Source organism: Cherax quadricarinatus, chromosome 72 (assembly GCF_038502225.1).
Source record: "Cherax quadricarinatus isolate ZL_2023a chromosome 72, ASM3850222v1, whole genome shotgun sequence".
NCBI classification, from domain to species: Eukaryota; Metazoa; Arthropoda; class Malacostraca; order Decapoda; family Parastacidae; genus Cherax; species Cherax quadricarinatus.
This window is the reverse complement of record NC_091363.1, coordinates 5,244,825-5,316,913: the sequence shown is the minus strand read 5'-3', so window position 1 is coordinate 5,316,913 and position 72,089 is coordinate 5,244,825. Positions and strand designations below refer to the sequence as shown.

General features: G+C 36.9%; 2 protein-coding genes across 7 annotated transcripts in view; both read left to right on the top strand.

Moving 5' to 3' along the window:
• The window catches only part of LOC128701439 (REST corepressor 1), a 90,157-nt gene extending 54,448 nt beyond the window's left edge, over positions 1–35,709 (top strand). For 2 of the 3 annotated variants that reach the window (XR_011394020.1, XR_011394021.1), the window contains 2 exons: positions 12,403–13,747; positions 16,592–19,999. Coding sequence is in view for 1 of the 3 variants with exons in the window: in XM_070100317.1 (XP_069956418.1) it covers positions 24,037–24,147; positions 25,835–25,973; positions 29,332–29,504 (423 nt within the window). In the remaining 2 variants the exon portion in view is untranslated. Of the gene's footprint in view, positions 1–12,402; positions 13,748–16,591; positions 20,000–24,036; positions 24,148–25,834; positions 25,974–29,331 lie in introns of those variants that run through there. The other variant, XM_070100317.1, reaches the window with a different exon arrangement.
• Positions 35,710–39,943: 4,234 nt separating this feature from the next.
• puml (pummelig) lies at positions 39,944–66,823 on the top strand. Of its 4 annotated transcripts, none has more exons than XM_053795042.2 (8): positions 39,944–40,124; positions 54,835–54,899; positions 55,066–55,275; positions 55,713–55,887; positions 60,217–60,371; positions 60,724–60,841; positions 63,080–63,266; positions 63,376–64,675. In XM_053795042.2, exons 1-8 carry the CDS (start codon positions 40,081–40,083, stop codon positions 63,634–63,636), a joined length of 1,215 nt encoding a protein of 404 aa, XP_053651017.1. In that variant the 5' UTR covers positions 39,944–40,080; the 3' UTR covers positions 63,637–64,675. The 4 variants fall into 4 exon arrangements, with proteins under 4 accessions (XP_053651017.1, XP_053651016.1, XP_053651014.1 ...); XM_053795041.2 differs by having other exon boundaries at positions 54,823–54,899; positions 63,376–64,673; XM_053795039.2 differs by lacking the exon at positions 39,944–40,124 and adding an exon at positions 49,818–50,270 and having other exon boundaries at positions 54,808–54,899; positions 63,376–66,823.
• The last annotated feature ends 5,266 nt before the right edge of the window (positions 66,824–72,089 follow it).

Genomic DNA, 72,089 nt, shown 5'->3' with positions numbered 1-72,089 from the left:
TGCACCTGGAGAAGAGAGAAGTGTAGAGGAGAGAGAGAGATTTTGGGAAATGTTGAGTGAATGCGTGGGGAGTTTTGAATCAAGTGTGAGAGTAATGGTGGTTGGGGATTTCAATGCTAAAGTGGGTAAAAATGTTATGGAAGGAGTAGTAGGTAAATTTGGGGTGCCAGGGGTAAATGTAAATGGGGAGCCTTTAATTGAGCTATGTGTAGAAAGAAATTTGTTAATAAGTAATACATATTTTATGAAAAAGAGGATAAATAAATATACAAGGTATGATGTAGCACGTAATGAAAGTAGTTTATTAGATTATGTATTGGTGGATAAAAGGTTGATGGGTAGGCTCCAGGATGTACATGTTTATAGAGGGGCAACTGATATATCGGATCATTATTTAGTTGTAGCTACAGTTAGAGTAAGAGGTAGATGGGAAAAGAGGAAGGTGGCAACAACAAGTAAGAGGGAGGTGAAAGTGTATAAACTAAGGGAGGAGGAAGTTCGGGTGAGATATAAGCGACTATTGGCAGAAAGGTGGGCTAGTGCAAAGATGAGTAGTGGGGGGGTTGAAGAGGGTTGGAATAGTTTTAAAAATGCAGTATTAGAATGTGGGGCAGAAGTTTGTGGTTATAGGAGGGTGGGGGCAGGAGGAAAGAGGAGTGATTGGTGGAATGATGAAGTAAAGGGTGTGATAAAAGAGAAAAAGGTAGCTTATGAGAGTTTTTACAAAGCAGAAATGTTATAAGAAGAGCAGAGTATATGGAGAGTAAAAGAAAGGTAAAGAGAGTGGTGAGAGAGTGCAAAAGGAGAGCAGATGATAGAGTGGGAGAGGCACTGTCAAGAAATTTTAATGAAAATAAGAAAAAATTTTGGAGTGAGTTAAACAAGTTAAGAAAGCCTAGGGAAAATATGGATTTGTCAGTTAAAAACAGAGTAGGGGAGTTAGTAGATGGGGAGATGGAGGTATTGGGTAGATGGCGAGAATATTTTGAGGAACTTTTAAATGTTAAGGAAGAAACAGAGGCAGTAATTTCATGCACTGGTCAGGGAGGTATACCATCTTTTAGGAGTGAAGAAGAGCAGAATGTAAGTGTGGGGGAGGTACGTGAGGCATTACGTAAAATGAAAGGGGGTAAAGCAGCTGGAACTGATGGGATCATGACAGAAATGTTAAAAGCAAGGGGGGGATATAGTGTTGGAGTGGTTGGTACTTTTGTTTAATAAATGTATGAAAGAGGGGAAGGTACCTAGGGATTGGCAGAGAGCATGTATAGTCCCTTTATATAAAGGGAAAGGGGACAAAAGAGACTGTAAAAATTATAGAGGAATAAGCTTACTGAGTATACCAGGAAAAGTGTACGGTAGGGTTATAATTGAAAGAATTAGAGGTAAGACAGAATGTAGGATTGCGGATGAGCAAGGAGGTTTTAGAGTGGGTAGGGGATGTGTAGATCAGGTGTTTACATTGAAGCATATATGTGAACAGTATTTAGATAAAGATAGGGAAGTTTTTATTGCATTTATGAATTTAGAAAAGGCATATGATAGAGTGGATAGAGGAGCAATGTGGCAGATGTTGCAAGTATATGGAATAGGTGGTAAGTTATTAAATGCTGTAAAGAGTTTTTATGAGGATAGTGAGGCTCAGGTTAGGGTGTGTAGAAGAGAGGGAGACTACTTCCCGGTAAAAGTAGGTCTTAGACAGGGATGTGTAATGTCACCATGGTTGTTTAATATATTTATAGATGGGGTTGTAAAGGAAGTAAATGCTAGGGTGTTTGGGAGAGGGGTGGGATTAAATTATGGGGAATCAAATTCAAAATGGGAATTGACACAGTTACTTTTTGCTGATGATACTGTGCTTATGGGAGATTCTAAAGAAAAATTGCAAAGGTTAGTGGATGAGTTTGGGAATGTGTGTAAAGGTAGAAAGTTGAAAGTGAACATAGAAAAGAGTAAGATGATGAGGGTGTCAAATGATTTAGATAAAGAAAAATTGGATATCAAATTGGGGAGGAGGAGTATGGAAGAAGTGAATGTTTTCAGATACTTGGGAGTTGACGTGTCGGCGGATGGATTTATGAAGGATGAGGTTAATCATAGAATTGATGAGGGAAAAAAGGTGAGTGGTGCGTTGAGGTATATGTGGAGTCAAAAAACGTTATCTATGGAGGCAAAGAAGGGAATGTATGAAAGTATAGTAGTACCAACACTCTTATATGGATGTGAAGCTTGGGTGGTAAATGCAGCAGCGAGGAGACGGTTGGAGGCAGTGGAGATGTCCTGTTTAAGGGCAATGTGTGGTGTAAATATTATGCAGAAAATTCGGAGTGTGGAAATTAGGAGAAGGTGTGGAGTTAATAAAAGTATTAGTCAGAGGGCAGAAGAGGGGTTGTTGAGGTGGTTTGGTCATTTAGAGAGAATGGATCAAAGTAGAATGACATGGAAAGCATATAAATCTATAGGGGAAGGAAGGCGGGGTAGAGGTCGTCCTCGAAAGGGTTGGAGAGAGGGGGTAAAGGAGGTTTTGTGGGTAAGGGGCTTGGACTTCCAGCAAGCGTGCGTGAGCGTGTTAGATAGGAGTGAATGGAGACGAATGATACTTGGGACCTGACGATCTGTTGGAGTGTGAGCAGGGTAATATTTAGTGAAGGGATTCAGGGAAACCGGTTATTTTCATATAGTCGGACTTGAGTCCTGGAAATGGGAAGTACAATGCCTGCACTTTAAAGGAGGGGTTTGGGATATTGGCAGTTTGGAGGGATATGTTGTGTATCTTTATATGTGTATGCTTCTGGACTGCTGTATTCTGAGCACCTCTGCAAAAACAGTGATAATGTGCGAGTGTGGTGAAAGTGTTGAATGATGATGAAAGTATTTTCTTTTTGGGGATTTTCTTTCTTTTTTGGGTCACCCTGCCTCGGTGGGAGACGGCCGACTTGTTGAAAAAAAAAAAAATATATATATATATATATACAAAGAGAGAGAGAGAGAGAGAGAGAGAGAGAGAGAGAGAGAGATTGTGTGTGAGAGTGTGTATGTGTGTGTGTGTGTGTACTCACCTAGTTGAGGTTGCAGGGGTCGAGTCCAAGCTCCTGGCCCTGCCTTTTCACTGGTTGCTACTAGGTCACTCTTCCTGAACCGTGTGCTTTATCATACCTCTGCTTAAACCTATGTATGGATCCTGCCTCCACTACATCGCTTCCCAAACTATTCCGCTTCCTGACTACTCTGTGGCTGAAGAAATACTTCCTAACATCCCTGTGATTCATTTGTGTCTTCAACTTCCAACTGTGTCCCCTTGTTGCTGTGTACTATCTCTGGAACATCCTGTCTTTGTCCAACTTGTCAACTCCTCTCAGTATTTTGTATATTGTTATCATGTCCCCCCTCTCTCTCCTGTCCTCCAGTGTCGTCAGGTTGATTTCCCTTAACCTCTCCTTGTAGGACATACCTCTTAGCTCTGGAACTAGTTTTGTTGCAAACCTTTGCACTTTCTCTAGTTTCTTTACGTGCTTGGCTAGGTGTGGGTTCCAAACTGGTGCCGCATACTCCAATATGGGCGTAATGTACACGGTGTACAGGGTCCTGAACGATTCCTTATTAAGATGTCAGAATGCTGTTCTGAGGTTTGCTAGGCGCCCATATGCTGCAGCAGTTATTTGGTTGATGTGCGCTTCAGATGTGCCTAGTGTTATACTCACCCCAAGATCTTTTTCCTTGAGCGAGGTTTGTAGTCTCTGGCCCCCTAGACTGTACTCCGTCTGCGGTGTTCTTTGCCCTTCCCCAGTCTTCATGACTTTGCACTTGGTGGGGTTGAACTCCAGGAGCCAATTGCTGGACCAGGTCTGCAGCCTGTCCAGATCCCTTTGTAGTTCTGCCTTATCTTCGATTGAATGAATTCTTCTCATCAACTTTACATCATCTGCAAACAGGGACACTTTGGAGTCTATTCCTTCCTTCATGTTGTTCACAAATACCAGAAACAGCACTGGTCCTAGGACTGACCCTTGTGGGACACCGCTGGTCACAGGTGCCCACTCTGACACCTCGCCACGTACCATGACTCGCTGCTGTCTTCCTGACAAGTATTCCCTGATCCATTGCAGTGCCTTCCCTGTTATCCCTGCTTGGTCCTCCAGTTTTTGCACTAATCTCTTAGTGTGGAACTGTGTCAAATGCCTTCTTGCAGTCCAAGAAAATGCAATCCACCCACCCCTCTCTCTCTTGTCTTACTGCTGTCACCATGTCATAGAACTCCAGTAGGTTTGTGACACAGGATTTCCCATCCCTGAAACCATGTTGGCTGCTGTTGATGAGATCATTCCTTTCTAGGTGTTCCACCACTCTTCTCCTGATAATCTTCTCCATGACTTTGCATACTATACATGTCAGTGACATTGGTCTGTAGTTTAGTGCTTCATGTCTGTCTCCTTTTTTAAAGATTGGGACTACATTTGCTGTCTTCCATGCCTCAGGCAATCTCCCTGTTTCGATAGGTGTATTGAATATTGTTGTTAGGGGTACACATAGTGCCTCTGCTCCCTCTCTCAGGACCCATGGAGAGATGTTATCTGGCCCCATTGCCTTTGAGGTATCTAGCTCACTCAGAAGCCTCTTCACTTCTTCCTTGGTTGTGTGTACTGTGTCCAGCACTTGGTGGTGTGTCCCACATCTCTGTCTTTCTGGAGCCCCTTCTGTCTCCTCTGTGAACACTTCTTTAAATCTCTTGTTGAGTTCCTCACATACTTCACGGTCATTTCTTGTTGTCTCTCCTCCTTCCTTCCTTAGCTTGATTGCCTGGTCCTTGACTGTTGTTTTCCTCCTGATGTGGCTGTATAACAGCTTCGGGTCAGATTTGGCTTTCGCTGCTATGTCGTTTTCATATTGTCGTTGGGCCACCCTTCTTATCTGTGCATATTTATTTCTGGCTCTACGACTGCTCTCCTTATTCTCTTGGGTCCTTCGCCTTCTATATTTCTTCCATTCCCTAGCACACTTTGTTTTTTGCCTCCCTGCACCTTTGGGTGAACCATGGGCTCATCCTGGCTTTTTCATTAATCCTGTTACCCTTGGGTACAAACCTCTCCTCAGCCTCCTTGCACATTGTTGCTACATATTCCATCATCTCATTAACTGGCTTCGCTGCCAGTTCTCTGTCCCACTGAACCCCATTCAGGAAGTTCCTCATTCCCGTGTAGTCCCCTTTCTTGTAGTTTGGCTTCATTCGTCCTGGCCTTCTTGCTTCCCCCTCCACTTGTAGCTCTATTGTGTGTTTGAAGCTTAAAACCACATGATCGCTGGCCCCAAGGGGTCTTTCATATGTGATGTCCTCAATATCTGCACTACTCAAGGTGAATACTAGGTCCAGTCTTGCTGGTTCATCCTCTCCCCTCTCTCTTGTAGTGTCCCTTACGTGTTGGTACATGAAGTTTTCCGGTACCACCTCCATCATCTTAGCCCTCCATGTATCTTGGCCCCCATGTGGCTCCAAATTCTCCCAATCGATCTCCTTGTGGTTAAAGTCACCCATGATCAGGAGCTTTGCCCTGCATGCATGAGCTCTTCTGGCCACTGCAGCCAGTGTGTCAACCATCGCTCTATTGCTCTCGTCATACTCTTGCCTTGGCCTCCTTCTGTTCTGTGGTGGGTTATACATCACCGTAATTACCACCTTGGGAGTCCAGAGTGTAGTGTTCCCTCTATGTAATCGCTTGCTTTTCCGCTGTCTCCTCTCTCCAGCTCGTCAAAATTCCATTGGTTTTTGATCAACAGTGCCACTCCTCCACCCCCCCCATTACCTCTGTCTTTCCTCAGGATCTGGTATCCCATTGGAAAGATGGCATCTGTTATCATACCTGTTAGCTTGGTTTCTGTGAGAGCTATGATGTCCGGTGATGCCTCTTTGACTCTTTCATGCCACTCCTCCCACTTATTTGTTATTCCATCAGCGTTTGTGTACCATACCTTCAGTTTCCTTTCCAACACTGTGGTTTGGGGGGGCCTGTGAGGGTGGGAGACCTGGTAGCATACTGTGGGATTCTATAGCTGGGTGTTGGGTGGAAGCTGTGAGTGTGGATTGTAGTTTGTGTTGGGATGGTGTTCTGAGGATAGTTGTGTGTGTGCTTGCCCTTGCTGCACTGTTCTGCTCTGTGTGTGTTGGGTGTTGTGTGTTGTGTGTTGTGTGTTGTGTGTTGTGTGTTTTGTGTTGTGTTGTGTTGTGTTGTGTTGTGTGTGTGTGTGTGTGTGTGTGTGTGTGTGTGTGTGTGTGTGTGTGTGTGTGTGTGTGTGTGTGTGTGAATGAATGAATGAATGAATGAATGAATGAATGAATGAGGATAAGAGAAAATGAGATAGAGAGATGGGGGAGAGGGAGGAGAGGAGTATGTGTGTATGGAGGGGGTTCAGTGATTTTTAAATCTAGTGAATCATTGTTTTGAGAGATATTAATATTAAAATGGAAGATCCATTGCAGAGGGCAGTGTAAAAAAAAAAAAATGCTGTGATGTGCATATTATAACAGGAAACTTTTAAATGACTTTGTTTACAAAAGTTTTCTAATGGTCATTGCATGTTTTAAGCAGAGGATGAATAGGTTTTGAGCTGTGAGGATGTGCTCAACAAGAGCTGTATGCTAGACTATTTAACCCTTTGAGGGTCCAGGCCGTAGCTCTACGCCTTTTCCCCAGGGTCCAAGAATTTTCAAAACAAATTTTTGTTATTTTTTCTTATAAAATGGTAGAGAATCTTTTTCTGAAGGTAATAAAACGAAAAGTTTGAAATTTTATGGAAAATTGACGAAATTATACTCGCAAATTTTACTGCGTCAACAATATTTATGTATCAGTGATTTTGCCCAATTTGACTCCTATTTTAGGCCAATTACATTATTCCAGTTGACCACATTCTTAGCTGTTTCATTAGTATCACTTCTATTTTATTGATTGAGCACAAGAAACTGCCCAATCAACTATTTCAACTACCCAAAAAAGTGGTCAGAAATTGGTAATGTAGCCAATTTCACACAAAGTTCAAAATATTCCAATTTCAAAATAGGGTACAGAATAAACAGTGCAGGTATTCCTGGCACTAAAATAGCATTTCCTCTGTTTATTAGTTATGTTTCCAGGCTTTACAGATGAATTTCATTTTGATTTTTTTTATTCACAAAGAATTTTTATTCACAAAGAATTTTTATTCACACCAAAAATATAGAAGATTTACTGTTATGCAATATTGTAATAATTGTATAAATAATATCAGCGTATTCGTGAGCATATATTAGACCCACCAGTTGACGTGTGTTGGACGCGTGATGTCACTTGTTTACTCTTGAACATTCAGCAAAAATTGAACATTTCCACTATTTTGAGCTCAATTTCAAGCAATTTTCATTACTGAAACCAATCAGAATCATCTCTATTTCTGTAACATATCTCCCATTCTATCAAATGAGACCAAGAAACCAGGAATACAACTGTAAAAGTTATATGAAAATACACCGCAAAGTCACTGTTTTAATCCAAAAACACAGTTGCAGTTTTTTTTTCTCATTATGCATGGCATGCTGTAGGATTTGTTTTATATGGTGCACACTTACCCCATTAATCCAGTCTCTCATATCTAGGCCCAAATTTACTGCTCACAGCTTATCTGTGAGCCGAGCTCATGGCGTAGAACTACGACTTGGACCCAGGCTTCAAAACCGTAGAACTACGGGACAGACCCTTAAAGGGTTAATGATTAAGTTCAGTTGTTACTTATGATTTCTGTAACATAATTTTAATTTCTTCAAAATTGTCTCTATTTTTTTTTATATTACACCTGGGCTCTACTTTGAGCACGTACATCCTCAGCACTTGTCTCTCATTGTTTTCTTCAGTGTTACACCTGTACTATGCTGTGAGCTTTATATTCAACACTTGTATCTTGTCTCTGTTAAATGTTACACCTGCACTTTACTTTGAGCACTTACGTTCTTGACACTTGTATGTCTTGTCACATTTCTCAGAGTAGCATTTTCATTTGTGACATAATCATTGATTTTGATATCAGTGGCATCAGTAATTGTTTCACAAGCAGGAAGGTCTTTATCACAGTCTTGCCAATCCTGAATGTCCTCACAAATGTTAGGGATCTCATTGCATAGTTTTTGTCATTTTGCATTAAGTTCTCAAAATTTATACTAATCCCTTTGAAATCTATGCTTGCGTCATCACTTCGGCCCTTGTTAGCAGGCCATATTTTATGCCATGTGTTGATCAGGGTCATAGTACTTATTTCATTTTGCAATTTTGTAATTTAATCAAGTTTTTTTTATTTATGGCAACCTATTTTAGAAAACTTTCTCATAAATTTCATTAATCTCCAGAACGTTACTCTTTACTTGGTTGTTGTATTTGCATTTCACACTACTACAGGACTTGAAGTTGTATAAGGTAAATGTGGTAAAAATATTCCAAGTTTGTGAAACCAATTGTTCCTCTCCTCAAATAGGTGAGTAGATTTTAAAGAAATAGCATAATCTTGAAATATTGAGATATCTGGTTTTGTAATCACAGTGCTGGCCACTTTGAACAAAATGTTTATAAAAACATTAATTTATAAAAACATTTATTGATGATTTGAGCAAGGGACTAGTAACGCCCTTCTCATGTATAAATTACTAAATGTAAATAGAAGAAAAGCTTTATAGGGTTTTTCTTCTTTTTCGAGTAACCTTCCTTGGTGGTATACAACCAGTATGTTTGAAAAAAAATATTGAAAATTTATTGTGTAATCCAGGCTTTGTAGTTTTCCTTGAAAATAACAGGCAACATTTTAACATCCTTGATGGCTTATAGGTGTTTATTTTTGCCAATAACAAGCAGCATGCACTTGTGTATGATTGCTGACTTTGCACACATGAGCACAGTAACCCTCTCCTTGGAGTGTTCCTGTCCTTGGATGTCTTGTGGCTTAATGCACCTTGCCAGAATAAACTTTGTCTGGTGATCTTATACTGTGTATTCAGTACAGGTTTGGAACCCAGAACATGTTTTCTCATAGAAACCCATGTTATAATCAGAGATGTATTCCCGAACCATAGTACTCCGTGTCTAATTTCACCCAGTTTTTTACTAAAATATTTAATCAATATTTTACATACACTGCTCTTCATTTTTCTCTTACGAAATATTTAACATTGTTTAATTAATGTGTACATTTAAAACAAAACAGAACTACAATATAGTACATATATACAGTAGAACCCCCTATATCAGCAGATTCGGTTTCCACAGTTTCAGTTATCCATGATTTTCTGTGGCTCGAAAATAACCCTTAATTTTTCTTAATAATGGCCACAAAGCACAAAAGTAGTGATGTGGCAGTTCTTCAAAGCCTAAGAGAAGCCATGAAGTGCTTCCCATCAGAGAAAAAGTGCTGATTCTCCATTTATTGTGTGTAATTTATCAATTAAACTTTATTGTAGGTATGTATGTAAACGAAAATGACTCATGTAAAGGGTTTGCTACTATCTGCGGTTTCAGATATTCATGGTTGGTCTTAGAACATATCCCCTGCAGATATGGGGGAGGACTACTGTAGAACAAAAGAGATATGTAACGGCAGGCAGCAGCTAGACTCTCCCTCTTTCTCACTCCTATTCACCCTCACCCTTTTACACAATGTGTTTAACAACAGTACTATTTACACATGCTCATGGACCGGGCCGTGGGGGTGTTGATCCCCGGAATACCCTCCAGGTAGACAGACTACATCGCTGTGGTCAAGTTTGTGGTGTGAGAGGAATGGAGTGATGTGTGGGAATGGGCAGCCACTGGACTACCTCCCTTTCTCATTTTCACTCCCACTGAAGTAGGGTGACCCAAATCAAAAGAAAACACTTTCACTGTCACTCATTCAATTGTTGTCTCACCAGAAGGGTGCTGATATCACAGTTCAAATGCCCCTTCAAATTGAAATATCCTCATCCCTCCTTCAGAGTGCAGGCACTGTTCTTCCCATCTCCAGGACTGAAGTCTGGCTAACTGGTTTCCCTGAATCCTTCATAAATGTTACTTTGCTCGAACTCCAGCAGCATGCTGAATCATAAAAAGCACTTGCCTCTTCTTACTCACACACACCTGTTGAATGTCCAAGCCCCATGCATACACAACCTCCTTTACCCCCTCCTGTCAGCCTTTCCTAGGATGAACCCTACCCCCCACATCCTTCCACGTCAGATTTATAAACCCTCCAAGTCATCGTATTTTGCTTCATCTTCTATAAATGTCCAAACCGCCTCAGTAACCCTTTCTCAGCCCTCTGGATAATGCTTTTAGTATCCCTGTATCTCCAAACCTCCAAACTACAAATTCTCTACATAATGTTGACACACTATATTGCCCTCAGTCACAACATCCCCACTGTTTCTGGCCTCCTCCGTGCTCCAATTTTATAAGTTTACTTTCACTAGAAAGCAGATTTATACAGTTGGAAAAAGAAGTGCATGTTAAGATGACTGTGGCCAAGAACACTATTTCAAAAACAATTGTGCTCTACAAGATTTAATCTATAACTAGAATAGAATGTTCAAGTTTTATACAGACAGTGATTGTCTGAAAGCCATAAAAAAAACTGTTGCACATTGCAGGTGCCTACTAGCCAAAGGTTTGATGATATGCTATATCAATGGTTTCTCTTGTTATAAATTAAAAATGCTTCCCTTGCTGGGAAAATAATGAAAGAAAGCATAAAGTAATTTTATAAACAGGTGAATATAAAAGTAAATACTGATTATATCCTTGAATAGCTGGAGGGATTCAATAAATAACATGGTATGTATATGCACATTAAGCCACGTGGAGAAAGGGCTTCTACAGACAAGGTTACTGCAATTAATTATTTGCATTAGTTTGTTAATTTGGCCAGTGACCATAAGTTATGCTAATAATTAATAGTGTATAAAATGCCTGTGAGGCAAGATTATTCTGGAATGGCTGTGGGGGCATTGACCTCTGGAATGCCCTCCAAGTAGACTATATATAGACTTGAAATATTTAAACTTTCTTGCCATGAAAAACTTGGGATAGACCGAAAGACTCCACAGAAAGAGGATCACCGTGTTGACCTATGCAAGTGCAGCAACCATACACAAGTTCAGGCTATTTTTGTTTTTATTATTATCACACTGGCCGATTCCCACCAAGGCAGGGTGGCCCGAAAAAGAAAAACTTTCACCATCATTCACTCCATCACTGTCTTGCCAGAAGGGTGCTTTACACTACAGTTTAAACTGCAACATTAACACCCCTCCTTCAGAGTGCAGGCACTGTACTTCCCATCTCCAGGACTCAAGTCCGGCCTGCCGGTTTCCCTGAACCCCTTCATAAATGTTACTTTGCTCACACTCCAACAGCACATCAAGTATTAAAAACCATTTGTCTCCATTCACTCCTATCAAACACGCTCACGCATGCCTACTGGAAGTCCAAGCCCCTCGCACACAAAACCTCCTTTACCCCCTCCCTCCAACCTTTCCTAGGCCGACCCCTACCCCGCCTTCCTTCCACTGGCAAAAGTAAGAAAATGTTATCTTTTATTTATAGGTGAAACACAAGGCCTGTATTATGCAAGAATTTGCCAACAAATTGTTTTACAAATATTTTGTGCACCAAGCATGAACAGTTAGGGAACACTTTTATATTAATAATTGTGTGATTTGGTTTTGGAGGAGTATTAATGAAATTGAGCTTGTTGGGTTGAGATTAGACCTTGTTTCTACTCACTGACTAGACACGTACCACATCTAGTGTGTTTTCACACAGATTGTTGACAATGTGAGAAGCTGCAGGAGCATCATTGCTCAATTTTATACAAATATAACATTAGTTTATGTTGTATCCCATCCAGAAAGGGTTTCTTAATGCTAATGGGCAATACAGAATGTAATGGTTCAAAAGTTACAAAGAAAAATGGTCAGTTACTTGGATACAAAATTGGAGATATTTTGGCAGTTTCATTCTGGTGAGAAGGTATCATCGCTTAAGCTCTGGGCATAGTTACTTCTACAATGTATATTATCCATCTCTAGATACAAAAATAAAGGCATTGTACAAGCATTGATGCCTCTCAGAGCTTCTAGATTATCTTGCACACAAAGTAGTTTAATGGAGACCATGGAGAACCTTTAAAGTGTTTGGATTGAGAACCAAAACCAAATCAACGTTACTGTAAGCATGTTGCTGATAGAGGAGAAGGACAAGAGTTTATTTAAGGATTTAAAGGTAAAGCAGTGGAGACTTTTATTACTAGTCAGTTGTGGTTTTCAAGATTTAGAGGCATAACTGCTTGCATAACATTAAAATTACTGGTGAGGCTAAGAGTGCTGGTGCAGCTGCAACTTATCAAGGTATGTTGCAGGAAATAATCGAAGAAGATGGCTACACACCGCAGCAAGTGTTTACTGTAGATGAAACTGAGTTGTACTGGAAGTGGATGCCAGCAAGAAACTTCATATCTGCTGAAGAGAAGACTTCTTCAGGTCTTAAGGTTTCCAAGGACCATCTTACTCTACTTGTGGGTGGAAATGTAGCAGGAGATTTTAAGCTTAAGCCTTTGATAGTGTACCATACTGAAATGCCAAGGGCTTTAAAGGCCTATGGGAAACCCAAACTCCCTTTAATTTGGTGCTCCAACAAGAAAGCTTTGGTAACTATAAATATATTTCAAGATTGGTTTTTACACTATTTTTGCCCAGCTGTTGAAAAATACTGCACCACTAACAACATTGCTCACAAGGTACTCCTCCTCATAGATAATGCCTCATGTCATTCATTTAATTTAAATAACCTTTCTGAACATGTTAGAGTTGAATTTCTTCCCATGAATATAATGGCAATGATACAGCAAATGGATGAAGGTGTTATAGCCACACTTGAGACTTATTATTTAAGAAGAACCTTTGCCCAACTAATCAGAGAGACGGAGGGTGGGAATAAGCCAGCAATAAAGGAATTTTGGGAAAGTTTTGGCATCATGAATGCTATTGGAAACATCTGTGATTCTTGGAATGAAATCACATCAGAAACAATGAACAGTGTGTGGAAAATTCTCTGGCCTGATTGTATCCATGGTTTCAAAGAGACAGCTCAAGGCATTCTCCAGAATATTGTGAACTTTGCCAGAGATGTTGGCTTTGAAGATTTCGATGAGACTGATGTGGTGGAGTTATCAGATTCAGATGGAGAAAACCTTTCTGATGATGATGATGAATTGGTGAAGCTTGAACTAAAGCAAGCTACATCGGGAGAGGATGAGGAAGAGAAGGCTGATACCGATCCCACCCCTCAATTAACCCTGAAGCAGTTGTCAAAGTCTTTCAATCTAATAGAAGCAGCTCTGGCAATCTATACAGAAAATGATCCAAATCTAGAATGCAGCATAAAAGTTAGGTCGAAGATGGACAATGCAATTGCCTGTTACAGGGAGCTATACAGAGAAAAGCAAAGGCGAGCCGAACAGCCTTCTTTAGAAAAGCAAAAATTTTTACATCCCTCTACAAGACTGATAATCTCAGGGAAGCGTCCTCCTTTAGCTGAAGTAAGACCCACTTCAATCAACTTGACCTGCAGCAAGAATATTTCTCTGAAAACTAGTCAGTCAGAAGAAAGGGAAGGCAGCCCTGCTTCCCTCACTCCATCCAACTAACACCCAAACTACAAATTCCCCTCCAAGCCATCATATGCAGCTGTGTCAGTTATCTCTGGTGAGTGTTCGTATCTTCGCTGCTGTACTCTATATATGATTTTATATTTCTTGGTTAATTTTTATTTTCTTATTTTTTGTCTAAATTTTTATTTTCTTATTTTATGGCTGATTCTTCTTGTTATATACAGTATCACAATTTATACAGCAAATGGTTATAAGAAAACATGATTTGTTTTGTGAGAATCCACTTTACAAGCAGGTACAGTATAATATTTATACTACTACACAAACATGACACTTCTACTGTCTCTAGCCTCCTCCTGCAACATTCAAAGATCATGCCTCACATCCATTCAGAAGTGTTGACATTTCTGTATTCTGTTTTTTTTTTTTTTTTTTTTTTTTTTTTTTTTTTTTTTTTTTTTTTTTTTTTTTTTTTTTTTTTTTTTGCATCTATTGATAAACCTCTTTCTTTCCAAAGATGCCTCAACATACCACCAACTTTTTTTTTTCTCTCATGTGTTCTGTGGTTCACCTCATTTTTTGAAGACCCGTCTGTCAACACGTCAACTTCCAAATATCCAGATACATCAGCTTCCTCCATGCTCCCTCTTTCCAGTCTGATATTCGGTTTTCCATTTCATTGACTTTTTTGTTTTCCTCATCACCTTACTCTTGTCTGTGTTCAGTTTTAATTTCTTTCTTTTACATACCTTTTCAAATTAATACACCAACCTTTGCAACTTACCTTCATAGTCTCCTAAAATAAATGTGTCATCAGTAAAGACCAACTGTGATAATTTACACTTTGTAACTGTTCCACCATCTTTGAAACCCATGCCACTTTCTGACACCCTAGCAATCACTTTTACAGCCCATCTATAAATATATTACACATCCATGGTGACATCATGCATCCCTGTCTAAGTCCTACTTTCACTGGAAAGTAGTCCTTCTCTCTCCTACAAACCTTAACCTGGGCCTCACTGTATAAAACTCTTTATTACTTTTAGTAACTCATCTGTTCCATACATTTGCAATATCTGCCACACTGCTTCTGTAGCCACCCTTTTATATTCTTTTTTTCTTAACCCATAAATACGGCAAAAGGTTCATTACCCTTATCTAGTTATTGTTCACTAAATCCTATTCTTGTCTTACCCTTCTTTCAATAATACTTTTACAGTACAAGTATACATACTCAGTAGGCTATTTTGTTGTAGTCCTTAACCTCTTTCTTGTCATCATAAACTGATACAAAGCCATAGTTGAATATTTCTTACTGTCAGCAGGGAAAACAGAGGCCACAGTTGCAAGCAAAATAGTGCCAAAAGAATACTGCAAATGCAGTAGAAAGCCTTTCTTCATGAATTGATGGTAGAATAATACAGCGTATCGTTATATAAATGGTATACAGTAGGTATGCAATAAGTATGACGTGCTGAAATTTCAAGTTTTTTTTAATTATATATAGGAAATTAAATACTGAAGGTAGGAAACCATGAGTGTAACTGCTCCTCTAGTTACAAATAGGTAATTACACATGGGCATGAAAAGCTTCAAACTGTTACTCACATTTTCTGAGATCCCACAGCAATGAGACTCTTGTGCCTTGCATGGATGGAGTTTGAACCCATAGCATGGGTTCTAACACCACTCATTCCATCGTTTGTTTGCAGTTGTGTTGTTAAGATTTCATGATTTATAAATCAGTATGGTACAAAATGATACTTTAAAACACGAATAGCAAGCTGGAAGAAATGGAATGGTTGAGGCTAAAACCTGTTGTTCAAACCAACACTAGAATTCAGGGCACATCAAACATAATGCTGTAGGATCCAAATTGGTTTTGGGATCTCAGTAAAGTATGTTTGAGAAATAGTTGGATTAATTTTACATGAGTTTAATTACTATACATATGTATACATAAATAACCCGCACATAGAAGAGAGGAGCTTACGACGATGTTTCGGTCTGACTTGGACCATTTACAAAGTCACACTAACCAGAAGGGGAGGAGGACGGCTATATATAGGCAGGAAGAGGTAGTGGTTGTGGTAGTAGTAGTAGTAGTAGTGATAGTGGTGGTAGTGGGGAATTAAGGAGGAGGAGCCAGTCAAATACAAAGAAAGGGGAGCACTGCAAGGGAGCTAGGTGCGGGTTATTTGTGTATCGTTCCAGTCACGGTATTGTGCCTTTTTTTGTTACATATGTATATTTTAGCATGCTGGGCATCTCTCATCGAGGCTCTTGATGACATTGTCTTCTTTATTAGCATTTAACAATGCTGTGATTCACAACAATCAATTAACAACCATACAGCACCTGTTCACTGCTAGATGAGCTGAAGCAATGGGTTTACATAGATTTGTCCATATACCTTTTTCTGCCCAGGAATCTAAGCCAGGGACCTTTAGTTACCAACCAGTGATGCTACATGCTCAGCTATAGGTCATTCTTAATTGTAAAAAAAAAAAAAAAGCAGTAGTGTGGCACTGATCTTGTGTCATTTGGCCAACATAGTCGTGCTATCCACTGAACAATTTGGGCATGCTTTGTACTAGAAATTTTGAATATCTTTGACCCTGTGATAGTGTGTATTTGGTCAGCACCAGGCCACAGATTTGAGTCTGTTGTTACATTTCTTCCAACTTCTTAGGATCATAATACGTATTTCAAAATTTCATTTAGCATTAGCTTATGAATTTGGAACACATTAGCCACATTACATTTCTTCAATTTCTATACAGTATCTCTTGAATTCATTCTTGGAGTTGCTAAAGATAACACCTTCATGTGAGTGTATCCGTTGTCTCTTATATTTTTTCTGATGCAAAGTATTAATGTAGTCTGTGCAAATCTCCATCAATAATTTGATCTTTTTTTATACATTTTATTGCAGTCCTGATGAGAGTGAAAAGTTTCAGAGACATTGACAAATAGATAAATCTGAAGATGGTTCTACCTTCATTTTTAGCCTAAAGACACACCCCTTCTTTTGAACTGCATATTTTCAATATGCCCAAGGGAGATTTTATGTTTGTGAAGGTTTGACGTGGCAGTACCTATCATTGAAGATGTTACTACAGCATGGAGCATGCTTTCAGTGCTTGCCTACACTTTTCTTTGGTTCATTCGACTTCAGTTTTCATCTAGGACGTCTGTTATGATGTTTGATCAATAGATATGGAAGACTTATTTATTACTTATACAGAGACCTGGAAAATGTAGACTTCAAAGTGATAATGTTGTCAGGTGTATTAAAATTCCTAAATATTTGTAAGAAATATAACTTTGCCTCAATTTTGTTCAAATGTAGTGATTATTCTGATAGATTCTGTAGCACCAAAATATATCCTTCCTGTATTTTACCTGTGGATGGTTCTGGAAAATATTTTCAACATATATAGCTCTTTCTGTGATTTAAATTTTTTTAAGTATGTATGTACTAGTATTCATTTCAGAATTTTGAGAAACAAAAATATGATGCTATTAAAATTATTCTTAATGAAAATTATTATACCTGTATTATTTTTTTATTAACGTGCTAGCCGTCTCCCACTGAGGCAGGTTGACTCCCCCCCCCCCTTCTGCCAAAAAGAAATAGAAATACTTTCACCATCATTCACACTATCACTGTCTTTGCAGAGGCGTGCATCTATGACAGTTTAGATGTTACTCTGAACAGCAAATATCCCAAACCTCTATTGAAAGTGCAGGCACTGTACATGTATTCCCCACCTCCAGGACTCAAGTCCAGCTAACCGGTGTCCCTGAATCCCTTCACAAATTATTACCCTGCTCACACATTTACATAAAAGTATGTAAATGCAATAGAAATAGTTTTGTCTGGTCTTACTAAATTTGAGAGATTGACTGAAGATCCCTTTGCTTTGATTATTAAGTTGAAAGATAAAAAATTTTTTTTTAGGATTATGAAAGTGATGAGGCTAACACATAAAATAATTATAATTACAGTACATTTTTAGTTTAGGATTTGTGACTGGTGTTCTATATTATTCATAAATAGTGTATATAAATTACTGTCACCTGTTATGCATATCTTAAGTGCTGTAGGGCATTCAGTTCATATGGCTTAGGTTTTAGTCACATTTTTAAAACCTCTAAAATCAATTGATAGTCTTAGGAACTTGTTTGACCTTGTTTAGAAAATTGATTTCAAACATTATACAGTGGTACTTCAGGATAAGAATTTTTTTCATTCCAGAAGGCTGTTCGAGTGCCAATACCAAATGAATTTGTTCCCATAAGGAATAATGTAAATCAGATTAATCCGTTTTATACCCCCAAAAAATACACTTACAATAACACTTACATAAATGCACTTACATAAATGTTCGAGTTTTGAGCTGTTCATATCCCGAGGTACCACTGTATAACAAATCTGACCATTGCTGTCTCCTCACCTCTCTGCCTGGTCTGACTCTTGGCTTTCTTCCTCTCTTGTACTGAAGGGTTGGTAGCAGTCCTGGAAAGTTCAAAATGTGTGAAGATTTATTTCCAATTTGTTCGTTGTGAATAGAAATTTTAATTCTAATGTGGCAAGTTGTACATTAAATTTTTGTTTGGATATACGTATTCCACTTGAGACCATAAATATTGCTGTGTAATAAAAATCAATTACTGTATGCAGTAAAGTACAACAATTAAGGATTTTTTTTTACAAGTTTTCCTTAATTTTTTTAAGAAATTACTAAATATACAGAAGCTAAAGATTAGGCTTTATTAAATAGCAGTTTTTATTAGCAAATTAATGGGTTCCTGAATTCATCTAGTGAACACTTTTCTTCATTATTTTGTTGTCAGCATTTATTACATTTTCATTTGAAATATTAAAAAAAAAGTGTTTTACTCTTTGAATGAAAAAATTAATGTGTAGCAATGGCTAGTTCATTTTATTGGAAAACAGTTATAAAAGCCTAGGTCTAAATATTTGTTTTGTTCAACATGTTTTTAGAGAAAATGATATCAGAGCTGATGGATTGCTTCTCATTGGAGAAACATACAACAATGTTTATATAAGATATTTTGAGGGACATTTGATCTGTTATATCTATGCACCTCTGGCAAGACAGTGATAGTGTGAATGATGGTAAAAGTGTTTCTTTTTTTTTTTGGGTCACCCTGCCTCAGTTGGAGATGGCCAGCGTGTTAAAAAAAATGAGGTAATGAAGATCTTTGTACATACATATTACATGTTTAATATATTAAATTTTAGCAGCATCTTACTATATGATATACAGATTTATTAAAAGGGCTTCTGTTTCATTATCTACAAAGTAAACGAAAATACTGTAATGCATATTCATAATTCATGCCCTATTGGTACTTTCTTTTTTATAAATACATGTATGTATGTTGTGGGTTTGGTGGGAAGTGATGGAGGGTTGGAATAATACTGACACTTCCTCTGGTAGTGTATAATATGGAGAAAGATAATGATCTGCCAAGCTACATCTTGCTTCCAGCAGTAGCAGCTATTCAACTGAGCAGCGGCCACTCAGGCATACCTGAAGTATACCTAGAGAGGGTTTTGGGGGTCAACGCCCCCGCGGCTCGGTCTGAGACCAGGCCTTGTGGTGGATCAGGGTCTGATCAACTAGACTGTTACTGCTGGCCGAATGCAGACGATGTGATTCTGAGGAGTCATAGGGGACACAGCTCCACCAACCGTCATAACTGACTAATGACAGTAATGATAGTATATCAACGGTATTGACAAATAAAGCCCCTATTGCTTTTGTTGGATTTGGGGCAGTACTTCCTGCAATATGAGAATTAGAATTACTGAATATACTAGAGTATCTTATGGAAACCTGTTTATATTTCTTTGGGGGAGTGGGACTAGGTAATAATGAATGTGGGGAAAAAGGACAAATTATTGTTGAAAAATTTTGCAGTAATATATCTTATCAAAACTTTTACCTTAGAATTTGAATATGGTAATTTTACCTGTGAGTGTCAGCAAACCAGAGTTTAATAATCTGACATCTTTTAATTTATACCGTATACTAAATAGTAAAATGGAATTGCTATTTCACTTTTTTTGTTTTTATGTCTTTTTAGAGTTCTAATTTTAGGCAGATCTATTTCATTGTATGTAGAAACATGTTATCAAAGTCTTTTGTTGACCTTGTTGAGGTCGTGGCAGTATATCGTCGCATGTTTGAAACTGCTGAGTTTAATAACTTCATATACGTTATTTTTATTTACATTTGTAATGTACTGTATTAATAATAAATTATAAATTTGTAAATTCTGTATCAGTAATTTTACATTATACATTCTATTACAGTCCTGACGATGGTGAAATTTGTCACCGAAACACAGACAAATAAATATTGAAATAATTCCTTGATTTTTAGCCTAAAAAATGTCTCTTATTACAAATAACTGCTTTGTACTATGTATTTCTGTAATATGTATAAAACAGTAAGTCATGTCTACTATGACAAGTCAATCAAACAAGTTGAGTTATATTAGGCATGTATTGATATACAGTATATACATACACTCAAAAGTATTAAGGCACCTCTCCAAGATGGTGCCTTGAGATTGCTGATGTGCTCTTAATCTAAGGAATTGAACTTGACCTCCCTTTCCTTGGATTGAACTTGATTGCTTTCCATTTTTCCAGGTGCTTTATGACCACTGAGAGTTTAGTGGCCCCCCTCCCAGTGAGTGTAACAATAACCTGGCATGTAGATTATAAATTTTGCCTTAGAATGTGACTTTGCCTCCTGCCCTAACCTTACTAAATATGCATAGTGCACTATAATATACAGGCATGCTCCATTTTACAGCATTTCATTAATACAATGGTTTTCAGTTATACCCATTCTTGATTCAGACTTCCTACAAAAAATATATTCACCACTCACTATAAGCTAGATATGAAAATATTTTAAGGTAAGTAATGTGTCCTGTAGATGCATTTTTTAGACCTAGCACTATTGTTCACTTAATATATGATAGTGTAAACATGTTATCAGGCTTTTACATGCATTTGAAAGTTAAAAAAAAGGCTATGATTCACTTTACAGCAATTTTCAGTTTGTAGTTTAATCCTGTGGATAAATGTGAAGGGAATTAAATCAGACGTGTCTTAGAAAATGAGAATTGAAGGATTGTAATGATAATAAATTAACACTTAGAAATGAGAGAGCAGGAATAAATATTTAAATTCATTCTGGTGTTAGAAAAAAATGGGTTGTGAGAAAGATGATTTTCGTATAACCTAAGAGGAGAGGGATTTTTTGGGAGGTGTTAAGCAAGTTATTAGGGATTTTGGGTCAGTGCTGTATGACCAATGTAGGTTCAGTACATAATTGGATTATGCTATTACTGTATTATTAGTTTTTTACCTCATTGGCTATCTTCCACTGATGTAGGGTGACCTGACAAAGAGGACAACACTTTCACTGTCATTCATTCAATCACTCTGCCAGAAGAGTGCTGATATGACAGTTTAGATGATCCCTTTTTCACTGTGCAGGCACTGTACTTCCCACCTCCAGAACTCGAGCCTGGCTAACTGGTTTTCTTGAATCCCTTCACAAAAGTTACCATGCTCACACTTCAACACTTAAGATTATAAAATCCGCTTTCCTCCATTCACTTACATCTAACACGCTCATACAAGCCTGTTGGATGTCCAAGACCCTAGCACTCAAAACCTCCTTTACCCCCTCCTTCTAATATTTATTAGGATGACTTGTATCCCTTCTTCCCTCCACAACCTGATTTATATGCCCTCCTAGTCTTTTTTTTTTTTTTCCCTCTTCTAAATGAACAAACCACCTCAGTAACTCCATATCTCCTAATCTCCTAATTCAGAATACAATACACAATATTCACACCACATATAGCCCCTCAAACATGACATCTCCATTGCCTCCTGCCTCTTCACTGCAACATTTAAAACCCATGCATACTCCTAATCTCCTAACTCCAGATACTCTGCATAATATTCACACCACATATTGCCTTCAAACATGACATCTCCTTTGCCTCCTGCTTCCTCCTCACTACTTCCTCATCACTGTAACATTTAAAACCCCTGCATCACACCCATACATGTGTTGGTGTTTGGAATCAAGTGGAAGGATTGTGGAAGAGAATGTTGTACAGAGCATAGATAGAAAGTTCGTAAATGACAGTTAGGGGTTTATATTTCAGTGTGTTTAGAAAGAGATTTTATATTTTATAATATATATTTTAAGAAGAGGATAAAGGGTTGAAGGGATGACTTCTGCACGTATGTGTTTTTGAAAAGATGTGACTTGTATGTCGTCTCATTATTGAGTAGTAGCAAAAGGAAGATGGAACATAAGGAGAATTTTGTCATTGATTTCAGCCATAAGTTCCTCATAGCAAAAAAAAAAAAAGAGAATTTTGTACATTGTCTCTCTAGAATAATGCTCTTAACAGCATTATATATTTGCTTAAGAGTTCCTTACACACGAGTAAATTCATCCAAATATTTATTGGCAACAACATGATCTGCAGATGCTATTTTTCCAGATGAATGAACCTGATGAATACCATGACTTCTTAAACTTGTGCAGCCAGCTATAGCTGTAGTCCCTGTATTTTTCAAACTCAAATGATTTATGAAAATTTAGTGTATGAAAAATTTCCCAGGAAAGAGTATATCTTCTCTATGCAGCTGGCAACACTATTCATGTAAAAAATGTTGTTATCTTAGCTGGCAGGCTCATGTAACTTTTTATATTAGGCAAGTGCCTTACACGGTCAGTTTCCCCATAAAACTGTGATTGAAAAGTTTGACCTTTTATCCTTCAGATCTTACATAATCGTCTTTAAAGGTCATACTCTTACCTTGCCCAGGAAGTATTAATCATTGCTCCACTTATTGAGTAATTCTACCTATTCACTTACTATAGTGTATTAGTAACTGCTGCTTCTGTGAAACTACCTTCCTTGTTCTCTGATCATTCCTGATTGCCTCGTGTTCCCCAGACACTGTATGACTTGAATAGGTTTAGCACTTCCCTATAATTTAATAATAATAATAATAATAATAATAATTCTCTCTAGGTCTTGAGTAGTGGATACAGAGCCAATAAAATAGGTGGATGTTAGGTCTCATTTTATCCCTTGTACTGTGAGTAGGTCACTGTTTTCCATATGTGTATAGGCCATACAAAATTAAAATAATAAAAAATTTTTTGTGCATATGTATATCATTGATATTTTAATTGTTAATTAGAACTTTCCTGAAGGGGTGGCCACAAGTAGTACCTTAAACATTTCATTAACCTTCACATATTAAAAGTTTTGAAAGAACACTTATACTGTACAGTATATTAATGACTTGTACATACACTATTGGATTGGCTTTGACAGTAGAGGTTGCCACTTACTTAAAGTGAAAAAATCAGAGCTGTATTGCCCTGGTGGTTTTAGAGCTTAGTTTTGATTATAATAATAATCCGCTGAAAAGTTAAATTAAGTTTCAGTATATTGGTTGATGATTCAACTGACAAAAAATGGGGTACGCATATTTTCTGGATTGGCACTTTAAATCAAGCTGTTAACTATTGATTTGAGTCACATCTTGTGAGTGTAGTAAAGATGACATTCCTTCCTTTATGTACAGTATAAATGTTTATATTAACTCAGTAACATCGCTTTGCCATACATTGAACAGTGACAGCAAACACTGATTATCTTGAGCTTCCTGGCTACTGATTATCCAACCTCTGCCTCTCTAAGACACTTCCTTGCATTTTGGGTTCCTAATCTGTTTTAAAGTACAGTATTCTTTTGTTAGGTACATACATACATACTGTATATAGGGAACTGCTAAACCCTAAAGGGTTATACAGTGCCATAGGATTGAGAGGTAGTAGGTTTGATCCAAGGAAGGAAAGAATAGCTTCAGTTCCCTAGATAAAGACAATCTCCTCACCCACTACTCTTCCCCATCTTGAAGAAAAAAGGAAGACTGAACATGCAGGACTCTTTTTTACATATTTAAAATGATGTGCATTAAGACTGAAACCCATTCATAAAAACATAAGACAGTAGGAGAGTGCTGCAGGCCTACTGGCTCATACTAGGCAAGTCCAACTCACACCCACCCACACCCACTCACTTACTTGTCAAACCTATTTTTTAAAGTTACCCACAACACAGTTCACTGTATTTCTTTTTTATGACCTAATTATCTAGCCAGCTGGCCGAGTGATTAATGCACTGGCTTGTGATTCTTTGGACTCGCTGGCCATGGGTTCAAACCCATGCCCATTCCATTATTTATTAAGCAACTTGTGTGCAGGTTTTTATTTTCATTATGTTCAGGATTTGATGGCTATGGTATCGTCTGGTCCTCCTGGTCCCCCTGGAACACTCACCCCTGGCCAACAGCTGCTGCGTCACATGGAGAATGAGGTCATCGCTCTTAAACGCCAGGTCAGTTTTTTCATCTCGTGTAGTTTTCGAAGATGTGTGATTGGATCATGTGTGAAGAAAGTACAACATTTAACTCTTTCAGGGTTTCGGCCGTACTAGTACAGCTTACGCACCAGGGTTTTTGACGTACTAGTACGCCTAAATTCTAGCGCCCTCAAATCTAGTGAGAGAAAGCTGGTAGGCCTACATATGAAAGAATGGGTCTATGTGGTCAGTGTGCGCAGTATAAAAAAAATCCTGCAGCACACAGTGCGTAATGAGAAAAAAAAACTGACCGTGTTTTTGGATTAAAACAGCAACTTTCCACTGTATTTTCGTATGGTATTTATTGTTGTATTCTAGTTTTCCTGGTCTCATTGTATAGAATGGAAGATGATTTTGACTGATTTTACCATGAAAAGTACAGTGGACCCCCGGTTAACGATATTTTTTCACTCCAGAAGTATGTTCAGGTGCCAGTACTGACCGAATTTGTTCCCATAAGAAATATTGTGAAGTAGATTAGTCCATTTCAGACCCCCAAACATACACGTACAAACGCACTTACATAAATACACTTACATAATTGGTCACATTCGGAGGTAATCGTTATGCGGGGGTCCACTGTACCTTGAAATTGAGCTCAAAGTAGCAGAAATGTTCGATTTTTACCAAGTTCAAAAGTAAACAAATCATGCTAAGCGTCTAATACACGTCAACTGATGAGTCTAATATTCTATCACAAGTACGCCGATATTATTTATACCATTTTTTACACTAATGCAGTAGTCTGCATAATAGCAAATCTTCTATTTTTTGTGAGAATAAAAATTCAAAGCGGAAAGCCAAAGAATGTAAGAGGGGTGTTGGGACGTGACTAATGAACAGAGGAAATGTCATTTTAGTGCCAGGAATGTCTTTATTGTTTATTCTCGACCCTATTTGGAAATTGGCATCTTTTGAAATTTGTGTGAAATTGGCAAAATTCCTAAATTCTGACCACTGTATTGGATAGTTGAAATCGGTAAATGGGTAGCTTCTTGCACTCATTCGATAGAAAAAATGGAGTTCTAGCGAAATATTCATGATTTTTGTCGATTAGTACAGTGGAATTGGCCGAAAATAGGGCTCAAATTGGGCAAAATCGCCGATGCGTAAACATCGTCAAGACTGCTAACTTCGTGAGAGCATAATTCCGTAACTTTTCCATAAAATTTCATACTTTTGGTGTCATTATGATTGGGAAAAGATTCTCTATCTTTTCATAAGAAAAAAATTTTTTTTTTTTTTTTTTTTTGAAATTTGGGTGACCCTGAGAACAAGTCTCTGAGAGGGCCTGTCGACCCTAAAAGGGTTAATAATCTTTTTGTTAATGGAATATTTCAAGTGTTCCTGTTTGTATCTAGAGGGAGTCACTATGTTCTTATTGTACCATCTCAAAGACTGATTAACTCAGTGACCATACTCTTTATTGTACCATCTCTCAAAGACTGATTAATCCAGTGACTATACTCTTTATTGTACTATTTCTCAAAGACTGATTAATCCCATGACAGTACTTTTTATTGTACCATCTCTCAAACACTGATTACTCAAGTGACCATACTCTTTAACCATCTTTCACACACACACTAAACCAGACTCAGTTTAGAGAATTTTCAAATAACTAAATTATGTAATCCAATGCTTTATTTTTTTCTCATTTCAGGTGCAAAGCAACAAAGCACAGATCAGCAGTGTGCGAAGTAAAATAGCAGACGATGGAATAACTCCGTACCGTCCACCAGCACAGGCAGGACCTCCCAAGGCTAAGTGGTCCCAAGAGGAACTTCTTTTGGCAGTACAAGGTAAGTGGCATAAATAGTGGCGGCTCATCCATAGGAGCTGCAGAGCTGCAGTCCACCCAGATGCTCACTGCCAGATGTATAACTTCATCAACCTTATGCTTAAATAATTTGCAACTGACAAATATATTACAGGAAAAATCTGTTGTATGTTGTTTTTAATGTATTTATAAGGGTATTTTTTATTTTTTTGTTCAGACGAGATAAAAAATGATTAAAAATAGAAGTTTGATGTAGTACAATAGTATAGGTATTACTGGCGTTACATCTGGCAGTGAGGAGCTGCAGTCACGCAATCTAACCCCCCCCCACCCCATTCTGTTTTTTGACGAGCTGTCACTGGGCATGAATAATATTTTGTTGCTTTACATAATACATTGGGGGATGCTATGAACTGCATTTACTACTGCATGGTAAGAAATTGTGTTTTGGATAATTAGTAATTCATGTTCACGCTGACTGTCACAGAAACTTAGTTTGTTCACTAAATTCTTGCCCAGTAGGATGGACCTATGTACCCCATCTTAGTTTGTAATAGTGACTCTTAATCCCATTATTATATTTAAATGATAGGATGAATAAGAACAGCAATGCAACAGAAATTGCACATGTATGGAATAGGTGATAGAAAGTTTTTATATAGAGAATGAGATTCATGTTAGGGCATGTAAGAGAGAGGAAAGAACTATCTCCTGGTTAAGGGACTTTAAGATGCATGTTGTTACCTTGATTGTTTAACATGTTTATAGGTGAGTTTGTAAAAGAGGTGAGATATAGGGTGTTGGGAAGAAGTGCAGGATTACAAGATGATGACTGTGATATGAAGTGGGAGTTGTTACAGAAGCTCTTTGCTGATGACTCAGTTCTTTTGGGAGATTCTGATGATAAATTTCAAATATTGGTGGATGAATTTAGGAGGGTATGTAAAAGAGAATTTAAAAGTGAACATATAAAAGAGCAGAATGATAAGGGCAACAAAAAAAAAAGTCTAGGCATTGAAAGATTGGTTATCAGATTGGAGGAGGTAGTGTGGAAAAATAGATGTACGTATTGATATATTTGGGAGTGGACATGTAAGCAGATGGGCCTAAAAAAATAGTTAGGTGAGTTATAGAGTATATAGATAAAGGGGAGATAAAAGATTGGTAGTGTGTTGAGGGATCTGCAGAATTCTAGAAAGGTTTTGTATGAAGGCAAAAGGGAATGTACCAAAGTATAGCAGTAACAACATATTTATATGAGTATGAGGCATGGGCTTTGAGCATTGCAGCGAGGTGTTTAAATCTGGGATTTGAAGGCAGGAATATTGGGGGTTGTCCTAGGAACCGTTGAAAGGATGGGGTAAAGGAGGTTTTGAGTGCTTAGGGGCTTGAGCATCCAGCAGGTCTGAGTGAGCATGCAAGATTGGAGCAAGTGGGGATAAGTGGTTTTAAATGTTTAACTTGTTGTTGAAGTGTATGCAGAGTAACATACTATATGAATGGATTTAAGGAAACAGATTAGTTGGAGTTGAGTCTTGAAGACAGGAAGGACATGGCCTGCACTCTAAAGAATGGCTGGGTATATTTTTCTTGGAGAGACATCTGAATTATGATGTCAACACACTTGAAAATATTCCAATTGATTTAATGATGATGAATGTGGTTTTTTTTTTATCTCCCTGTCTTGATGGGAGATGGCCGATGAGGTAAAAAATTAAGCTGTAACTCAGTATGAGTCAGTGAGTGCAAAGAATGGTGAAGGCTTGCTATGTCCACTGAATGGGTGACTGGTAAATACTTGACAAGGCACACCATTGTTGTATTCAAATTATTGTTTAGTATGTAACTGAAGGCTTACCAATGACTGAAATCAGTGCCAATGATAGTAAGAGAAATGTAGTGGTAAACTTGGTTAAGATGTAAAGGAATGTACAATGTCAAGCAGATAATGGTGGAGGGAGAACTTTAATTCCAGTTTAAACCAGTGTTTATGCTGATGTTACTTTAGTGTCAGCAAATACATGAAGTGCCTAATGATAGGGCAACTTTTTTAAATGTCATGGACTAAAATTAAACAGCTTCTGTTTATATAAAAAAAAAAATTTACTGTAAAAGATAAAGATTTATTTCTTTGTAAAGGTTACAGTGTGCAATTACAGTTTTGGTTTGCTAAGTACAAAGACAGCCACTATCATGCTGGGGCATTTCGGGCATACCAATCCTAGTACATGGTAACTAATTAAAACTAGACAAGATAATAGTGGTTACTCAGGTAACTCATTTAAAGGGCTAGGAAATATGCATTTTGATAGAGAGAAAAAAGAATTAGAATAACCACAAATAAGTTCCTAAAAGGATAAAAAAAAATTGGTAAGGAAATTTTCTTGGCACCCTCAACAAAGAGATCATAAAATATATATATATTTCTTTTTATTAACACATTGGCCGTTTTCCACTAAGGCAGGGTGGCCTGAAAAAGAAAAACTGCCATCGTCATTCACTCCATCATAAAATATATTAGAAAGTATTTCTTTACAAAAGTGACAAATACCTACAATGATATCCAAAATGAGGTATTGAAAGTGACACAGTAAGGTACTCTTGCAGTGAGCATAGCATGGCTCATGCAAGTACAAATAGGTGTACAAATAACCTGCACATAAAAGAGAGAAGCTTACGACAACGTTTCGGTCCGACTTGGACCATTTACAAAGTGATTTTGTAAATGGTTCAAGAAACGTCGTCGTAAGCTTCTCTCTTTGATGTGCGGGTTATTTGTGTATCGTTCCAGTCACGGTATTGTGCCTTTTTGTTATTTACAAATTGTTAGGTAAGACACATATGCAACAGTTAGGTATCTTTATTTTGAAACGTTTCGCCTACACAGCAGGCTTCTTCAGTCAAGTACAGAAAAGTTGATAGAAGCAGAAGAGACTTGAAAACGATGTAATCAGTCCATCACCCTTAAAGATTTGAGGTGGTCAGTCCCTCAGTCTGGAGAAGAGCATTGTTCCAAAGTCTGTGTAGGCGAAACGTTTCAAAATAAAGATACCTAACTGTTGCATATGTGTCTTACCTAACAACCTGTCGGTATTTTATACCATTTTAATGTTCAATCTATTTACAAATTGGTGATCAGTCATGCACTCTGAGCATAATTTTGATCCTGTAACTATAAAAAAGTAATCACACACACACACACACACACACACACACACACACACACACACACACACACACACACACACACATACATACATACATACATACATACATACATACATACATACATACATACATATTAAACACTTAATCAAAGAATTTAAATAGTACTGTATTTCATATGCTTGCTTCTTAATTTATTTTTTCTATTTTTTCAGCTGTTCGTTATTTTGGGAAAGACTTTAAAGCAATTGCAGAAATAGTGGGCAATAAAACTGAAAATCATGTACGCAGCTTCTTCGTAACATATCGAAAACGTTACAACTTGGATGGCGTCCTGAGAGAATGGGAAGAAGAACATGGCCCTGTTCGTGCTAATGCTGATGAGTAACTGGTCTACGCAAGTAGTTGGTTGGTTATTCAGTGCAAAAAAAAAAATATGATTTTTTTGCAACTAAATATTTCTTTGTTTTGTGATTAACCAGGGAGAAAGATACCTTCATCTAAACTTGTCACAGGTTATTTCAGGGGGGGGAAAAATTATTCAGAGCTTGTGTACAGTATTTTATTGGGCTGTAAAACTGAAGTGGCACACAATAATTATAAGCCAGGCAAGGAATTAGGAAAGATATTGTAGTGTTATCCTAATGTACAGTAAATTGAAAATGATCTCATGTTTTATTAAGGTATGAGCTTTCGGCTGCTGCTTTTGCTTCTATATTTCCTCATCGTTGCTTATTTACCCTTTCTTCTCTCTTCCCTCTCTTTCCCATCGAAATAAAAATCTCAGCTTAAGTTCATTTTATGAAATCCCAGCTTCTAAGAGATGGTTGTTAATAGAATAAAAAAATTATGCCTGTTCAGCCAACATATGGAGAAAAAATAAACTTCTGTGTTTGATGTGTTATTTTTTTTTTAAATTTGTTGAATAGTTTATTGAAGAGTTGTTAATTCCAGAACTTTGGTAAAGCTTCTTTCAATATTTCAGTTCAGGAGTACTGTACAGTTCTTTAAAAAATTGTGTATAATTAATGTTGTTATTGGCAAAATGTGACTTTTAAACATTAAACAAGTTACTGTAGCTAAATGTTTGAAAAGAAAAATGTGTTATTAATATTTAGGAACACTTACATACAGTAGATGGGGACATAAAACAAGATAATACAGCTTTGCAGGCAGTAATTTTTATTATATGTGAGGCTTGCACTCATAAAAGGGATTCTTAAATTTAAGTTATACCTGAGCCTTTATCATAAGATATTGATGCATTACAATGGATACAAATCTGGTAAGTTGGGATACTGTTCTTGGATTAGTGATTCAAGATCATTAACACCTAAAACAGTCTAGTTTATATTATTTTATGAGATGCTGAAATTATGTGGGTCATATAACAGAAGAGTGGCATAGTATGTTATGATTTGTAGTCATTCTGGATTTTATATACATTTAAAACATATCATCAAACATTTAAAATTTGTGAATAATTCTCATTAAAAAAATATGATTTGCACTACATTTACTAAAAAATTATCCATTATCTGGACAGCATTTTTTTACATTTCTGTGTATTATGTATAGGAAGAGAATAGCAACTAAAATTTTTATCATTCAGCCCATTTCTCATTCGTAAGATATACAGTGGACCCCCGGTTTACGATCAACTCCCAATGCAACCAATTTATAAGTGTATTTATGTAAATGCGTTTGTACGTGTATGTTTGGGGGTCTGAAATGGACTAATCTAATTCACAATATTCCTTATGGGAACAAATTCGTTCAGTAATGGCACCTGAACATACTTCTGGAATGAAATAATATCGTAAACCGGGGGTCCACTGTATAATACATACACGTAACGTCATGCCTTAGAAACTCATGTATCCTCCTTGTGAGGAATTGGGTTAATAAGTTTGACTTAGTTGTCAAGCAAGAGAGTCAAGAGCATACCAGAATGGTTAGTATGTTATATACCATACATCCAGAAGTAATCTTTTTTTCCCTGAAATATGGACTTATTGTTCTGCCAGGGCATGATGATGTCTCTCCCATTTACCCATGTATAAAGCTAAATTGGTTACCAAATGTGATTTTTATATAAGAGTTTACAGTGCTCAAAGGAATTTTGTTTTAATATTTTTTTTTTAAATGTGTGTGTGCACTTCAGGAACATTATAGTTAGCCCCCACATGTAGTATGTACTAGAATCTCGGTATTATTTTTCAACACTTTACTCACTTTATATTTCTGCTGTTATACTGCTAGATAAATAACAAGATAGATTCAGTAACTTCTACAGTCACAAAGGTTTTAGCAGCAACCGAGGGATTAACTTCTACAAACACAAAGGTTTTAGTAGCAACCAAGGGATTACCTTCTTGTTTATACATGTGATCCCATGGTATACTGTCGAGTATTGATTATCCAAAGTCTTTGCCTCAAAAAAAAAAGGTTCAGTAAATTTTAATCTTGGTATTTCATATATTGCAATGTATTATGCTCGAGAATGAGTGATGGTGAATGTATTTCCTTCTTTGGATCACCCTGCTTAGGCGGGAAAGTCAGTATTTTAAAAATTGTATCTGTAGAATAAATGTAAAATGTATGTACGTATTTAAGAGAGTATGTGCATATACTGTTGGTTTATGTGAATGACTCTGTGTGAAAATGTACAATACATTGTACAGTATGAGCATTATCTTGTACGTGCACACTCCTTGTTCATCAGCACACAGTATATACTATAGTTACTATATCTGTATTTTCCCCACATCCTGACCATCATATACATCCTGCACACACAAACCTACATCATATAAACATATTGTATACAGGTATTCAAGTTTCCTGTGCTTTATATTTTTATAACTAATGTATCCATACAGTGTAACATAACTAAAATTAATTTTTTCTAATAAAAAAAAAAAAATGACAATGCTAGTCTGGAGGGAAGAATTTGGAAGGATAAAGTTTGAAAATTGCACCAACCTGTGTTAAAATGGGCAAAGTGCAAATTGCAGCTCAAGCTTTGAAGTCACAACCAACTTGGTTAATCAATTCTCATTTAGTCACTGTTTTGGATAATCAAAACTCGACTATTGGCGTTTGTTTTGAATGTTTGAATTGCACTCCAGATGTTGGTATTGTATTGTCAAAGGCAATGTATCATTTGAGAAACATTCTTTTAATATTTTGAAGAAGCAGTTTATTTACATGTAAGTTTAATTGCATGTATTGTATTACAGTGCTGTATTTATTTGTAATATACAGTTTGGTGCATATGAAGTGTACATTGTGCACTAAGTTTTGTTAGATTTCTTTGTTATTGGAGACACTTCTCTTATTAAAAGCATAATAACTTCAGTTTAATAATTTTCTTTGAAATTATACACCTTATTAACAATAGAATGAATTTTCTCAGGCCTCATTAATCATCTGTATATAAAGCATATTTCATATTTTCATGCTACATTGATATGTATTTGTATATATTTGCATCAAGTACTTGGAATAACTAATGATTTATTTCTTAGATGTAATGTGTTATTAGTGTATGCCACCTTTTCTTATTGTGCACTTCATGAAATATTTGATGTAGTCAAGTTACTTAACTAATTTGTTTTTACCACATTTGCTGTTTCTTGTCATGCTCTCTTGGTGGGAAAAGGCCAATATGGTACAAAAAACTTGGCAAACAGCTCTTTAACTAAGATAACCCTGTTCATTACTCAATTTGCAGTAAGTGGCAATTGTGACACCTTGAACACAACCTCATTTATATATTTATTCATGTCCAACACCATTAGATACTTAGTTAATACAATATTAGTTAATGCCTTTGAGGTGTCAAGCTCTTATTCAATGTAGAGTCTTTTCTGTCAGGCATTGGGTTTCATGACATCTCTTTCTCAGTTGGGTGTTCAGTTTGTAGTCTTGTCCCCATATTCTGAATCATTCTATAGTAAGAAGTCAGACCTTGCAGCTGTGACTATTCCCAGAGTAATTTATAGGTCATTATTATACCACCTGTCTTGCACTCCAAGACAAGCTGGCTCATGCAATTTCTTGGCTCAATCTTCTCAGCTCTGACACTCTTCTGGATGCACACCTTTGAACTTTCTCTAGTTTCTTTGATAGAATCTTCATTTAAATTACTGAAAGCAACCATTTTGGTTGTCATACCAGCCTAACATTTGCTGTTGATATTATTCTGCTTATGTTTTCTTTGGGGACATACTTAGTATCATTACCATTACCTGAATCTGTAAGGCCACCTGAATTCATGGGCCCACCTGAATCTGTGGGGCCTGTGTCACTGAAGTCTTCCTTTCAACCAGAAGCAATTTTCTTCTGAGGGCCTTCAGGGTGCCCACAGATTGAGATGGGGTCTAGGACAGAAATGTACCTTACAACAAAAGTTTTTTTTTTTTTTCATTTGCTAGGGTTTATCTTTTAGTTAGCTATGGTATTTCCTCAATCATCCTTGTAGCCTATCAAAGTCCTTTTGCAGTTTCTTTTATATGGCATTTATCTTTCAAATTCTGTCATCCATCATTCATTCCATTTTCTAAATTTGTTGTCTTTTTGTAGAAATGTATTTATTTTTATTATCAGATTTTCTTGGATGAGTGAATAATCTGCAGTGAAATAATTTATATTTCTTTTAGTACAGTAAGTCATTTATATAAATTACAATCTCTAGATTGGCATACTTCATTCATAGATCCCACGGCATTTCTCTCTCCCCTTTTTTTTTTTATATAAAACTTTTGAGCACCTGTTAAACCATTCTTTACTGTGTTATCATTTTTTTTTTTGCTTTTGAATTAACTGTTCAGTTTACTTTTTCATATGTTGCTGAAGTCTGTGTAATATAAATATTTCTGCTCTTATAGTATCTTGTTCTATTTGTGTCTTAGAAAAACTGTAAATATCACAATATTTTTTTTCTGATAATCTAGTCATTCCTGTTTGTCTTTTGCCTCTGAATATTTAGTAGCATAAGGTCTTTCCAATAAAACAAGATTGTTTCTTTCCAAAATGTCTTCAAGTAATTTGTTTTAAGAATTTCTTCCTCTTTTCTGGCAGATACTAATTGTAGTAATGACTGTATGTTGCTTTCTCTGACTGTATCACTTTTAAAATGTCAGCACCTGCATATAAAACATGTCATTACTTTTAGAAATTTGGCTGACTGTTTACAACTCCAACCTCTAAGGCAGCCCAGTCTATTTCTTGATGGCCAAAATCCCTGTTTACAATTGATTTTACCTTTTCACATTCAATTTTTACTAAAGTGCAGCTCCTCATTTATCTTTTCAAATTCTTCTCTCTTCTTTGTGGTGTTTAACAGTGGGTTTTAATGCATTTATTATTGGGAGTTTTTATAGCTTAACTTTGGAGTTCTGCCACTAAAATCTTGATATTATTGTACTTGAACTTTTTGCTTTAATTTCTGTAACTTGCAGTGTCTCTTTTACCAATATTTATAATATTCATTTCTCTACTATTTTTGCTCTTCTTGAAAATAATTTTCCATGAATGCTGCTGTAGATTTTTGCAGTTAGACTCAGTGCATCAGGTTTCTTCTCTTTTATAATGTCCCTTAACTTTAGTTTTTTGGAGATTATTTGTGTATATTTGTACGTAGTATATAAAAATGATAAATTTGTTTGCCTCAGATTTCGTTTTTTTTTTTCTTAAGATTTTTTTTTTAATCTAGCCTTCTCTTCTTTGCCCTGATAACTTATTTGACAAGTTCAGTTATTTTTCTTTCTAGAAATCTGTATTCTTATCTTCCTTACTTGTAACAAGGCAGATGTGTCACTGCCTTGATGGGGAAATGGCTGATTTCTAATACAGTATGTATATAAAAAATGGAAGGTTGGTACAAAGGTGGTTTTGAGAGATCGGGGCTTGAGCATCCAGCAGATGTGTGCGAGCATGTTTGAATTATTGTTAGAATGTGAGCAGGATAATATTTATAAATAAATTCACAGAAAGTTGAACATTTTGTTAAGGAGGTGGGAAGTGCAGTGCCTGCACTCTGATGGATGAGGGGTGCATTTCGGTGCATCATTTAAATAGTGATGTCTATGCTCTCCTTCATAAGCAGCTAATGAATAAGTTACAGTGAATGTACTATAATCACTAATTTGTGTGTTTGAATAAGCTGCATTCAGATTTTTAGATGTCTTGTGTGTAACATACAGGTATTGTCAGTTTTAAATTTTCACATACTTATAATTCAGTTCTTTGCCTTGAATTTTTTTTTTACTTCAGTTTCAGTTGACTCTTCAAGAAGAAATCTTGTTTTAGAATAAGAATGGTGTTGGCTCTATAAAATCATTGTGAATACCTGGTTTGCTCATAGTGTAGCATGTAATAACTTGCTCTCAGTTGCAGTCTTCGTCTCTTGTATTTTACACTTTTCTAAACTACTCTGGGCTAGTTTTGGCTGACCAATTGTACAGTAACTTGGTTCCTGGAGAAGCCAAATAAATGTCTATTTGGGGGCAATTCTTTTACTTTTGAGTTTCACTTTGTCCTGTTTAAACTAGTGTATAATTTCTCTGAATAAAATTCATATGAAAGTATTTTATTTTTCTTGTATACTTTTTTTTTAAGTTTGTACATGTGCATATTACACTTGTTTGCATTGGAGCAGGTTTTCATGCAGTAAATTTTATATAACAAAAAATCTGATGCTTCAATTGATCAGAGATGGTTCCATAGCAGTGCCTGAAATGTAGAAATGATTAATACATAACTGTGTCATACTATTAAACTCATTGCAACTTTTCATTAATAAATTTGTGGCAATTATCATATGAGAATATTATTATTATTATTACTCAGTGATCCTGTCATGATCCAAGTGCAGACTACTATATAACTTTCTTAGCTAAAACTTGATATATTGCACTTGCACTCACCCTCATACTTCTGCCATCAAAAATTAGCACCTCTTGGTTATGCAGAGATGAATGACACACACATCCAGTCATAGTCATGGTGGAAACACACATTGTCTACTGAGAGAATAAAGGGTGATTTCTGCTTTAAGAATTAGACACGTGCAACATCTGGGGATTTTTATTTGTAGATATTTCGCCAACCAGTGGCTTTATCAATACAACCATGGGCTGATTTCTACCTCTTGTTTTGAAGGAAATATAGCAATATATATTTTGTGATATACATAACATGTAAAAAGACTAAGTTAAAGGGATTTTATGCAGATTTTAAGGTAAAATTTTAAACATTGGCAGAAGTAAAGCTAAACATTAGAAGAGCCTTTCATTACAAAATGGTTGACAGTAGTAGGTCAAAGCATGGACATACCCAAACACTAAATAACACTAGTAAAGAGAAAATGGATGGTTTGACTGATATATCAGTGAAACTGAAACAAACCCAAGTAAGGCAGGAAAGACTTAGACAAACTGAATAAGGAAAATAAACAATTAAAGAGTGAAATAAAAACAGTTCTCTACAACTCATGCAGAAAACATTATTAGAGTTAGTTGATATTAAAAAGGATAGTGTGGAGATGGACAAAGAACTTGTAAAGAACACATCTGAGGGGGAATGTACGAGAGTATAGTTATACCAACGTTCTTATATGGGTGTGAAGCATGAGGGGTGAATGTTGCAACGAGGAGAAGGCTGGAGGCAGTGGAGATGTCATGTCTGAGGGCAATGTGTGGTGTGAATATACTAATGCAGAGAATTCGTAGTTTGGAAATTAGGAGGTGCGGGATTACCAAAACTATTATCCAGAGGGCTGAGGAGGGGTTGTTGAGGTGGTTTGGACATGTAGAGAGGATGGAACGAAATAGATTGAGTGTATAAATCTGTAATGGAGAGAATGCGGGGTAGGGATTGGCCTAGGAGGCCGACTCCTACCCCGCTTTGTTGGAAATGAAAGCGTGAGCATGTTAGATAGGAGCAAATGGAGACAAGTGGTTTTTAGGACTTGATGTACTGTTGGAGTGTGAGCAAGGTAACATTTATGAAGAGTCAGGGAAACCAGAAGGCTGGACTTGAGTCTTGGAGATGGGAAGTACAGTGTCTACACTCTGAAGGAGGGGTGTTAACGTTGCAGTTTTATAACTGTAGTACAAGAGTGTCTCTGGCAAGACAGTGATGGAGTGAATGATGACGAAAGTTTTTCTTTTTCAGGCCACCCTGCCTTTGTGGGAGACAGCCGATGTGTTAATAAATAAAAAAAACATCCATAACATGGGAAACATATTGAGCTGTTATGCGAATTACTGTATTTGTTAAAAGCCTCAGTTTTACCCTTTGAAATTAAATCTTGACACACTTTGCCTGCAATCTATCCTTGGGTCACTGGGTCATGCGACTGACCCTTGCACCAGTATTTGGTTATGTGACCCACAAGACCAACCACGGTGAGTGTTTAATCACTGGTCGAGTGACCAGTGGTAGAAGCAGGAGCCATGCATAGCTTAAATAGAAACTGGAACTGCCCTCTGCTTCCTTGGATTAAATCTGATTACCTCCCACTCCCCTAAATGCTGTATGACCCTTATGGGTTGAGTGCCTCCCACTAAATATAACGACAATTTAATAATAGGTATAATAGGGTTCACCAGTGGAGTGGAGTAAGCCCAGTAGCGGCCAGAGGAGAGGCTGGGCCAGGAGCCGAGATTCAACCCCCTGCAACTATAAACAAGCAATTACCAGGCGACCCTATGTAACCCAGTTCAAAAACTACCTGCAAACAAGTCGTGTCTTCCTAGTATAATATGTGAATTTACTTTCCATGACAAAATTTGAACTTAACTGAATAAGTTGAACGCACACTGGAACTATTTTAACAAGACTTGAGTAATTCCTACTTCAAGAAGCTATGGTAATTGCGGTAAACAATGAGTATTTAATATACAAAATGCCCATTGTAGGTGCGACAGAGAAAGAACCAGAAAATGTGTGTAAAGAAGACCTACTGTTCTAAATGATAATACATAATTGGAAAGCCTTACATTACCTCCAGTGAGACAGTGCTGTATGACCCCTTATAGCTTTAGTGCTTAGTTCTGATTATAATAATAACTAACAGTGAGAATCCATTGCTCATTATAAAACTAGTGGGTTTAGCGCTTAATTATGAGCATTGTATTGCTCATTAACGAGTTTCCGAAAAACCCCAATGGAAATAAGTCTGACTTTTCTGGGAGTTATCCTAGGTGATTTACACTGTGTATGCCCCTCAAGGAAGGTTCCTTGATGTTGGTGAGGGGCTCTTGATTTAGGGAATTGGATCTGTGCTCCAGTTCCCTGAATTAAGCCTGAATGCCTTCCACATCCCCCCCCCAGGTGCTGTATAATCCTCCGGGTTTAGCGCTTCCCCCTTGATTATAATAATAATAATAATACATTGTGTATGATAATTGTACTTATGTGGACCTGTGCCTTAAAAAACTTACTAACATTTGAGGCAGTTTACCCTCGAGGAAAACATTGGCTCATGTTATAATGATTAGGATAATTTCTGTGGTTTAGTTTTAAATTGTATGTATGAACAAGAAGCTACTGATACTCAAGGAAGTATAATTGAAATAAACGAGCGTAAGCTTGGAAAAAATAAAAGTACAATGGTAGTGGTTCATTAAATGGCGTGTGGGTTCCCCACTGTCATACAATTGCCAATGATTTTGCCTAAAATAATAATATTAATAATACAACAACAACAATAATAATAACAATAATAATAATAATAAATAATGCTTAGTGAGACACGAGAAATATGTACATATTAAGTCATTTTATTTAGGTACAAATACAAAATCTTTAATGGTTATCATTGTCGTACCCCTCAAGGAAGGTTCCTTGATGTTGGTGAGGGGCTCTTGATTTAGGGAATTGGATCTGTGTTCCAGTTCCCCGGTGGCCTGGTGGCTAAAGCTCCCGCTTCACACACGGAGGGCCCGGGTTCGATTCCCGGCGGGTGGAAACATTTCGACAAGTTTCCTTACACCTGTTGTCCTGTTCACCTAGCAGCAAATAGGTACCTGGGTGTTAGTCGGCTGGTGTGGGTCGCATCCTGGGGGACAAGATTAAGGACCCCAATGGAAATAAGTTAGACAGTCCTCGATGACGCACTGACTTTCTTGGGTTATCCTGGGTGGCTAACCCTCCGGGGTTAAAAATCCGAACGAAATCTTATCTTATCTTATCTTACCCCCGGCCGGGATTGAACCCGCGGTCATAGTCTCAAAACTCCAGCCCGTCGCGTTAGCCACATCCCCCCCCCCCTCAGGCGCTGTATGATCCTCCGGGTTTAGCGCTTCCCCTTGATTATAATAATAAAATCATTGTCGTACAAAGTAACACTTGTGCTGTAAGTTACCTAGGATACCCCCCCCCCCCCAAAAAAAAAAAAAGTCAGATAAATGACTATTATCATTTGAGTCCTTGTCTACAACAATTTTAGATATGCTTGTCATATATGAGTGCATTTTATCAATCAATAATAATGTTAAACTACACTAACAACTTAATTTATAATTGATTTTGACGTTTATGATTTTTCCGTAAGTTTAATGTCATACTTATATTGCGTTTTTATAGTGTTATCAGACCAGATAAACAACGTTCTCTTAGCTTAAAAATAATCTTCCTCAGTCAGGATATATCATATATATATGTATATATATATTAAAATAACATTAAAAAAGGTATATAATATAGTTATTAAGAAATATAGTAAAATATTTGTAATCTAGGTGATGTAGTGTAATATAAATTAAGATAGATGTTTATAGAGGTAATGTGAGACGTAGCAAAGTAAAGGAAAGAAGACAGCGGGAGGAAGGAAGCAGCAACAACAGCAGCAGCACTGAGCTGAGGTATAACACTGACTGCTGAGGATGTACAGCAGCAGAAGCAGCAGCAGCTGATGCAAGTCAGGGCACGTGCGAGCCAACTCACACTCCACCATGACTGAGGAAATTGGCTTCGAGTTGGAGCGGCAGCGGGAGAGGTGAGGCGACCTTCCCTTCCTCTACCCACCCACTTATTGTTAATAATATTAATAACTTTATTCACGTTAGCTGTCCTCAAGGGGAAGCAGTTTCTTTGGACCCCATACAGTTTTAGAGCTTGATGCATGATATAAAGAGACTGAAAGTATCTAAAACAGTTGGCATCTCCAAGATACGTTACTATATACCATAAACATCACTACTTACACTATACCATTCACTGATCTAACCCATTCTTTTTTTATTTTTTTATTTATTTATTTATTAATTTGAACATGATAGTGAAGTACAAAAGAATACAGTAAAATGCAACATGCCAAAGCCACTTGAATGCATAGCATTATGGGCAGCTTAAAATTAACTTATTAACTAAGCAATGATATATTCAGTGGTATAAAAATTATTGTAAAGCAGATAACAATTTAGTACAACTGAGTATTACAAAGACAGGTCATATGGTCATTTACTGTGTTGTTGTGTAATCAGTAGAATGGAGTATTCTGTTAGGTAATGAAGTTAAATAGTAACAAAGTTTGATTGGGTCACAGGTTCACATTTATGAGATACAACTATGCAATTTTCTTGGGTTCCACAATGAAAAATCACCAAAAGTCAATAATAACCCATCAAAAAGCTGCAGTGTGAATGATGATATATTCCACAGCTAGACAACCCCCCCCTCTTTTCAGACCTAAACCTACTCGCTATACAAAGCATTTACTTAAACTACTGTGTCACCTAGGTTTACAAAACAGTCAGTTCTAATATAAATCCCGACCTGAAGTGCTTGCTTGACAGTTGTAATGGGACATAGACACAATACTAGGCACAAAAATCTCTGTGACAATCCCCGTGTCAGGCTAAATCTTTTCAAAACCTCAGTGTCCATAAAAGGGCCCAAAATCTGGAAAACACTGCCAGATTATTATTATTATAATCAAAAAGAAGCGCTAAGCCACAAGGACTATACAGCGCTAAAAAACACTGCCAGAAATCTCCAGAACCACTGACTCAACTTGCATTTTTAAAACTACAGTTAGAAAACACCTTATCTCCTTAACCTGTCCCAGCCCATCATAAATACATATGAAAAAACTATATGTGCCTTTGCTCAATATCATGAACTTAATTAAAACATTATAATCAATATGTACTTATTCTCAATAACTGAAACCCCATCAACTGTTAATCATTCCATTGTGTCCACCCTAGGTTAAAAATCAAAACTGTAATTCTTCTCTACCAAACTTTGGCATGTACACCCAGTTGTTATAGTACTCCTTTGTACAAACATGTATCATGCTAAAATAAAATTATTATTATTATTATTATTTATTATTAAAGACACCAGTTATTATAGTTTTGTTTTTTCCTAGTTTGATCATTATCATTGCATGTCTTTATATTAGTGCTGAATTATTATTATTTGTTAACGTGAAGCAGTGTTGTATGACTCTATGGATTTAGCGCTTTGTTATGATTACAAAAATAATACTTGTGATGGATTTTAATTACTGTATCTAATAGACTGCTAAATGTAGAAGGTATTATAAAAACCTCAATGGAATTGTCACTTTGACCCTTTTTGGGGATATCCTAGGTAATTATTACTTGTTACAGTAACAAGTATAAATTACCTAGGATGTCCCCAGAAAGGGTCCAAGTGACAATTCCATTGAGGTTTTTATAATACCTTATACATTTAGCAGTCTATTAGATACAGTAATTAAAATCCATCACAAGTGTTATTTTTGTAATTATAACGAAGCACTAAACCCATAGTCATACAGCACTGCTTCACATTAATAAATAATAATAATAATACTTCAGCACTAATATAAAGACATACCATGATAATGATCCAACTAAGAAAAAACAAAATTATAATAACTGGTGTCTTTAATAATAATAATAATAATAATAATAATAATAATTTTATTTTAGCATGATACCGGCTCAGTTAGAGTTTTTGGATGATTACTACTGTCCTCCATAGTAATGTGTAAATTACCTAGGATAACCTAAAAGAGTCAGTGATATATTTCCATTGAGGTCTTGTAATACCTTACTATTAACCCTTTGACTGTCGCGGCCGTATATATACGTCTTACGAGGTACCGTGTTTGACGTATATATACTCATAAATTCTAGCGGCTTCAAATCAAGCAGGAGAAAACTGGTAGGCCCACATGTGAGAGAATGGGTCTGTGTGGTCAGTGTGCACCATATAAAAAAAATCCTGGAGCACGCAGTGCATAATGAGAAAAAAAAACTGACCGTTTTTAATTAAAATGCCAACTGTGTGGTCTATTTTCGTATAGTATTTATGGTTGTATTCTTGTTTTCTTGGTCTCATTTGATAGAATGGAAAACATATTATAGAAATAGAGGTGATTTTGATTGATTTTACTATAAAAAGAACCTGGAAATGGAGCTCAAAGTAGGGGAAATGTTTGAATTTTGCCAATGTTCAAAAGTAAACAAATGATGTCATTGTCCAATAAATGTCCAACTAGCCATTCTAATATGCAGTCATGAATGGGTTGATGTTATTTATACAATTATTACAGTATTGCAGTAGTCTGCATAATAGTAAGTCTTCTATTTTTTGTTTGAATAAAAATTCAAAATAGAAAGCAAGAGTAATATCCGAGGGGCCTGGAGACATGACTGATAAACAAAGAAAATGTTATTTTAGAGCCAGGAATGTCTGCATTGTTCATTCTGGGCATTATTTTGAAATTGTCATATTTTTTAATTTTCGTGAAATTCGCCAAATTGCAGATTTCTGACCACATTATTGGGTAGTTGAAATTGGTAAATGAGCAGTTTCTTGTACTCAGTCTATAGAAAAAATGGAGTTCTAAGGAAATAGCTATGAGTCTGGTTGACTGGAACTAAGGAATTAGCCGAAAATAGGGCTCAAAGTGGGCGAAATCGCCGATTTGTAAATATTGTCGAGGTCGCTAACTTTGCGAGAGCATAATTCCGTCAGTTTTCCATCAAATTTCGTTTTTTTGGTGTCATTACAATCGGGAAAAGATTCTCTATCATTTCATAAGAAAAAATAATTTTTTTTTTTTTTTTTTTTTGAAATTTTGCGACACCAGGAGACACCTCAGGATTAGGGGTTGCGACAGTCAAGGGGTTAATAGCCTAATTATTAAGTCATGATTAGAAAAAAACTGAGTAAATCATGTGCATGAAAATAAATTCCAATAAAAAGAAATACAATAGGAATAGAATAAATTAAGTCAAATGCACGAAAATATATTAATTGAACATTAGAAAGAAAAAAATCTGTTGAATATAACAATTACACTAAAATGAACCATACCCCCGGCCGGGATTGAACCCGCGGTCATAGAGTCTCAAAACTCCAGCCCGTCGCGCTAGCCACTAGACCAGCTAGCCACAATAAGATTCATCCAACTAGGTATATTTCTACACCATAGGAAAGTTAGCACAGGCACCTCTGTGACCACAAATGCAAGTTTTTACAGACGAATCTCCAGCTAGCGTGGCCGTGACGAACTCTAGCTCAAGTCCCTTCACTGCCGTCAACATGACTTAAGAAATCGTAATGACACGATTGCAAATAAACCATACCCCCGGCCGGGATTGAACCCGCGGTCATAGAGTCTCAAAACTCCAGCCCGTCGCGCTAGCCACTAGACCAGCTAGCCACAATAAGATTCATCCAACTAGGTATATTTCTACACCATAGGAAAGTTAGCACAGGCACCTCTGTGACCACAAATGCAAGTTTTTACAGACGAATCTCCAGCTAGCGTGGCCGTGACGAACTCTAGCTCAAGTCCCTTCACTGCCGTCAACATGACTTAAGAAATCGTAATGACACGATTGCAAATAAACCATACCCCCGGCCGGGATTGAACCCGCGGTCATAGAGTCTCAAAACTCCAGCCCGTCGCGCTAGCCACTAGACCAGCTAGCCACAATAAGATTCATCCAACTAGGTATATTTCTACACCATAGGAAAGTTAGCACAGGCACCTCTGTGACCACAAATGCAAGTTTTTTACAGACGAATCTCCAGCTAGCGTGGCCGTGACGAACTCTAGCTCAAGTCCCTTCACTGCCGTCAACATGACTTAAGAAATCGTAATGACACGATTGCAAATAAACCATACCCCCGGCCGGGATTGAACCCGCGGTCATAGAGTCTCAAAACTCCAGCCCGTCGCGCTAGCCACTAGACTCTATGACCGCGGGTTCAATCCCGGCCGGGGGTATGGTTTATTTGCAATCGTGTCATTACGATTTCTTAAGACACTAAAATGACTTTATTCAGATTATTAAGCAGGAGCATTAATAACCCAGGAAAACTCTGCTAGTTAAGTCACAAGCACTCATGACTCTGGCTCTGTATTGTGTAAGAATTTTTTAATATACTACTCCATAAGACATAATTAAAGAACATTAATTTAAAATCCCTAAACTTATAAATTTTAATGAACTTGAACTTCTCAAAACAAGTTTAGCCCTTTCAGGGTCCAGAGGCCAAATTTCAAAGTGTGCACCAGGGTCCAAGAATTTTCAAAAAAAAATTTTGTTATTTTTTCTTATGAAATGGTAAAGAATCTTTTTCTGAAGGTAATAAAACAAAAAGTACGAAATTTGATGGAAAATTGACGAAATTATGCTCCTGCAAATTTTGATGTGTCAGCGATATTTACGAATCGGCGATTTTGCCGACTTTGACTCCCATTTTAGGCCAATTACATTATTCCAGTCGACCAAATTTTTAGCTATTTCACTAGTATTGCTTCTATTCTATCGATTGAGCACAAGAAATCGCCCAGTCAACTGTTTCAACTACAAAATAAAGTGATTGGAAATTGGTAATTTGGCCAATTTAACACAAAGTTCAAAATATTCCAGTTTCAAAATAGGGGCCAGAATAAACAATGTAGGTATTCCTGGCACTAAACTAACATTTCCTCTGTTCATTAGTTACATTTTGAGGCTTTACAAATTAATCCATTTTGATTTTTTATTCACATTCAAACCAAAAAATAGAAGATTTACTGTTATGCAATATTGTAATAATTGTATAAATATCATCACCACATTTGTGAATGTATATTAGACCCACCAGTTGGTGAGTATTAGACGTGTGAGGTCGTTTGTTGACTCTTGAACATCGGCAAAAATTTAACATTTCCGCTACTTTGAGCTCAGTTTCAAGCCATTTCCAGTGCTAAAACCAATCAAAATCATCTCTATTTCTGTTATATGTCTTCCATTCTATCAAATGAGACCAAGAAATCGCAAATACAACTATAAAAAACATACGAAAAAACACTGCAAAGTTGCTGTTTTAATCAAAAGTCACGGTCTCAGTTTTTTGCTCTCATTATACAGTGTGTGCTGCAGGATTTGTTTTATGTGGTGCACACATGCCACATAGATGTATTCTCTCATATCTAGGCCCAAATTTACCACTCACAGCTTATCAGAGTGAGCTGAGCTTATGGCGTAGATCTATGGTTTGGACCCTGAACGTAAAGCCGTAGATCTACGGCACGGACCCTGAAAGGGTTAATAAAATTACAGATCAGGGATATGACTGATGTCTGCTCTTTGGCAGAAATCAGATATTATTTTATATATTACATTTTCACAAGCACTCTAAACCACAGAATAAACATTTATTTCTTGAACAGATTGTTATTTTGGGAGATAGTGAAAATAAAAAAAAATTGGAGCACAAGTGGCACATAAGAGCCAGTCACTGCTTAGTATTGCAGCCTAGCCAGTCACAGCAAACCTAAACAAAGACAATGGACGTAACCAAAGACCGATGGTGGAGTAAGGTTAAGTGACATTAGGTTATTTTAGGTTGTTAGGTGGGTTGTGTTAGGTTACATTTCTTCCCATTTGCACAACAAAACTAACCTAATGTGCAGTTCAAACTGAAATCTGTCAAGTCCAGTGATTTGAACGTTTGCACACTAATTTAGAGATCCCCGCCTTTCCCAGATACATATATCTCAGCTTAGATATCCAATTATCCAGTATCAGGCAACTCTTCGGTGACCCCATTCTGTAAATGAAAATGATGACCAATAATAATAGTAATTTTATTTTAGCATGATACATATTTGTACAAAGGAGTATAACTGGGTATACACAGCCTCACCTTTTCTTCCCATCATAAAAAGGTGGTTGTTCATGAGGAATCTGTTGCAAGAAAGATATGGCTCATGGTCTGTGCCTTTTAAAATGTGGTTAAAGGAATTTCATTTCAGTAAAACATTTTACTGGAATGATTTATTCCACTTCATTTTTAGCACATAAATTATTATCATGCATTTTGAAGATTTTTCTACATTTTAATGAGTTGCAGAATGTATAGTAATTATTCTTACATGTGCTATAGGGTGAGCACTACAGTGATATCAGCTATCTCTGTCCTTGGGAGGTTCAGTAAAATGCATCCTTTTTTATTCTGTATAATAAGTTTCTCCTACTTTAGCATTCAGGTCCCCTACCACAATTACTCTCTCACTTGGTTCAAAGGCTCCTATACATTCACTTAACATCTCCCAAAATCTCTCTCTCTCCTCTGCATTCCTCTCTTCTCCTGGTGCATACACGCTTATTATGACCCACTTTAAGGTTAGATGCGAGAAGTGGGTCATAATAAGCGTGTATGCACCTGGAGAAGAGAGGAATGCAGAGGAGAGAGAGAGATTCTGGGAGATGTTAAGTGAATGTATAGGAGCCTTTGAACCAAGTGAGAGAGTAATTGTGGTAGGGGACCTGAATGCTAAAGTAGGAGAAACTTTTAGAGAGGGTGTGGTAGGTAAGTTTGGGGTGCCAGATGTAAATGATAATGGGAGCCCTTTGATTGAACTTTGTATAGAAAGGGGTTTAGTTATAGTTAATACATATTTTAAGAAAAAGAGGATAAATAAGTATACAAGATATGATGTAGGGCAAAATGACAGTAGTTTGTTGGATTATGTATTGGTAGATAAAAGACTGTTGAGTAGACTTCAGGATGTACATGTTTATAGAGGGGCCACAGATATATCAGATCACTTTCTAGTTGTAGCTACACTGAGAGTAAAAGGTAGATGGGATACAACGAGAATAGAAGCATCAGGGAAGAGAGAGGTGAAGGTTTATAAACTAAAAGAGGAGGCAGTTAGGGTAAGATATAAACAGCTATTGGAGGATAGATGGGCTAATGAGAGCATAGGCAATGGGGTCAAAGAGGTATGGGGTAGGTTTAAAAATGTAGTGTTAGAGTGTTCAGCAGAAGTTTGTGGTTACAGGAAAGTCGGTACAGGAGGGAAGAGGAGCGATTGGTGGAATGATGATGTAAAGAGAGTAGTAAGGGAGAAAAAGTTAGCATATGAGAAGTTTTTACAAAGTAGAAGTGATGCAAGGAGGGAAGAGTATATGGAGAAAAAGAGAGAGGTTAAGAGAGTGGTGAAGCAATGTAAAAAGAGAGCAAATGAGAGAGTGGGTGAGATGTTATCAACAAATTTTGTTGAAAATAAGAAAAAGTTTTGGAGTGAGATTAACAAGTTAAAAAAGCCTAGAGAACAAATGGATTTGTCAGTTAAAAATAGGAGAGGAGAGTTATTAAATGGAGAGTTAGAGGTATTGGGAAGATGGAGGGAATATTTTGAGGAATTGTTAAATGTTGATGAAGATAGGGAAGTTGTGATTTCGTGTATAGGGCAAGGAGGAATAACATCTTGTAGGAGTGAGGAAGAGCCAGTTGTGAGTGTGGGGGAAGTTCGTGAGGCAGTAGGTAAAATGAAAGGGGGTAAGGCAGCCGGGATTGATGGGATAAAGATAGAAATGTTAAAAGCAGGTGGGGATATAGTTTTGGAGTGGTTGGTGCAATTATTTAATAAATGTATGGAAGAGGGTAAAGTACCTAGGGATTGGCAGAGAGCATGCATAGTTCCTTTGTATAAAGGCAAAGGGGATAAAAGAGAGTGCAAAAATTATAGGGGGATAAGTCTGTTGAGTATACCTGGTAAAGTGTATGGTAGAGTTATAATTGAAAGAATTAAGAGTAAGACGGAGAATAGGATAGCAGATGAACAAGGAGGCTTTAGGAAAGGTAGGGGGTGTGTGGACCAGGTGTTTACAGTGAAACATATAAGTGAACAGTATTTAGATAAGGCTAAAGAGGTCTTTGTGGCATTTATGGATTTGGAAAAGGCGTATGACAGGGTGGATAGGGGGGCAATGTGGCAGATGTTGCAAGTGTATGGTGTAGGAGGTAGGTTACTGAAAGCAGTGAAGAGTTTTTACGAGGATAGTGAGGCTCAAGTTAGAGTATGTAGGAAAGAGGGAAATTTTTTCCCAGTAAAAGTAGGCCTTAGACAGGGATGTGTGATGTCACCATGGTTGTTTAATATATTTATAGATGGGGTTGTAAGAGAAGTGAATGTGAGGGTCTTGGCAAGAGGCGTGGAGTTAAAAGATAAAGAATCACACACAAAGTGGGAGTTGTCACAGCTGCTCTTTGCTGATGACACTGTGCTCTTGGGAGATTCTGAAGAGAAGTTGCAGAGATTGGTGGATGAATTTGGTAGGGTGTGCAAAAGAAGAAAATTAAAGGTGAATACAGGAAAGAGTAAGGTTATGAGGATAACAAAAAGATTAGGTGATGAAAGATTGAATATCAGATTGGAGGGAGAGAGTATGGAGGAGGTGAACGTATTCAGATATTTGGGAGTGGACGTGTCAGCGGATGGGTCTATGAAAGATGAGGTGAACCATAGAATTGATGAGGGAAAAAGAGTGAGTGGTGCACTTAGGAGTCTGTGGAGACAAAGAACTTTGTCCTTGGAGGCAAAGAGGGGAATGTATGAGAGTATAGTTTTACCAACGCTCTTATATGGGTGTGAAGCGTGGGTGATGAATGTTGCAGCGAGGAGAAGGCTGGAGGCAGTGGAGATGTCATGTCTGAGGGCAATGTGTGGTGTGAATATAATGCAGAGAATTCGTAGTTTGGAAGTTAGGAGGAGGTGTGGGATTACCAAAACTGTTGTCCAGAGGGCTGAGGAAGGGTTGTTGAGGTGGTTCGGACATGTAGAGAGAATGGAGCGAAACAGAATGACTTCAAGAGTGTATCAGTCTGTAGTGGAAGGAAGGCGGGGTAGGGGTCGGCCTAGGAAAGGTTGGAGGGAGGGGGTAAAGGAGGTTTTGTGTGCGAGGGGCTTGGACTTCCAGCAGGCATGCGTGAGCGTGTTTGATAGGAGTGAATGGAGAGAAATGGTTTTTAATACTTGACGTGCTGTTGGAGTGTGAGCAAAGTAACATTTATGAAGGGATTCAGGGAAACCGGCAGGCCGGACTTGAGTCCTGGAGATGGGAAGTACAGTGCCTGCACTCTGAAGGAGGGGTGTTAATGTTGCAGTTTAAAAACTGTAGTGTAAAGCACCCTTCTGGCAAGACAGTGATGGAGTGAATGATGGTGAAAGTTTTTCTTTTTCGGGCCACCCTGCCTTGGTGGGAATCGGCCAGTGTGATAATAAAAATAAATAATAACAATTATTATACATTAATAATAATTATTATTAATTATTACAGTACTTAATATTAATCAATTCCTTTCTTGTAAGCATTTTTCTGTATCTTTTATCTGCAGACTGAAGGGTGTAGATAAATGTTAATGGCTGATAATAAGGCCAATGTACATGGCCATTTGAGTATTGAATCTTTAGTAGTCACCACTCATCCACATTGGTGTGAAAATTTTATAGAGTCTGTGGTCTTGAACATTATGCTTGTACTGTTCTAATATTTCATAGCTACGTAATAGTCTTCAGTGCAGTATTCACTACTGTATTGTACCATATATGGAATCTGGATTTTTGTGGGGTATTGTGAATTTAAATTTAAACTCTTAAGATGAGTATAGAGCTTAAAGTATCATTTAAACTATTGTTAGTGTTGCAAATTATCTTGCATTTTTCCCAAGAAGAGGAGATTATTTCAAGAAAACAAGTCATAAAGTGGAAGGGTGTTCTGTTAGATTTTACAGACGTAAATTATAATGAGACTTTATGGCCCATTATATATGAAGATCGAATAGAGGATGATATTGACTGTGCATCGTCACTTGATCCTGAAGCATTGGATGAATGATAAGTATTTAGTATTGTAAGCCTGTTTCATATATTATACCTTCAGTTTTATTAGCATTGTATTGTATTTGCCCTCTTGACAACTATAATGAAACAAGTAATGTCCTTGTGTTTGTCTCTGGTGTCTTTCTTTTTTTTTTTGAACTTGTGAGTTAAGTCATTGACTTTGTATTACTGGCCAAGCAAGGATATTAAATACGTTGTGATTATTGCTCTGAGAGTACTTGCTATGTAATAAAATGCATGATAACAATCCATACCATGAACCTATTAGTACGTATTTTGTAATGTTCAACAAGGATTTATAGTGCAGTTGGTATAACTACTTGTGGTATATGTAAATGGAATACAGCAAGGAAGCAGACTCTCGCTATACAGTGGCTGCAAAAAAATCTATACATTAACAATTTTTGGACAATAAAACGGAAAATGCAACTTAATGTATGCACATGTATTTTATTTTCACTTTTTAGCATCCAACTAGTACTTGGTCATGTTACCAATGTTCTTTATCATCATCTGAAGTCGCCTGGGCATCGAAGTGGTGAGGGTGGAGAAGAGGGAGGAACCCATGTTGATCCAAAGCTTATTCAGTGCCTCCATTTTTCATCACATGCCAGGCATTCTTGATAAGATTTAGGTCGGGAATTGCCTTGCCACTCCAAAACACTGATATTATTGTCCTCGAGGAACTTTTTCACTCCTTTTGACTTATGGGCAGGGGCACCTTCGTGAATAAAAAAAGTCACACTTGTGAATGTTCCAAAATGTTAGCATGTGGTCCCTTAACACCTTGATATAATTATACTTCCCTTCATTGTAATGTTCTTAGGAAGAAAGTATAGTCCACCTCTGCCCTTATAACCACTAAAAGCACTGCAGACCATAACTCCGTCAGGGTGTTTCACTGTCTTCACGGCATACCGCGGGTCATAACGGGACACACCACTGGGATGACTGACGGTCTTAGAGCTGCTCCTAACGAGCCTGAAGGTACTCTCATTGCTGAACATCACCTTCTTCCACTGGTCTGAGGTCCAGTCCTTGTACTTCTTGCAGAACTGAAGCCGTTTCTTCTTCATGGCTTCAATTAGCATAGGCTTCTTGGCGGCACATTGAGCAGGCATTTTTCAGGTCCTTTTGCTGTCGGTGCTGAATGGTTCGCACTGCGACATCTTTCAGAAGTGCAGGATACTTTTTCTTGAGGTCTGCAGCTGTTATGACAGGATCTGAAAACACTTCCCTCTTCAGGATCTTGTCTATGCAAAGAGAAGTCTTTTTTGGGGCCCCAGACTCCACCTTCCTAGGTGGTACGGTGCCAGGTGGGGGTGAGGCAGCTGCTTTTTTTAGGCTGTAAATTGCCATCCTAGTCACCTTCAGGTCTGCGGCTATGGATATCACAGACATGCCTTGCTCTAATAGGGTGGGTGCATGAGTCTTCTCTACAATTGAAAGTTTAGTTTGACCCATTCTGACCACTTGGAGCGGAGATATAGCGTGGCAAAGTTCATGGTCGAGTGAAAAAATGGGCAATGAGTAACAATGTAGCAATCCTCCTTCCTCATCGAGCTCTGGAAGAGCACTGAAGTGTGGGGTGGTGGGGAACGTTGGAGCAAGACGGGCTCCAGTACACTAAGCCACCATAAGCTCCACCCACTTTTCTTATGGCAGAAATTCAAGTGAAATGTATACACCAAAATCTAGGGTATAGATTTCTTTTTGCATTTGATATGTATAGATTTTTTTGTGGCTACTGTACTTGTTTATATTGACACACAGTTCTGCTTGGGAAAAAGGTAAGACAGCTACCTAGAAACATATTGTGCTAACAGTGTAAGGTGTGATGATGATCTGGTAATGCTTACCACTTTTGCTGATGCTTTAAACAGTTTCTTGAGAAATATCAAGCTTTTGCAGCTGAACTTGAAATCATATTGTACAGTTAAGCCTAATGATTCTTCTTTCAACATTGCCACATGTTATCTATGGTAGGTTACATCATCAGCAGTGACAATTGATGATAATGAGGTAAATACCTAAACAACTTGGAAAAACTTAATACCACAGGTAACACCTTGATCATTGTTAAAAATGATACTATACAGAGCAAGCCTTTATTTACAAACTACATTTTCTCTAAGTAGAGCTTTATGATAGTGCTCTACTCAGATCAAAATATTGTGCATAAATAAAGGTTCTTTCTCTCTGCACATGTCTTTTACATATTTGTTGGCAAGTCTTGCCATCCAACATGACTTGAAATTATCAACTCTCATCTTTGAGTAAAAAAATTTCTCATTCACTGCTTCTCTTAGTGACATAATAAAGTAACTGTTGAGGCACACAGAATGACAAGCTCTTTTTTTTTTTTTTTTTTTTTTTTTTTTTTTTTTTTTTGTCTGTGATGTTAAATGCTTAGATGTGTTAAGGAGAAATTTGATGTACAGTTTAAATCATAATGACCTTCATCACTTCCTTAATTACCACACTAAGGCAAAGTGAGGCCTAACTAATTTCTCCATTCTTTATGTAAGCCAGTTTTACTGCCACATATGTAACACCTTTTATGTATATGCAGTATGGTGGTTAACATTGTTTTCAGTGTTAGTACAGCACAGTGCTGTATAACCTACCTATTCATTTTTTTTTTTCCTATGTACTATTTTATTGAAACATACTGTATTTAAATAGTTTAGAGTTCAAAATGTTATTACAAGGAAGGGGGTACATGGATGTTGGTTAAGTCCCTTGATGTCAGGAATTGGAGCTATACTCTTACTCAAATTAAATTCCTTTCATTCTCCAAGTGGTGTATTATCATTCTTTCTTAAATGCTTCTCCATGAATATACAGTACGTGTATATATTTACAGAATTGTTACTGGATTTTTATTTTCTATTTAATTGTTGTAGTTTTTGTACTTCAATGTATTGATTCCTCTGGGTCTTGCATTACCTTTCTACCAACTCCATAAATGTTGTAATTAAATTAGTATTACCTTTCTTCCAAAATTTTCTCCTGTCTTGCAAAACTGATGTCATGGTATGTAGGATATTTATTGTTAAATCTTAACCCTTTGACTGTTTCGGTCGTATATATACGTCTTACGAGGTACAGTGTTTGATGTATATATACTCATAAATTCTAGTGGCTTCAAATCAAGCAGGAGAACGCTGGTAGGCCTACATGTGAGAGAATGGGTCTGTGTGGTCAGTGTGCACCATATAAAAAAATCCTGGAGCACGCAGTGCATAATGAGAAAAAAAAATCCGACCGTTTTTTTTTTAATTAAAATGCAGACTTTGTGGTCTATTTTCATATAGTATATATGGTTGTATTCTCGTTTTCTTGGTCTCACTTGATAGAATGGAAAACATATTATAGAAATAGAGGTGATTTTGATTGATTTTACTATAAAAACAACCTGGAAATGGAGCTCAAAGTAGGGGAAATGTTTGATTTTTGCCAATGTTCAAAAGTAAACAAATGATGTCATTGTCCAATAAATGTCCAACTAGCCATTCTAATATGCAGTTATGAATGGGTTGATGTTATTTATACAATTATTACAGTATTGCAGTAGTCTGCGTAATAGTAAGTCTTCTATTTTTTGTTTGAATAAAAATTCAAAATAGAAAGCAAGAGTAATATCAGAGGGGCCTGGAGACATGACTGATGAACAAAGAAAATGTTATTTTAGAGCCAGGAATGTCTGCATTGTTTATTCTGGACCTTATTTTGAAATTGTCATTTTTTTAATTTTTGTGAAATTGGCCAAATTGCAAATTTCTGACTACGTTATTGGGTAGTTGAAATCGGTAAATGATCAATTTCTTGTACTCAATCTATAGAAAAAAATGGAGTTCTAAAGAAATAGCTATGAGTTTGGTCAACTGGAACAACGGAATTAGCCGAAAATAGGGCTCAAAGTGGGTGAAATCACCAATTTGTAAATATTGCCAAGGTCGCTAACTTCGTGAGAGCGTAATTCCGTCAGTTTTCCATCAAATTTCTTTTTTTTTTTTTTTTTGTGGTGTCATTACAATTGGGAAAAGATTCTCTATCATTTCATAAGAATTTTTTTTTTTTTTAAATTTTTGCGACACCAGGAGACACCTCAGGATTGGGGGTTGCGACAGTCAAGGGGTTAATAACAGTATATAAAATGTTGTTTATTTCACAGGAATTGTATTGGGGTAAAAAGCTCTTTATTTATCTTTGATGGTTTAATTTCTTTTAACCCTTAAACGGTCCAAACGTATATATACGTTCAGTCGCGTAGCGCCCCAACTTTTTTGAGGAAAAAACAATCTTTTCTTTTAAAAGGAAAAAAGAGCATATGGTACCCAGCATCCCCAATTATTTTAATATGGCACACAGTGAGTGCGCACACCCATTCTCTCATGTCTAGGCTTATTGTGGCAATGTTGAATGAATGACAAAGAAAACGTATATATATGTTTGAGGCGCTACGCGCGTGGACATATATATACGTTTGGACCGTTTAAGGGTTAATATTGATGTTTTCGTCCATTACCTCTTCTGATGTTAGCTGGTTTGGTAGCTGGCTAAGATGGTGTCCCACTTCGCTGAGTCTTCTTCGTGAAGCAGAAAAAACACTTCTCTCTAGTACGTATCTTTGAAAGTTATATTTTTTCTGATTATTATGTTATTGTAATTTCTCTTACTTTCAAACACAATTTTATGTAATGTGAAGCATATACTGAATTTTTGTTAGCCAAGATAAATAAAATAATATTGCCTTATAAATAAAACTTATTTTTTTACTTGACAGACTTGAAAAGCTCATACAGAGGGCAATACGTTAATGTTGGGTGTGCAGTGGGCAATGCAGAGTCACACATTTGGACAATAAGCTTAAATAGAGACTCTAAAAATGTTCCACTTGTTCTCCTACATGGCTTTGGCTCTGGTGTGGGACTGTGGTGTCTTAATTTGGATTCACTCTCAGCAGACAGACCTGTTTATGCAATGGATATTATTGGTAAGTGATGCTGGTGCTTGCTATGGTGCATATGCATTTTTTGTCTTAAGCATTTCAATGAAGTACAGTGGACCCCCGCATAACGATTACCTCCGAATGCGACCAATTATGTAAGTGCGTTTGTATGTGTATGTTTGGGGGTCTGAAATGGACTAATCTACTTCACAATATTTCTTATGGGAACAAATTCGGTAAGTACTGGCACCTGAACATACTTCTGGAGTGAAAAAATATCGTTAACCGGGGGTCCACTGTATATTACTATATCACAGCAGTCTCCAAATGCTAAAGAAAATTTAACATACAGAACTCTAAATAGATTTTTTATGCTCTATTTATAGTAATTTAATTAAATACTAGTACTTGTATGTATAATAATTTTTTATAATTTTATCTTCTCTTCAGAATTCAAATATCTACTTTTTTCTTGTCTGTAGGATTTGGTCGCAGTTCCCGACCATCTTTTACAAAAGATCCACTAGAGGCTGAGCGTGAATTCATCACTACAATAGAATTATGGCAGGAGAAGTTGGCTTTAGATAAGTTTATTCTTCTAGGGCACTCCTTCGGCGGCTTTCTTGCAGCTTCGTATGCTATTAAGCATCCAGAAAGGTGAGAAATCAAGAATGCAAGGTTAACTGAGCAGTGCACTAAAATTAAAATTTTTATTTAAAAAAAAAATCACTTCTTTCATAGAGGTTGTTTTCTATTAATGCATTACAGTAGTATATCAGGAGAAAAGAAAACTGAATGCAAAAATAGCTAACCATGAATATTTGCCGCACAAAGAATAAAAGGGCACGATATGGTGGCTGGAACAATGCACAAATAACTTGCACTAGGAGACTGAAGTGACTGGTCCAAGTCAGACCAAAATATCATGTGTTTCGGTCTTCTAAATGCAGGTTATCTGTATATTTGCTGCAATAATTAGTACTGATATTCCAGTGAAAGATTTGCTAATGTGAGATGCATGATTTAGTACTTGAAAATGAACATTACTGTGGCTGCAAGGGTAACACACTTCTTTACATGTTCCATAGTTAACTTGATCAACTTTTATTTGTTTTAAGATATTAAATAGATAGACATAACTGAAAGATTTAATGGTATTGGTAAAATTGTAATGTAAGTATTAGACTCATCTCTCAGCATTAGCTTGAGAGAAACTATTGCAGAAATGTTACTTTCACTCACCTCCATTGAAGAACTCTTGATCAAACATTCCTGCAACCTGTCATATTTTATGTTCATAGAGGAGCTTTAAACCCATTGGCATCATACAGCTCCCAGGAAATGGAGGCAATTGGTTTTGATACAAGTAAGGGATGGGTAGCTCTAATGCCTTGGATCAAGAGCCTGTTGCAAACCTCAAGGCCCTGATAATTTTACTATTTCTCATCCAGCTCTGAAATATCTCTGAGAGAAGAATTCTTGGTAAGTTGCTATTTGTGTCTGTGATTGCTGAGCTACCCTCCCCTTCTTGGATCAAACCTGATTGCCTCCCAATCCCTAGGCATTGTATGGCCCCACAAAGTTTGTGTTTCCCAGTGAAAATAATAATAATAATAATAAAAATAATCACTTTACCTATAAACATACTGTACTGGATTAAGAATTTCTTAATTTCATAAAAGTTTAGTGGAATATATAGGACACTGAAAAAAAAAAAAAGGATATTTGAAGTGGAAGGAGAGAATACATGAATTTTTTATAATTAACCCTTTCAGGGTCCGTGCCGTAGATCTACAGCTTTGAGTTGAGGGTAAAAACTGTAGATCTATGCCATGAGCTCAGCTCACTCTGATAAGCTGTGAGTGGTAAATTTGTGCCTAGATATGAGAGAACACATTTATGTGGTATGTGTGCACCACATATAACAAATCCTGCAATACACAGTGCATAATGAGAGAAGAAAACTGAACCATAATTTTTTTATTAAAACAGTGACTGCAGTGTTTTTCGTATGTTTTTTATAGTTGTATTTGCAATTTCTTGGCCTCACTTAATAGAATGAAAGATATAATACAGAAACAGAGATGATTTTGATTGGTTTTAGTACTGGAAATGGCTTGAAACTGAGCTCAAAATAGAGGAAATGCTAAATTTTTGCCGATGTTCAAGATTAAACAAATGACCTCACACGTCTAATACACACCAGCTGGTGGGTCTAGTATACATTCACAAATGTGGTGATATTATTTATACAATTATTACAATATTGCATAACAGTAAATCTTCTATTTTTTTTATTTGAATAAAAATTCATTATGTGAATAAATTATCAAAATGGAATTCATTTGTAAAGACTCAAAACATAACTAACGAACAGAGGAAATGTTAGTTTAGTGCCAGGAATGCCTGCATTGTTTATTCTGGACCCTATTTTGAAACTGGAATATTTTGAACTTTGCATTAAATTAGCCAAATTACCATCTTCCGGTCACTTTATTTTGTAGTTGAAACAGTTGATGTGGTGATTTCTTATGCTCAGTCAATAGAATGAAAGCAATACTAGTGAAATTGCTAAGAATTTGGTCGACTGGAATAATGTAATTGGCATAAAATGGGAGTTAAAATTGGCAAAATCGCCGATGCGTAAATATCACTGACACATCAAAATTCTCAAGAGCATAATTTTGTCAGTTTTCCATCAAATTTCATACTTTTTCTTTTATTACATTCAGAAAAAGATTCTCTTATCATTTCATAAGAAAAAATAACAAAATATTTTTTTTTTAAATTCTTGGACCCTGGTGCACACTTTGAAATTTAGCCTCTGGACCCTGAAAGGGTTAAATAAGGAGCTTCATATTTCATTTGCAGCAACAACATTAATGCTCATGTTATATGCCCCATTGTAAAGAATTAGTGATGGTCCATACCTTCATATGTATATCAGTTGCTGGTTTAGTGCTTTTTGCAAACATAATACGTAATAATAATAATAATAATATATAATATAATAGTCACCCAGCCTTGGTGGGATAAGGCCAGTTTTGTTAAAAAAAAAAAAAATAATGTATCACTTCATTCATTGTTTTGTCATTTTCACTTAAGTATTGTCTTCAGATAGCCTTGCCAGTATTGTAATTCAGTTTTATCGTACTCTGCACCACTCTTGACATTAGCGTATTTTTTCTTACCAGCTCTATAAAGCTGTTCCTGCATATTCTAAGGCTCTCTTAATATTAAATTTTGATTCAACACTTTTACTAACGAACAACCAGTGGATAAATTTGATTATCTTTTTTTTCTTCTGGATCGTTTCCATTCCCACACCCAAATTCCTTTATTCTAGCCATTAATTTTTATGAATGTCAATATAACCTTATTACATGACATATTAAAGAAAAGATTTTTTTTTCCAACAAGTCGGCTGTCTCCATACCAAGGCAGGGTGATCCAAAAAGAAAGAAAATCCCCAAAAAGAAAATACTTTTATCATCATTCAGCACTTTAACCTCTCTCACACATAATCACTGTCTTTGCAGAGGTGCCCCGATACAAGAGTTTAGAAGCATATATGAAGGTATAGAACGTATCCCTCCAAACTGCCAATATCCCAAACCCTTCCTTTAAAGTACAGGCATTGTACTTCCCATTTCCAGTACTCAAGTCTGGCTATATAAAAATCACTGGTTTCCCTGAATCTCTTCACTAAATACTATCCTGCTTACACTCCAACAGCTTGTCAGTTCCCAAAAACCATTTGTCTCCATTCACTCCTAAGATATGTTCAGGAAAACAAAATTAGCTCAAATCTGAAAAAATTATTTTTCAGACTTAATTTTATATTCACAGTTTCTAGATTGATTCACAGGACTGCTAGGGACATAACCATGGGCAAATTTGTAGGAAACTGTACTCCAAATTTATTTCATATGTTTTTAATGTGGAGGTAGAGAAGACAGTGCCTGTACTCTGAAGGAGGGGTGGAGATATTTGCTGTTTGGAGGGACATCTGAAGTGTAATACTGGTGTGTGCCTGGGAAGACAGTGAGAGAGTGAATGAAGTTGAAAGTGTTTCTTCTTTTTTGGGTCACCCTGCCTCGATGGGAGATCGTGGGTTTGTTTAAAAAAAAAAGTTCTACTATTGCCCTTGTACATTTTATAACCATGCACAGTACTTTTTTGGCCTTAGAACTTGAAAGGACTAATGATCTTGATGTTTTCATTCAATTTTTTGTTTATTAGTAAACTTTTAATGTCATCTCTTCCACTCTTGACATTTTTTGCAATCAATACAGAAAGGCTTACTCAAAGCATTTAGACGCCTTTTACGATGCTCACGAATGTAGAATTCTATGTGATTCTAACCTCAATACCCCATGTGGAGCTGCTGCTGTTGTACTTTGAGCATTTAGATAGGATAGAGAGAAATTACGGTGGTGTATAAATTTGGGGTGGAAGTAGGAGGAATGGGTGGAGTGGGGGGGGTTGATAGTTAGGGGCCTGGGCATTCAACTGGCTTGTATGAGAGTACTAGACCAGAGTGAATGGAAACAAATGGATTTTAGTTGATGTTCTGTTAGAGTATGAGCAAGGCAACATTTATGAAAGGATTCAGAGAAACTGAAGCTGGTAAGGGCAGTGCCTGTACTCTGAAGCATGGGTTGAGATATTACAGTTCAGAGGGTCATTTGAAAGTGATGTCTGCACACCTTTGGCAAAAAACTGTTGGAAGAGTGATGTTGATTTTTTTTTTTTTGGGGGGGGGGGTCTCAATACCTTGGTGGGAGATAGGCTGCATGCTAAAAAAAAAAAAAAAAAAAAAGTACAGTAATACACAATACTCAGTAGTATGCATTTACATGATTGCCAGGGTAGGACTTCGGTGAGACTGAAGTTAGACATTGTTCTCAATGCCTCTATAAGATGTTTGTTTTCAGATAAAAATTTTATTGGAGTGTTGTAATGTAAGTGTGATTATTTATATAGGATTCATCACCTCATCTTGGCTGACCCTTGGGGGTTCCCCGAGCGTCCACTGGATGTAGCTGAGCGCTACAAATTTCCTTTTTGGGTCAAAGCCATTGGGGCTGTGCTTCAACCCTTCAACCCTCTATTTATTGTAAGAACAGCTGGGCCATGGGGTAAGTATTTTGATCAGTCATCTTTCTCCATTTTTAGGTGCAAGTTACTCAACAATCTGCTTCAGCTGTTCAATCTTATGGGAAGACGTGCTTACCCTAGAGCTCTAGGAAAATAAGATATTATTTAACAAATATACATGTAATAGATGGTGTGTTTCACTTTTACACAGGTTGCTTCTTTAAGGTGTTGGTACATAAATGAATCCATAATCTAATTATATGACCATTGTTTAAAGCTTGCCTCTTTGTAATTAAAAATATTCAACTATAAAGATTTTTGTTATCAGTAATTTTTAGCACATATCTTGTCTAAAATTTGCTCTTCCGTGCATGACAGTAGTTTCTTTTACAGGTCCAAAGTTACTTCAGAAAGCCAGACCTGACTTGAGCCGGAAGTTCTCTGGTATGGTAGCTGATACTGAGGAGGTGATCCCCAATTATTTGTACCATTGTAATGCTCAGAATCCATCGTAAGTTAATTATAATTTTGGTATGTAGATAAATGATTCAGAAAAGCAACAGGATGATGAATTTGACACTTATGCAATATTTCGGTATCTTCATTGTGGAGATGTTTTGCCACACAGTGGCTTCATCAGTCCAATACAAAGAAGAATGGTTGGAGATCAGGAGTTTGAGGTAATCAGTCCCTCAGCCTGGCAGCCTGGAGTTGATGTGATCAGTCCATCAATCTTGATGGACTGATCACATCGACTCCAAGTTGAGGGACTGATTATCACAAACTACTCCTGATCTTCAACCATTCCTCTTTCTGTTGGACTGAGGAAACCACTGGGTGGCAAAATACTTCCACAGTAAAGATACCAAAGTGTTGCACAAATGTCTCATTCATCACGATTTTAGTGTTCGGCATTTTCTTTCAAAAATAATAATTTTATTTTACCTAGGTAGTAGGTTGGTAGACAGCAACCACCCAGGAAGGTTTTACTGTTTTGTCAAGTGGGTGTAAAACAGAAGCCTGTAATTGTTTTACATGATGGTAGGATTGCTGATGTCTTTTTTCTGTCTCAAAAACATGCAGGATGTCAGGTACATCTTGCTACTTATACTTGCACTTAGGTCACACTACACTTGCGTGTACATATAAGCATATACAGTGGACCCCCGCATAACGATCACCTGTCAATGCGACCAGTTATGTAAGTGCGTTTGTACGTGTATGTTTGGGGGTCTGAAATGGACTAATCTACTTCACAATATTCCTTATGGGAACAAATTCAGTCAGTACTGGCACCTGAACATACTTCTGGAATGAAAAAATATCGTTAACCGGGGGTCCACTGTATATACACACCCCTCTTGGTTTTTTTTATATTTTCTTTCTAATTCTTGTTCTGGTTTATTACCTCTTATCTCCATGGGGAAGTGGAACAGAATTTTTCCTCTGTAAGCCATGCGTGTCGTAAGAGGCTACTAACATGCCGGGAGCAAGGGGCTAGTAACCCCTTCTCCTGTATACATTACTAAAGTTGGAAAGAGAAACTTTTGTTTTTCTTTTTAGGTCACCCTGCCTCTGTGGGATATGACCGGTTTGGTGAAAAAAAAAATTATTTTATCTGTTTCCTTTGCCTGTCTCTTATTTGTGTTTAGTTTAAACATGTAAATTAGCCAACATGCTCGGTGTTAAGTTATTTATACTTTAGTGGACGTACCATTTGATAACATTTTTGTTACATCCTTGGCCACTTTTTTGGCATTCTGCATATTCAAGCTAAACATTAGTCTTCAAATACAGTATTTAAATACAGTAATTTATCTCTTTGCTGTCTGTCTAATACAGTAAATAAATTATTTAATTGAGACAAATCTCCAAGATTTTTTTTTTCTCTAAAAAAAAACTTTTTTTAACTAAAAAATTCTATTGTCATATTTTACTAACAAGATAGTATTATCTTAATTTAAAAAAAATAAATGAAAGTAAAAAAAAAAATAAAAAAATTGGCTTCAATTTGGAAATATTTTCAGGTAGTTCAGATTTTTGCACCAATAAGAGATTATTTTCCAGCATTTTGAAATTTAATGAAAAAAGTTACATTTTTTTTTTTTTAATTTCTTAACAATTTTGAATTTGTGTTCAGTGTAAGAGAACATTTTCAGATTTTTTTTAACACTGGCTATCTCCCAAGGTAATGATCCAGAAAAAAAGGAAGAGACTCATAGTTATTCATTTAGTCTGTCTTGCCTGAAGTGTGCAGCATCACATGTCAGATAGCCCCCAAACTGCAACTTCCTTGCTCCTCTAGAGTAGAGGCACTGTACTTCTCAGCTCCAGGAGTCTAGTTCAGCTAACCGGTTTCCTTGCATACCTTTATAAATATAACCTTATTCACACTTCAACAGCACACCACATCATAAAATCACCTGCCTTCCACTCACTCCAGTCTAATGTTCTCACATGAAGCCTGTTGGATGTTGAAGCCTCTAGTTCTCAGAACCTCTTTTATCCCCTCTCCAACCCTTCCTGGGATAAACTCTATCCCTACTTCCCTACAACACCTTCCTAGTCACCTTATTTTGCTACATTATACAATAAATCATATATTTTTTTTTTTTTTTTTTGTGTGTGTGTGTGTGTGTGTGTGTGTGTGTGTGTGTGTGTGTGTGTGTGTGTGTGTGTGTGTGTGTAAATATTTTATGCTAGAATTAGAATGTTTAATGAATGTATGAGATTTGCTTTGCATTTTCAGTGGGGAATCGGCCTTCCACACCTTAATGGCTGGATTTGGCTGGGCCAAGTATCCTATGATCCAGCGCATTGACTCTCTCAGGAAAGGAATGCCTATGACATTGATTTATGGATCAAGATCATGGGTTGATCATGATCCAGGATTTCAGATCAAATATATGAGAAAGGATTCCTACGTAGATGTTCAGGTAAGTTACCAATTCTCTCTTGATTTTGATTATCTAATTGGAGCATACGTAAAGACTCCACCTGTACAGCCTGTACCTATATATGATTTACGAAGTCATTTGTTTACAGGTTATATTGGGGGCAGGCCATCATGTGTATGCTGACAGAGCGGAGGTCTTCAATAACCTTGTAAATAATATTGGTAAACATGTAGATAATGGGACACTACCTAAACTTAACCCAGATGCACCAAGAAGAAACAGTGAAGATAGTCATGGTGATGCAGGTGTAACTTTAATCAACATGATAAATGTACGTAATGATGACATTCGTGATGAGTCTACTGTTCAGGCAGATACAAATGTATCAGCAGAGGAAGATTTAGATTAAAAAGGTTTATGGTAAAATTGGTAGACAATGAAAAAAGGTGTATTGAGAGGGCTTAAATAAATTTTGGTAGTCAATTTTAATACTAATTAGAAACTATATTTTTCTCGTCAGTAAGTAGGCTTATTACCAAAACATACACTTGAATTTTAAATAACATTACCAATAATTAACTCATGAGGCAAGATTACATGCTAGATTTAGCATATGGCTGATTTATTATTACTTAAGCAATTTTAATTAAAAATAATATTCTCAGCTCAAATTAATACTTAGTTGAGATGCATTGATTAGCATTAAAGTTAGATATTCAGTTTGTTTTTTTGTTGTGTGAACCATGTTTCCCTGTCCAGTAAGGTATTTCTTTTTTTAAAGTTGTTGGCTCATGGAATGCTGGTAAAGAAAACTTGCCAAAGTTTACCATTAGTACTGTATAAAGTCTTGCACTGTTTCAGGTGCATAAGAAAGAGTAACTTTTCGAGCAGTAGTCATGTAAATTAGAAGATGATTCTTCCTTATATTTAAAAAATATAGGAAACCAAATTCACATTACTGTAGTAAAATAGTGATTTCAATTCTTTTTAGATTTTGTTTAGTAATTCTTTTGTGTCAAGAATTGTATCTACAATACCTTATACCATGTCATATGGAACTAAGGATATGTGTAAATAATACTAATTAGGATTTAGATTTTATCTGATGCATCCAGCATACCAGTTACTGGGATCCTGGCAAGAGGGAGTGCACTGTTTATAGTGCATGGATATATACAGTATTATCCATTCTGGATAGGTTGAAATTAATCCTCAGGATTTTCCTTCACTGTGTTGTACAGTGCTTGGAAGTTAATGATCATAGGATTTCAAAAAGAGTTTAAAGATAATTAATGTATATTCAAACTACTTTTTTGTAATGCTGAAATAGTGAAATAAAATTTTTTCATCAGATTTTTTAAAAACATATTTGGTCAGTTAAGACAGTACTGATAGTTAATTATCTTTAATGCATAGCACTTGCAACTGTACTTATATATATATATATATATATATATATATATATAATCTCAGACAAAATTTATTTAGTTGTATGGTTTTATAATTTGTGTGTGCACACGCATGTGTGCATATGTGCGCACACGCACACCTGTGCTTGCTTTTGTAGTTGCAGGAGTAACCCTTTTTATCTACATTTTAATTATTGTTGAAGTTCCTGTTGTTATATTGTGCACTGACTCCTTAACCCTTAAACTGTCTAAACGTAGATCTACGTTTTTTCAACATTTGAAAGTATGTAAAAAACGTAGATCTTCTTTTTGTTCCTTTACATTTGAAAACGTGTAAAAAACTTTGATTTACGTTTTTTGTTATTGAAAATATGTAAAAAAAAACGTAGATCTACTTTTTGAGCACTACGCATGTGAATATAGATCCGTTTGGACAGTTTAAGGGTTAAAACTCAATTCACTCATTCATATTGGCTTTCCTACACCAGTTATTTAGTACAGAATTGTTGCCTCTTGCTCTTCCTATCGATGTGCGTGTGTTACTCTACCTTCTTTTCCCAATTGTTGTTACAGGATCAGACCTAGCATCTTGTTCCTATTTTTAATTGATCAGACATTATTTTGAAATTTTGAGGGGTTGTAGCATACAATAATAATAATAACTCTATTTACTACAAGTACATGTACAAGGTATACAGGCCTAGGTGACTTCAGTGATATGATATGTAGAGCATTTCGGTCAAATTAGGTCACCGGGTGGCCCGGTGGCCTCGTGGCTAAAGCTCCCGCTTCACACACGGAGGGCCCGGGTTCGATTCCCGGCGGGTGGAAACATTCGACACGTTTCCTTACACCTGTTGTCCTGTTCACCTAGCAGCAAATAGGTACCTGGGTGTTAGTCGACTGGTGTGGGTCGCATCCTGGGGGACAAGATTAAGGACCCCAATGGAAATAAGTTAAGACAGTCCTCAATGACGCACTGACTTTCTTGGGTTATCCTGGGTGGCTAACCCTCCTGGGTTAAAAATCCGAACGAAATCTTATCTTATCTTGTCCCAGGATGCGACTCGCACCAGTTGACTAACACTGATGGGTGAACACGGACAACCGGTGTATGGAAACACGTCCGATGTTTCCACCCCTTCACCGGGAATCGAACCCTGACCCTCGCCATGTGAAGCAAGAGCTTTTGCCACCAGGCCTTGGCCAATACCTTCGCTTGGGTCCTGTACTGTCCATCTGCCACACTATTGGCAACTAAGTACTGTGTAATACTTTCTATAGTTTTCTATTACTTTTTTGTGTATATACGTAATTTAGAATACAATGTCATATTCTTGCTTCTGTTTGCAGATCTTTTCTTTCTTTCAACACACCGGCCGTATCCCACCGAGGCGGGGTGCCCCAAAAGGAAAAACGCAAGTTTCTCCTTTTACATTTAGTAATATGTACAGGAGAAGAGGTTACTAGCCCCTTGCTCCTGGCATTTTAGTCGCCTCTTACAACACGCATGGCTTACAGAGGAAGAATTCTGTTCCACTTCCCCATGGAGGTAAGAGGAAATAAACAAGAACAAGAACTAGTAAGAAAATAGAAGAAAACCGGGCAGGGTGTGTATATATATGCTTGTACATGTATGTGTAGTGTGACCTAAGTGTAAGTATAAGTAGCAAGACATACCTGAAACCTTGCAGAAAGAAAAATAGACACCAGCAATCCTACCATCATGTAGAACAATCACAGGCTTTCGTTTTACACTCGCTTGGCAGGACGGTAGTACCTTCCTGGACGGTTGCTGTCTACCAACCTACTACCTAGGCTGTTTACGGATATTTTTCTTATTTTGTATTTAAGTACATTTATTAAATTTAAGTCATTATTCTCCTACCACTCTATTTTAATGATGGCCTTTCCATATCTTGCAGTTCATATTTCTAACTTCATGATCCATTATGGTGAACATCTTTTTTTTTTTTTTTTTTTTTTTTGTTAATTAAAGTACAGACACTATATTTCAGTTGTGTGTGTATGGGGGGGGTGTTTGTTACATATTTTGTGTACATGTATACTCATAATCTTGGTTTGAACAAAGATTTCAAACATGGTAAATGCAGTCATTTTTATCATTATATTACATGTATTCTGAAAATTTCTATCGAAAATACAGATATTTCTGTGTGTAATTCTTCTTTCTTTCAACACACCAGCCATATCCCACCGAGGCGGGGTGGCCCAAAAGGAAAAACGAAAGTTTCTCCTTTTACATTTAGTAATATATACAGGAGAAGAGGTTACTAGCCCCTTGCTCCCGGCATTTTAGTCGCCTCTTACAACACGCATGGCTTACGGAGGAAGAATTCTGTTCCACTTCCCCATGGAGATAAGAGGAAATAAACAAGAATAAGAACTAGAAAGAAAATAGAAGAAAACCCAGAGGGGTGTGCATATATGTGCTTGTACATGTATGTGTAGTGTGACCTAAGTGTAAGTAGAAGTAGCAAGACGTACCTGAAATCTTGCATGTTCATGAGACAGAAAAAAGGACACCAGCAATCCTACCATCATGTAAAACAATTACAGGCTTTCGTTTTACACTCACTTGGCAGGACGGTAGTACCTCCCTGGGCGGTTGCTGTCTACCAACCTACTACCTAGGCTGTTTACGGATATTTTTCTTATTTTGTATTTAAGTACATTTATTAAATTTAAGTCATTATTCTCCTACCACTCTATTTTAATGATGGCCTTTCCATATCTTGCAGTTCATATTTCTAACTTCATGATCCATTATGGTGAACATCTTTTTTTTTTTTTTTTTTTTTTTGTTAATTAAAGTACAGACACTATATTTCAGTTGTGTGTGTATGGGGGGGGTGTTTGTTACATATTTTGTGTACATGTATACTCATAATCTTGGTTTGAACAAAGATTTCAAACATGGTAAATGCAGTCATTTTTATCATTATATTACATGTATTCTGAAAATTTCTATCGAAAATACAGATATTTCTGTGTGTAATTATATATATAATTTATGCGTGTCGTAAGAGGCGACTAACATGCCAGGAACAAGGGGCTAGTAACCCCTTCTCCTGTATACATTACTAAAGTTAAAAAGAGAAACTTCTGTTTTTCTTTTTTGGCCACCCTGCCTCAGTGGGATACAGGCAGTTTGTTGAAAGAAGAATAATTATGTGTTTGTAATTACAGAAATGGAGCTACTTTCATATTTTTTGCAAATATTTGTTTCCTCATTTTTATTTTGTATATGCCTTTAATTTTTTTTTTTATTTAGTACAAAAATACAGTTCTTGTATAACATGTTTTAAAACTTTACCTGACATGAGGAACTCGCCAGACAGAGGATTTGAACCCATAACTTACATAGTTTGTTTTACTTGTCATGCACAGGATAGAGTAAATCTTGATATTATGTAATTCCTGTATGTAATACTTAACAGTTATGTAATTTTTTAATTCATTTATTGAGAATGGGGACGTCATGTATTTGTTGTGCTCATTTAACAAAAATAAGAAAAAATACGTATACAAGTTCAGTTGGTTGTTGCTTGAATTTCATGTACAGTACTTCAATTTCCAGTATAGTACATTTTTTTTTTTTTTTTTTTTTTTTCAACAAGTCGGCCGTCTCCCACCGAGGCAGGGTGACCCAAAAAAGAAAGAAAATCCCCAAAAAGAAAATACTTTCATCATCATTCAACACTTTCACCACACTCGCACATTATCACTGTTTTTGCAGAGGTGCTCAGAATACAACAGTCTAGAAGCATACACATATAAAGATACACAACATATCCCTCCAAACTGCCAATATCCCAAACCCCTCCTTTAAAGTGCAGGCATTGTACTTCCCATTTCCAGGACTCAAGTCCGACTATATGAAAATAACCGGTTTCCCTGAATCCCTTCACTAAATATTACCCTGCTCACACTCCAACAGATCGTCAGGTCCCAAGTACCATTCGTCTCCATTCACTCCTATCTAACACGCTCACGCACGCTTGCTGGAAATCCAAGCCCCTTACCCACAAAACCTCCTTTACCCCCTCTCTCCAACCCTTTCGAGGACGACCCCTACCCCGCCTTCCTTCCCCTATAGATTTATATGCTTTCCATGTCATTCTACTGTGATCCATTCTCTCTAAATGACCAAACCACCTCAACAACCCCTCTTCTGCCCTCTGACTAATACTTTTATTAACTCCACACCTTCTCCTAATTTCCACACTCCGAATTTTTTGCATAATATTTACACCACACATTGCCCTTAGACAGGACATCTCCGCTGCCTCCAACCGTCTCCTTGCTGCTGCATTTACCACCCAAGCTTCACACCCATATAAGAGTGTTGGTACTACTATACTTTCATACATTCCCTTCTTTGCCTCCATAGATAACGTTTTTTGACTCCACATATACCTCAATGCACCACTCACCTTTTTTCCCTCATCAATTCTATGATTAACCTCATCCTTCATAAATCCATCCGCCGACACGTCAACTCCCAAGTATCTGAAAACATTCACTTCTTCCATACTCCTCCTCCCCAATTTGATATCCAATTTTTCTTTATCTAAATCATTTGACACCCTCATCACCTTACTCTTTTCTATGTTCACTTTCAACTTTCTACCTTTACACACATTCCCAAACTCATCCACTAACCTTTGCAATTTTTCTTTAGAATCTCCCATAAGCACAGTATCATCAGCAAAAAGTAACTGTGTCAATTCCCATTTTGAATTTGATTCCCCATAATTTAATCCCACCCCTCTCCCAAACACCCTAGCATTTACTTCCTTTACAACCCCATCTATAAATATATTAAACAACCATGGTGACATTACACATCCCTGTCTAAGACCTACTTTTACCGGGAAGTAGTCTCCCTCTCTTCTACACACCCTAACCTGAGCCTCACTATCCTCATAAAAACTCTTTACAGCATTTAATAACTTACCACCTATTCCATATACTTGCAACATCTGCCACATTGCTCCTCTATCCACTCTATCATATGCCTTTTCTAAATCCATAAATGCAATAAAAACCTCCCTATCTTTATCTAAATACTGTTCACATATATGCTTCAATGTAAACACCTGATCTACACATCCCCTACCCACTCTAAAACCTCCTTGCTCATCCGCAATCCTACATTCTGTCTTACCTCTAATTCTTTCAATTATAACCCTACCGTACACTTTTCCTGGTATACTCAGTAAGCTTATTCCTCTGTAATTTTTACAGTCTCTTTTGTCCCCTTTCCCTTTATATAAAGGGACTATACATGCTCTCTGCCAATCCCTAGGTACCTTCCCCTCTTTCATACATTTATTAAACAAAAGTACCAACCACTCCAACACTATATCCCCCCCTGCTTTTAACATTTCTGTCATGATCCCATCAGTTCCAGCTGCTTTACCCCCTTTCATTTTACGTAATGCCTCACGTACCTCCCCCACACTTACATTCTGCTCTTTTTCACTCCTAAAAGATGGTATACCTCCCTGACCAGTGCATGAAATTACTGCCTCTGTTTCTTCCTTAACATTTAAAAGTTCCTCAAAATATTCTCGCCATCTACCCAATACCTCCATCTCCCCATCTACTAACTCCCCTACTCTGTTTTTAACTGACAAATCCATATTTTCCCTAGGCTTTCTTAACTTGTTTAACTCGCTCCAAAATTTTTTCTTATTTTCATTAAAATTTCTTGACAGTGCCTCTCCCACTCTATCATCTGCTCTCCTTTTGCACTCTCTCACCACTCTCTTTACCTTTCTTTTACTCTCCATATACTCTGCTCTTCTTATAACACTTCTGCTTTGTAAAAACCTCTCATAAGCTACCTTTTTCTCTTTTATCACACCCTTTACTTCATCATTCCACCAATCACTCCTCTTTCCTCCTGCCCCCACCCTCCTATAACCACAAACTTCTGCCCCACATTCTAATACTGCATTTTTAAAACTATTCCAACCCTCTTCAACCCCCCCACTACTCATCTTTGCACTAGCCCACCTTTCTGCCAATAGTCGCTTATATCTCACCCGAACTTCCTCCTCCCTTAGTTTATACACTTTCACCTCCCTCTTACTTGTTGTTGCCACCTTCCTCTTTTCCCATCTACCTCTTACTCTAACTGTAGCTACAACTAAATAATGATCCGATATATCAGTTGCCCCTCTATAAACATGTACATCCTGGAGCCTACCCATCAACCTTTTATCCACCAATACATAATCTAATAAACTACTTTCATTACGTGCTACATCATACCTTGTATATTTATTTATTCTCTTTTTCATAAAATATGTATTACTTATTACCAAATTTCTTTCTACACATAGCTCAATTAAAGGCTCCCCATTTACATTTACCCCTGGCACCCCAAATTTACCTACTACTCCCTCCATAACATTTTTACCCACTTTAGCATTAAAATCCCCAACCACCATTACTCTCACACTTGATTCAAAACTCCCCACGCATTCACTCAACATTTCCCAAAATCTCTCTCTCTCCTCTACACTTCTCTCTTCTCCAGGTGCATACACGCTTATTATAACCCACTTTTCACATCCAATCTTTATTTTGCTCCACATAATCCTTGAATTAATACATTTATAGTCCCTCTTTTCCTGCCATAGCTTATCCTTCAACATTATTGCTACTCCTTCTTTAGCTCTAACTCTATTTGAAACCCCTGACCTAATCCCATTTATTCCTCTCCACTGAAACTCTCCCACCCCCTTCAGCTTTGTTTCACTTAAAGCCAGGACATCCAGCTTTTTCTCATTCATAACATCCACAATCATCTCTTTCTTATCATCTGCACAACATCCACGCACATTCAGACTTCCCACTTTGACAATTTTCTTCTTCTTATTCTTTTTAGTAATCTTTACAGGAAAAGGGGTTACTAGCCCATTGTTCCCGGCATTTTAGTTGACTTTTACAACACGCATGGCTTACGGAGGAAAGATTCTTATTCCACTTCCCCATGGATATAAAAGGAAAATTAATAAGACCAAGAACTATTAAGATAAAATCAAAGAAAACTCAGATGAGTGTGTATAAATAAATGTGTACATGTATGTGTAGTGTGACCTAAGTGTAAGTAGAAGTAGCAAGACATGCCTGTAATCTTGCATATTTATGAGACAGACAAAAGACATCAGCAATCCTACCATCATGTAAAACAATCACAGGCTTCGTTTTACACTCACTTGGTAGGACGGTAGTACCTCCCTGGGTGGTTGCTGTCTACCAACCTACTACATATAGTAATTAAAAGTATAGTTCATCATCTTAAGTTAAATAATCTGATTCTTATTTGTATACAGTATTTTATTAATTATAAATTTTCTTTCTAAAATGTACATTTAAAATTTTCAAGACTTTTTACTGAAAATGAATGCATCGTGCC

Coding starts and splice junctions, on each gene's coding strand:
- puml (XM_053795039.2), top strand. CDS start 50,035: ATGAGTATAGAGCTTAAAGTATCATTTAAACTATTGTTAGTGTTGCAA. Junction 55,276..55,712: donor TTATGCAATGGATATTATTG/GTAAGTGATGCT, acceptor TCTTGTCTGTAG/GATTTGGTCGCAGTTCCCGA. Junction 63,267..63,375: donor ATTCCTACGTAGATGTTCAG/GTAAGTTACCAA, acceptor ATTTGTTTACAG/GTTATATTGGGGGCAGGCCA.